Raw genomic sequence first — 67,271 nt, 5'->3', positions numbered from 1 at the left:
GCCAAAGAGCTCACCATGTCCCTCCCCGTGGAGACATTAGCTGGTTTCGTATCTTTTGGCTTTTATTTATTTTTATATATTGTTTGTGACTGCACAAGGTTTACTTTTTAAATATGGTTAGTTAGTTAGCCAGTTACTGTTGTCTGTGCTGGGTCTTCACTGCTCAACGGGCTTTCTCTAGTTGCAGCGAGCTGGGGCTACTCTCTACTTGTGGTGCACGGGCCTCTCATTGTGGCGGCTTCTCTTCTTGGGGATCAGGGCTCTAGGGTGAGCAGGCTTCAGTACTTGTGGCACAGGTGCTCAGGAGTTTCGGCTCCTGGTCTCTAGAGCACAGGCTCAGTAGTTGTGAAGCATGGGCTTAGTTGCTCCAAGTTATGTGGGATCTTCCTGGATTAGAAACCAAAGCCCTGTCTCCTGCATCAGCAGGCAGATTCTTTACCACTGAGCCACTAAGGAAGCCCCTGACTTTTCTAATGGGATAAAATACTTATTATAATGTATTAAAATGTGCAAAATGAAGTTTTAATGAAAAAATTCAACTCTCCTTTCCCAACTCACCTTGAAACATCTCTTCTCTGACATCATGGGGCAGAAATCCCTACTGATGGTCCTCCAGGGGAAAGAATTGAACTCTTTGTCCACAATCCGTGATCCATTCTTGGATTTGGAAGTCAGCAGAGCAATGAAGGCAACACTAAGAATGCAATCTATTATTGGGCTTCCCTGGTGGCTCAGATGGTAAAGAATCTGCCTACAATGCAGGAGACCTGGGTTTGATCTCTGTGTCAGGACGATCCTCTGGAGAGGGAAATGGCACAAACCACTCCAGTATTCTTGCCTGAAGAATTCTACGGTCAGAGGAGCCTGGGGGGCTATAGTCCATGGGGTCCCAAAGTGTTGGACATGACTGAGAGATTTTCACTCACTCATAAGATCTTACCATCAACTATTGATTAGTGATTGTTACATAATTTTAATCTCACCACACTTGAGAGGGTAGAATGGATTCTTTCATTTTCACAGCTTGAGAATCTGAGTCCCTGAGATAATAAATGTGTGGCCTGGATTCCCAGAAAATGTTGACCTTGAAACTTAGATGACTTTGGACTTCCTGGGAAGCCCACCTAGGCACCACCTGGGTGACAGATGAGTGAGTCATTCAGCCATGGAGTGTGGGTCCTAGCGTTCTTGGAGGTGTCTACAGTTTTCCACCTGAAGACTCCTGCACATACTAAAACTATATTCTCTCTGTCTTCCTTTCATGTCAAGCAGGCTTTTCTTTAAAAATGCAAAGATAACTTCCCTAATATTAAGGCCAACCCTAGTCCCCCTACCCCAACTCCACCCAATGACTCATCCCAATTGGTAATCTAAATTTCAGTGAAACTACCCTCAGGGTTGTAGTTGAGCATGTGGATCCAGGACAGAAGTTATTTGGGCATTTGGACTTGGCTGATCTGGAAGGCAGTCCTGAAAGTTGATATTTTATTCTAGATGGACTTTGGGAAGGGATGGAAATGTCTGATGAGAGAAGACAGGTGAGAAGATGCCAAAAGCAAAGCCCAGTGAGCTCTGGGTTCCAACAAAAGGACTTGGAAAACCTGCCAGCCATTCTTGGCTTATACTTTCGAGTTTCAATTCCTTCTCAATTATAGACCATTCATTTGGCAAACATGTACTAAGTATCTACTATGTGATGGCCGCTGCTTTTAGAAGGAACTGGGGCTGATGGAACCTCACTCTCCTGGCACTCAAGGTTGGCTCAGCCTTGCTCAGGCTAACATGGGTAAGGAAGTTTTAACACAAATGGTAAGGGCAACCTGCACAGGTGCCTTGTGGACATATATGTAGTGGCAGCTTTGAGCAAGGAGTTACAAAAACCTCATAAAAGAGACAGCATATGAGCTGCATTTTGAGTATAAGTGGGAACCCAATGGACACCCAGGACAAATGAACAAGACTCATAATCCAGGACATGCATTCCTTTACCTAGGCCAGGACAGGACTCAGACTAAGCTGACTGGGGAGCTTTGCCAGTTTCTTTCCTGGCGAGAAAGTATGCGCCCAACATCTGACTGCTCAGGAATCACAGTTACTAAATATTGAGATGAGGAGTGGGCAGGGCGGGGCTGGATTTGAACAGGAAATTTCTGCTGGAGGGATTGTTAAAATGCAAAGCCCTGGGCCCTCACCCCTGGAGTTCCCATCAGTAGGTCTGGGATAGGTCCTGAAAACTGCATCCCAGCTGATGCCAGTGTAGCCTGTTTTGGGTCTGCACTTTGAGAACTATACTAGAACCACTTTCTTGCAGGAAGAGCAAGGGGTTTATGAGTCTAGTTTGGTTTCTAATATCAGAAGGGAGTTATGAGGTATGGAATAAACCAGACCACACCTGACCCACCCTGGCACCACACGCCTACCCCAGTGACCCAGTGTTTGATTGCCTTGGGGTCACAGGAGCTGCAACAGCCAGGAAGGGACCAGATGTGAAGGTCAGAGAGGGTGCCCGGGAAGCAGAGCTCGACACTCAGCACCTGGGGCTGCTTCAGCTCCACAGGCTGGCTCCTGCGCCCTCCGGTCCTTCCTCACCCCTCAGGACACTGACCTCCAGGCCTTCCTCTTACTCTACCTCAAATGTTTGGGCCTCTGATGACAGAGGAGCTCTGTCTGGATCTTTCTGATCCAGACAGGGTAACATAAGGTGACAGACATGGACAAACTTACAGGTTAACAGAATGGGCTAATAATGAGGGCCCTGAAAGTGTTGGCAAATGGCATCAGTCAGGTGTCCTAGGAGAAACACCAGAGAGTCACGTTGGTCTAGGAGTGTGACTCTCGCTTCGGGTGTGAGAGGTCCTGGCTTCAAATCTTGATCGAGTTCACATCCTTTTGGGCTTCCCTGATGGCTCGGATGGTAAAGAATCTGCCTGCAATGCAGGAGACCTTGGTTTGATCCCTGGGTTGGGAAGATCCCCTGAAGAAGGACATGGAAACCCACTCCAGTATTCTTGCCTGGAGAATCCCCCATGAACAGAGGAGCCTGGCAGGCTACAGTCCATGGGCCACAAAGAGTTGGACATGACTGAGCGACTAAGCACACAAGAGAAACACCAAAGTGATTTATCTAATTTTTGAGACTTTGACATGGACGCTAGAGGGCGATCTGAGATTGCTGAAACTACAGGTGTTGGTCCAACCACCAAAAGAATGCTTTGCAGGCTCGACGAGCATGCTCAGTCATGTCCCACTCTTTATGAGGCTGCCAGGCTGCCAGGCTCCTCTGTCTGTGGGAACCCAGGCAAGAATACTGGATTGGGTTGTCATTTCCTCCTCCAGGGGATCTTCTTAACCCAGGGATTGAACCGGGGTCTCCTGCATCGGCAGGAGGATTCTTTATCACTGAGCCACCTGGGAAACTCCTAGATTGGGCTTTTCTGCTTAAATCAAAAATTTGACAAATACTATTAATAAAAATAATAATTTTTTAAAGTGGGAATTGCCTGGCAGTCCAGTGGTTAAGGGGCTTCCCTGGTGGCTCAGATGGTAAATAATCTGCCTACAATGCAGGAGACTCACCTTTGATACTTGGGTCAGGTATGGCTACCTACTCCGGTATTCTTACCTGGAGAATTCTAGAGACAGAGGAGCCTGGCAGGCTACAGTCCTTGGGGTCGCGAAGAGCCGGACACGAATGAGCGACCATCACTTTCACTTTCACCAGTGGTTAAGACTTGGTGCTTTCACTGCTGTGGGCTGGTTAGGGTCTCTGGTCTGGGAACTAAGATGCCACAAGTCACACAGTCAGGCCAAAAGAATAAAAATAAAATAGCCAATTTCCTTGACCAAACAACTTTCATATGATGATTAATCATGCCCTTATTTTACCTTTTAATGAATGAAAGACAGATATGTAAAGAAAGAAAATGCAACTAAAAGAAAAACAACATAATCAAAATGGTAGTAATAATTCAAGGAATAATATATCTATTTTCATACCTTAAACTATTTTTCTTCCAGTTTTATTGAGATATAATTGACATACAGTAGTACTGTACACATTTAAGATGTAGAGCATACTGATTTGACTTACATATGTTATGAAATGATTATCAGAGAATGATGTAATTTTGAGACATTAAAAAACCTTCAATTCAGTTCAGTTCAGTCACTCAGTCATGTCGGACTCTTTGCGACCCCATGAATTGCAGGACGCCAGGCCTCCCTGTCCATCACCAACTCCTGGAGTCTACCCAAACCCATGTCCATCAAGTTGGTGATGCCATCCAACCACCTCATCCTCTGTTGTCCCCTTCTCCTCCTGCCCTCAATCCCTTCCAGCAACAGAGTCTTTTCCAATGAGTCAACTCTTCGCAAGAGGTGGCCAAAGTATTGAAGTTTCAGCTTCAGCATCAGTCCTTCCAGTGAACACCCAGGACTGATCTCCTTTAAGATGCACTGGTTGGATCTCGTTGCAGTCCAAGGGACTCTCAAGAGTCTTCTCCAACACCACAGTTCAAAAGCATCAATTCTTCAGTGCTCAGCTTTCTTAACAATCCAACTCTCACATACATACATGACCATTGGAAAAACCATAGCCTTGACTAGACGGACCTTTGTTAGCAAAGTAATATCTTTGCTTTTGAATATGCTATCTAGGTTGGTCATAACTTTCCTTCCAAGGAGTAAGCGTCTTTTAATTTCGTGGCTGCAATCACCATCTGCAGTGATTTTGGAGCCCCCCAAAATAAAGTCTGACACTGTTTCCACTGTTTCCCCATCTATTTCCCATAAAAACCTTAATAAAGGTAAAAATTCTTCAATTTATTTTTCAGTTTTCTCAGTTCCATTTTTCTCCTTTGGAATTTTTACTTTATATTTTGATTTAGTTCAAAATTCAAAGGCTTCAAAAAGGCTAGGAGTCTCTTTCACTCTTGTCCCATTCCTAACAGGCAACCACTGATCAAATTTCTTGTTTATTCCTCCAAAGACATTTCATGCATATGCAAGCAAACAGAATTCTATACATATGTATTCTTTCCCCCTTCATATAAGATTTAATATATGCTTTCCTGCAACTTGCCTTTTTTTATGTTTAACAAGATACCATGAATATACAAGAGCTTCCTATGTCTTCATTTTTTGTTCTTTTTTGTTTGTTTTGGGCTGTACCAGGAGGCATGTGGGATCTTAGTTCCCCCACTAAGGATCCAACTAATAACCCCTGCAATGGAAGCAGAGAGTCTTAACTCCTGGATCTCCAAGGAAGTTCTTTTATTTTTTAAAAAATTTCTTATGGTACTTTATTTATAGATATGCAGTGTTTCTTATCCAGTTCCCTACTTGTAGGCATCTGAATTTTTTTCTTTTAAAGTGAATACAATAACATATAATTTTGAATACAGTCATTTTGCAGATATGCCAGTATGTTTTTGGATATATTCCTAGAAGTGGTACTGCTGGGTGTATGGGGTTCAAAAACTTGGACAGAGATTGTCATATGCCCTTTGAGAAAACATTACGAGTTTACAACCCCATCTGTAATATATTTGAGTACCTGTTTGGTATGGTTATTTTTTAAACTATGAGAATGCGTGTGTGTGTGTGTGTGTGTGTGCTTAGTTGAGTCCAATTTTTTGCGACCCCTTGAACTGTAGCCGGCTGGGCTCCTCTGTCCATGGAATTTTCCAGGCAAGAATACTGGACTGGGTTACCATTTCCTCTTCCAGGGATCTTCCGAACCCAGGGATCGAACACTGGTCTCCTGCATCTCCTGCATTGGCAGGCGGATTCTTTACCACTGAACCACCTGGGAAGCCCATGGAAATATGCAGGGATACATATTTGGAAGCCATCTGTGTATAGATGATATTTAAAATCCTGGGACTGGATAGAACTAGAGCAATTAGGAAGTTAGTAAGAACAGAATAAGAAGCCCAGGTAAAGCTCTTAAACATGCCAAAATTTACAGCAAAAGGAGCCAGCAAAGGAGATTGAGAAGGAATAGCCAGTGTGGTAAGAAGAAAGCTGGAACAGTATGTCATAGCTTTAAGGGTGCATGGGGTGGGGGTGGGGAGTTGGATCATAAATATAAATTCATACAATCACTCTGGAGAACAATTTGGCATCTCATGGTAAAGATGTACAATAATTCCACTCCTACAGACATATTCTAGCGTGACACATAGGGGCCAAGGAGATAAAAGCTCACTGCAGGCAGCAGATCTGCCATTAAAAAAAAAACAAAAAACAAAGGAAAAGTCAATGAAAAGTAAAAAGAAAGATAAATTGTAGCATGTTCATACCATTCCCCAGGTGGCTCAGTAGTAAAGAATCTGCCTGCCAGTGCAGGAGACACAGGAAACAAGAGTTCTATCCCTGGATTGGGAAGATCCCCTGGAGGAGCAAACGGCAACCTACTTCAGTACTTTTGCCTGGAGAATCTCATGGACAGAGGAGCCTGGCGGGCTACAGTCTATGGGGTCGAAAAGTCACGACTGAGGGACTGAGCATGCATTCATACCATGGCTATTATCCGGCAATGAAAACAAATGAACTATTCGTATAAGCATGGTTCATCTCATATACAATGTTAACTAAAAAAGTAGGCTACAGAATGATAGATTAACAAGAAACAATTTACAGAGTCTTTCTACACAGGGTCTGGGCTGCCACATGCAGGATCTTTTTAGTTGCAACAGGCAAACTCTCAGCTGGCAAGCATTGGGAGAGCAGAGTTTTAGTCACTGGACCACCAGGAAATTCCCCAGTCTTAAAACATGCCAAACAAAAGGATTTAGTAAATCCTTTTTACTAAAAGTCCTTAGTAAGATAAAAGCATACATCAAATTCAAGACACACACACACACATCCCAGGCCATACTGGCCAGGAAAATGTTAACTGAAACTTGAGTATCAAAACCACAAATGAAGACTGTCTGCATAAGTTTCTACTGTTTACTATGTATATCACATATAGCAAGTAATATTAAAAATGTTACAAACTGACAAACCTGGTGACTCTATAAAACTTTCTTACAATTCTTTCTCTATTCTATTCTTCCAACTAGAATTACTTAAAAAAATTGTGGAGTAAATCCAGAAGAACTGAACAAAATAAATAAAGGGAAGAGTTGCCAAATGTGGGGAAGGCTGATGAGAGGTAAAGAAAGATGAGGACATAGACATCTCCACTAGAATTAACAACACTTTGTTAGTGACCTTGACCGGAAGGACTTCCTTGAGGAATGTGAGCAGAAACCAAATGAAGTGACTGAAACCAAGAAAGAAGGATGAAGTAAGGACCACAGGCACAAATAATATGCCTTGGGTGTCAAACTCTGGGGGTGGGTGGGGCAGGCAGGACTGGGAGGCGGGGTTGGATTCTGAGCATTCTTTGGATCCAGAGCCTAGAGAAAGGGAATTAACATTTATTTAGCTCTTTCCACAATCTTCAGAGAGATCTTCTGAAATAGGTTTTACAAACTGAAGAATGAATTCCTCCAATAGCTCCTGGGTCCCTCAGAGAAATGAAGTACTTCGGCCTGGTTTCTGAATACAAAGACAATAATGTGAAGTTCCTGGGGGCTAGCTAGAAACTCACGCTCTGGGCCATTTTTCTCAATAATGTGTGAAAAATCAGTAGATTTTGCGTATCTGAAGCATTAAAAAAAAAGGGGGGGAGTCTTTGCTGGAATGTTTGCTGTACGAGTATCTGACAAAGGATTTGTATCCAGAGTATATAAACAACTTCTATGACTTGATAATAAAAAGACAAAAACAACACAAATGAGTAAAACACTTAAATAGGGACTTTACAAATGTAAGTATAGTGAACACTTTAGTGAATCTATTGATGATTTTTAACAAATACATGCAGCTGTGTCATCCACAGCCCTTTTCATAATATAGAATGTTCCCCCCCAAAAAAAAGAAAAGAAAAAAAAAGACTGTTGCCTTCACCTTAGAACATCCCTTTGCTCGCTTTCATTTTCACTCATCTGGTAACTATCACCATAGAGTCGTTTTGCCTGTTTTAAACTTCATACAAAGGCACTCACAGAGTATGGCCTTCTCTGTGTCTGGCTTATAATAAAGATACATGAATTGAAATTCGTATGTGAAAAAGTTCAGGAAAAAAAAAAAGTCAGGGGAAAATACAAAGTCAAAACTTAGAAATCACTGGCTTCCCTGTAGCTCAGTGAGTAAAGAATCTGCTTGCAATGTGGGTCAGAAAGATCCCCTGGAGAAGGAAATGGCAACCCATTCCAGTTATTCTTGCCTGGAGAATCCCATGGACAGAGGAGCCTGGCAGCCTGGAGTCCACGGGGTGACAAGAGTCAGACACAACTTGGTGACTAAACCAGCACCACACACCCATCAGAAAAGCTAAAAGTAAAATGTTGGCAAAAATGTGAAATAACCTGAACTCTTATCCATTGCCTATAGGAATATAAAACAATCACTTTAGAAATTAAGTTATGAATCTTCAAAGAAAATAAAACAACAAAGACTTTATGGCCAGTGTTTACATTCCTTGGTATTTACTCAAGAAAAATGAAGATATATGTCCCTGAGAACCATATATAAGAATGGTCTTAGTTGCTTTATTTGTAGTATCCAAAAACTGGGAATACCCTCAAATGTCCAAAAATCGTGGTCCAGTCTGCAAAGGAACGTGCTATACTGTGCTCAGTCGCTTCAATTGTGTCCATCTCTGAGTGACCCTATGGACTGTAGTGTGCCAGGCTCCTCTGTCGGTGTGATTCTCCATTCAAGAATACTGGAGTAGGTTGCCATGCCCTCCTCCAGAGGATCTTCCCAACCCAGGGATCAAACCCATGTCTCTTAGGTCTCCTGCATTGGCAGGCAGGCTCTTTACCACTAGTGCCACCTGGGAAGCCCAGCAAGGGACTACTACTTAGCAATTAAAGCGAAGACCTACCGATGCCTATAACAACATGGCTCCAATATGTATGGATCACAGAGATGTTATGCCAGATGCAAAAAGCCAGACACAGAGAAGCATACTCTGTGAGTGCATTTGTATGAAGTTTTAAAGCAGGCAAGACGACTCTGTGGTGACAGTCACTAGATCAGGGAAAATGAAAGGGAGCAAAGGGGATGTTCAGCTTTCTATAGAACGGTGAAGGCAACATTCTATATTTTGATAGGGCTCTGGATGACACAGCTGCATGTATTTGTTAAAAATTGTCAATAGATTCACTGAAGTGTTCTATTCATAAACACATAAATCCTACCTCATTTACATGTGTTTGTAATTAAAAAAAAATTGTTTCTGTTTTGTTTTGGTTGTGCTGCGAGGCATGCCTGCCATTTCCTAATTTCCCGTATCAAACCCAACCCTGGCAGTGAAACAAGGAGTCCCAACCACTGGATCTCCAGGGAATTCCCTACCAGGAATTTAAGATCACTGTCTCCTTTAATCTTCACAGTGTTCCTGTGAAGAGGAACTTTCCATTTCAGAGATCTATACCTGAGATTCCAGGGTTTAAATAATCAGTCTAGGACATTGCCCAGGAGCAAAGCTGGATGGGTACCCAGGACTCCTCCCTCCTGCTGCTGCTGCTGCTGCTGCTGCTGCTAAGTCGCATCAGTCGTGTCTGACTCTGTGCAACCCCATAGACGGCAGCCCACCAGGCTCCCCCATCCCTGGGATTCTCCAGGCAAGAACACTGGAGTAGGTTGCCATTTCCTCCTCCAATGCATGAAAGTGAAAAGTCAAAGTGAAGTCCCTCCAAGCCTGTCCTATTTCCATGATCCCATCTCAGGACCCCAAAGGAGGAAGACTTTGAATTGGGTGGTGAGACTGGGGATAATGAATCAGCTGCATATGCACAGAAAGAGTGGAGAAGCCTCCTCTCTCCCCTCCCCCATCCCCTCCAAGGAACTAAACTCATCTCCTCTGACTCACCCGGCACCCCACTCTCTACAATGGCTAGAACTGGGAAGGAAGGAAGAAGAAATTGCTCTTGCATTTTGTGGGCCCTTCTCCTCCTGGGGTCTCTGCCTTTCCACCTTTTATGCCCCACACTGGTCCATCCACTTCACAACTGAGTGCCTACTGAGTGCCAAGAGCTGTGCTTGTCTCTGGGGCTAAGCAAAGGAGTAAGACAGCTCCTGTTCTCAAAGAATTTACTGTCTAGGGGGAATGAAGACACTAGAGAAGGTTGCAATAATCTTCTGTGTTCAAATTGGGTGCCATCCCTATCCTTGAAGGGAGGGTGCTTAGTATCTTCAGTCGTGTCTGACTCTTTGCAACCCATGGACTGTTGCCTACCAGGAGCCTCTGTCCATGGGATTCTCCAGGCAAGAATACTGGAGTGAGTTGCCATGCCCTCCTCCAGGGGATCTTACTGACCCAGGGATCAAACTTGAGTCTCCTGCATTGGTAGGCAGGTTCTTTACCACTAGTGCCACCAGGGAGGACAGGGACAATTCAGGGAAGGTCACCTGGATAGAGCTGACACAGAGGGTGTGATAGGTTCCAGAACTCTACTGGAGTTCAAGTCTGGACACAGGTAAATAATGTCTTTCTGACTGAATTCTTTTCAGGCTTCCTGAGAGATGAGCAAGCTCATTCCAGAACAAGGAAGACAGGTGAGGTGAAGAGACCATTCCCCAAGGACATAGGCCCGGGTCACTTCTATTAGTTACTACTGCCTACCCACACTTCACACTTGTAGGTCCAACCTTCTTCCAAACCTCTCAAAGCCCTTGACTACATTCTGTGGTGTTCAGCATGGGTACCATGACCTTAGCCAGCTGCAGAACCAGACTACTGAGGAACAAAGTAGCAGTGATCCTGGCTGAATTACTAGGGGAGGTGAAGTCCCTTTGAGGCAGAGATAAACTTGGCAGTTCAGCCTCATTAAAAGCTTTAATTATAATTCCAAATGGTCTACAGACCCATGAAAGATCACTCAACTGATTAGCCATAACATCTACAGCTGATAAAAACACAGGGACAGGGGTGTTCTTTAAAATGGAAACTTTGGAGACTGGAGACAGTTTCCTTAATTGTAAACATAATCTGACAATGTAAATGAAAATACCTACCACCCTCTGACCCAGCAATCTACAGTGGGGAATATCTCCTATAGAGATATCATGTTAAGAACATCTAAGGATGTTTATTGTAGATTTATTTGTAGTGTTGAACTGGAAACAGATCAAATGTTCATCAGGTGAAAGACTTGATAAATCGTGATACACCCATATTATAGACTGATGTGCAGTTATTAAAAAGAGGAGTTTAATCTATATATACAGAGGGACATCTAGGAATTGCAGACTATTATGAACAGTAGGTTCATATTATTAATGAACTCAGGTTCGATTTTCGGGTCTAAAAGATCCCCTGGAGAAGGAAATGGCAACCTGCTCTAGTATTTTGCCTGGAAAAGTCCATGGACAGAGAAACCTGGTGGGCTACAGGCCACAGAGTCAGAGACAACTGAACAACTGAACACAGGAACAGTATTAGCCTATATCTGTAAGAAGAAGAACAACAAAAAAACCCTCAGATATGTGGACACATGCCTGTATGTCATTAAAGAAACATTTGGAGGGATATAGTGCAGACTTAATGCAGTTACCTCCTGGTGGTGGTAACAGAATATATTTGTTACCTTTGCTTTTCAACTTCTTCTCCTGGCTTCCCCTTCCTCTTCCTCTCACCCTCTATCTCCCGGCAGACTACAAGCAGAGAGCTGACTCCTAGATTTGAGGTAACACTATCTGGATTTGGGAAAAGAAGATTTCAGTTTGCAGACCTCACAGGAGAGGTCATAGGGTCAGTTGTTGAGAAGAAGGGGGTTGGTTTACTGTGAGCAGTGGAAAATGAGTAAATTGAGATACAGGGGGATATTTTCCCAAACTGGACAAAGCCTGAACCCTTCTCTCTTCAGCCCTCCATTCTTTCCCTTTCTTCTTTCTGCCTTGACAGAAGCCAGAAGTTAAAATAGGTGGTTTGCTACCGTGGTTTAGAGCAAGACTTCATTGGTCCCCATCAGCTGTTTCAGCTAGTTCTCCCAACCAGTGAGGTGATGGCTGGGCTGACAGCAGCAAGACCACCACCACACCTTTAGGGAACCTTGCCAGGCCAGCCACACTTGGCAGGGAGTAGTGGCCCTCACCTGCCCTCCCTGGGTCACGCTCTATAACCAGATGCCTGCATTTGTCTTTGTGCAGGTTCTAGACATTGCACTCATAATAAAGGATTATGTGGAGAGTTTGTTAGCCCAGCTCTAAATTCATTTGGAGGCCTTGCTTTTTAATGACTCCCTAAGACCCAAGAGGACTTCCCTGTAGCTCAAATGGTAAAGAATCTGCCTGCAATGCAGGAGACCAGGGTTCAATCCATGGGTGGAGAAGAACCCCTGGAGAAGGGAACAGCAATCCACTCCAGTATTCTTGCCTGGAGAAATCCACGGACAGAGAAGCCTAGCAGGCTATAGTTGGAGTTGCAAAGAGTCAGAAACGATTGAGCGATTCACACACACACACACAAAGACCCAAGAAGGGCTTCCCAGGTGGCACTAGTGGTAAAGAACCTGCCTACCAATGCAGGAGACTCAAGTTTGATTCCTGGGTTGGGAAGATCCCCTGGGGGAGGGCATAGCAACCCACTCCAGTATTCTTGCCTGGAGAATCCCATGGACCAGAGGAGCCTGGGACCGCATGGGATCGCAGAGTCAGACACAACTGAAGCAACTGAGCATGCACCATGCACGCACAAGACCCAAGAGAGTGGAGGAGCCAGGTCTGATGACTCAATTGACTTGCAGTCTCCTCTGGGCCTGCAGAGAGCTGGTCTGGGCAGAAGTGAAGCTGCCTACCCTTCAGGTTTAACAGGAGGGTGGGGATGGGAGGGGAGGGTGCCTCAGCCTTGCCAGCCTCAGCACCCCAAGACATAGCTGGAAGGAAGTGCAGACAAACTTAATTTTCCACTAAGGTTCTGGGTCGGACTCCAGGCAAGCACAGGACTGATCTGGCTCAGATGTCTGGCTGCCAGCCAACCAGGCACCCAGGCACCCTCCCCTCCGGTCTCTCCCTCTGGTATGGGACTCTTGCCAAGAAACATACCACTTAGAGCAATCAGATTACTTATTGTAATCTCAAAAGGGTATTGTTGATTGGGGGAAAGGCAGAAGGTGTTTTAGGGGCTGCTGGGAAGACAGCGGTGCAGGGGCCACATGAGGAGAAGGGATTCTGGGAGCATAGAGGGTGGCGAGCGAGGCAAGGAGCATTGCTATAGATTTCCTAGGTCTGCCCCTCCCCCTCCTCTGGGAGGCTGTCTTCTTGGCAGACAGCAGATAGATGCATGACAAAGGGACCCTGATGGCTCTGTCTTGGGGGTTGGGGAGATGGCTGGGGAGGGGCCCCTCCTGGTCCAAAGCATATCTCCCCACCCCCACCAGGTCCCTTAATCTATCAGGTTTTTTTTGGCAGTTAGTGGCTTAGAGGCAAATATAGCTCCAGTTTCGCTGCCCTGTAGCTCTTTCATCATACCTATGGGAAGTCTTGAAATGCATGCATATATTAGTTGCCCAAAAAGTACTCACAGATGAGCTGGAACTGGGGCTATGTGATACAAATTTAGGAGAGAGTAAAAAAAAAACAGGCTCAAAGGATTCCCAGATACGACCAAGGTGAAGACAGCAGGCCACAGTCAAGAGGACCCCCAGCACCTCAGAAGGCAGATGCTGAGCAAATAGCCTCAGACAGGGCGGGGATGAAGAGATGTCTAAGTCGACAGAGGTCCATGTTCCAGGCTCAGGATTCTGGCTTTCCAAGGTGTATGGAGCTCTGGTTCACAGCCTTTCCGGAGTCCCCCCAGTTCACCTCGGGGCCTTCATTTGGGGCAAGTTTGGGGAGCAGACAGACAAACATCATTCCTAGCAGACAGGCAATCTGAAAGCTATTCTCTTGCAAACAGAGAATAAGCACTAAGCCTTCAGTGTGAGCCCTCAGGACCAGCCCAGACCCTGTGGGAGAGCTTAGGGCAGGCTTCTTGCACCTCCACCCCAAGTCGCTCTCCTCTTCCTCCTCATTTTTTTGCCAGCCCCCCTAAACAAAGGCCTGGGGGGCTGGGGGAGGGGTAGAAGATAAGCCTGAATGCCTGCGTCCTCTAGAGGGGGACGGGATACCTAGGCCCCAGTGGGCGGCCCTGTCTGAGGCTCACAGTCTTTGAGGGGTTGGGGGGGGGTGATTGCTGCAGGAGCTCTTTTAGCTGCTCTGAGGGGGATTCTTGGGAGGGGATTGGGGCTGGGGGTTGGGGGGCAGGAAGCTGTCCCCAGGGGAGCCATCCAGGCCCATTCAAGGGTTGAGCACTTGTTTAGGGTTAGAGCTGCCCCCTCTGGGGACCAGGATTGTCCAGCCAAGGCCATTGTCCGGGCCCCTTCCCCCGGTCCCTCCCAAGCCCCTTTGAACCTGAAGTCAGATATTTTTTTTCTCCCCTTCTACCTCCTAGGCTTTCCCCACCCAGGGCCTAGGGCTGGAGGTCTGGGGTGGTAGGAGGGGGAGGGAGAATCTTCAACTGCGGTTCTAGATATTTGGGTCTCTGAAGAGGGGGGCAAGGAACTTGATGCATGGGACCCACAGTGAGGGACCCGTGGTGTGGTGTGTCCAATCCCTCTGGCTGGACAAAGGTAGGGAGACTCAGGCCTGGTCAGTCCAGACCCCAGCCCCGAAAGTAGGGTTTCCATCCCTGGGTCTGGTAGGTGAGGGGCCTCTGGAGTCAGGAAAGCTGGGGATGGAATGGAAGCTGGTCTGGCAGCCTGCCCCTGGTGATGGGGTGGATTTTAGCAGGCTGGGCAGAGGGGTGCCAGGCATCACAGTTTTGAAAGGTGAAAGTGTTAGTCATGTCCGAGTCTTTTTCACCCACAGATTGTAGCCCGCCGAGTTCCTCTGTCCATGGGATTTCCCAGGCAAGCATACTGGAGTGGGTCGCCATTTATTTCTTCAGGAGATCTTCCCAACCCAGGGATACAACCAGGGTCTCTGGCATTGCAGGCAGGTTCTTTATCATCTGAGCCACCAGGGAAACGAATCTGGCCAGTTGTCTAAATGGGAACTGCCTAGGTTCCTGGACTGGGATGCTGGAGGACAATGGGGAAGGAGCCTGTTAAGAATTGAGGGGTAGCCCCAGTGGGACTTGACACATACAGCATAAATGTTTGAGGAGTTGAGAGGGTGGCTGGTCTCGGGTGCCAGGGTGTCTGGAGAGGGGTCCTGAAGAACGTGCAGGGGGTATGGAAGGGACCCCTCACCCCTGGTGTATGTGAGCCTGGGGAGGGCTGGGCAGCCTGTTGGGAGCTGGAAGTGAAGGCCCGCATGGGGTACCTGCACCGAGAGCCTAGGAATCTGGGGCCTGGAGAGGCGCCTGGGTGGAGATCCCTGGCTTTCCCCTTCCAGACACCACCGCCACCAGCAGGCAAACACCCTCCGCCTCAGTTTCTCCCACCCCCACCGTCCCTTCCCCCCACCCATCCAGGGGGCGGGGCCAGAGGTCAAGGCTAGTGGGTGGGATTGGGGAGGGAGAGAGGTGTTGAGCAGTCTCTAGGAGATCCCTCGTTTTCCTAGGCCCCCGGCTCGGGGTGCCTTCCTTCCCCATGGCGGGACACCTCGCTTCTGACTTCGCCTTCTCGCCCCCGCCGGGCGGTGGAGGCGATGGGCCGGGAGGGCCAGAGCCGGGCTGGGTTGATCCTCGGACCTGGATGAGCTTCCAAGGGCCTCCCGGTGGGTCGGGGATCGGGCCGGGGGTTGTGCCCGGCGCCGAGGTGTGGGGGCTTCCCTCGTGCCCCCCGCCCTATGACTTGTGTGGAGGGATGGCCTACTGTGCGCCGCAGGTTGGAGTGGGGCCAGTGCCCCCAGGCGGCCTGGAGACCCCTCAGCCCGAGGGCGAGGCGGGAGCCGGGGTGGAGAGCAACTCCGAGGGGGCCTCCCCGGACCCCTGCGCCGCACCCGCAGGCGCCGCGAAGCTGGACAAGGAGAAGCTGGAGCCGAACCCTGAGGAGGCGAGTGAGGGGGCGGGGGGCCGGTGACCGCGTAGGCCGTGGGCGGCCACGCGAGGGGAGGTGGTCGGGGACCCAGGAAGGGAGCAGGCGGAGGCGGCTCCCCGGGGCAGGGACCGCTGTGTGGCGGCTGCAGGCCGCTCTGAGCTGGAGCCAGGTGGGAACCAGGGGCCGGAATTTAAGAGAGAACCGCAGGTGAGGGCAGGGCGGCCTGGGGCAGTCGGAAGCCGGCCTTGCTTCCCCCCTCGGCCCTTGTCAAGTAGGTCCTTCCACTTCCTAGGTCTGACCTGGGTCGGGTCGCTCATTACCAGCCAGCACCAGACCTAGCTTGGGGTCTGAGCCCCTTCTACCCGGATCGCTTCTGGGAAATTTGCTCCTTATCAGACCCGGGATCTCGGGCCTTAGGGTTAAGTGTGGCCTGAGGGTGAAAACCGTGCTTATCCCAGGGTTATTGTTCCTGAGAGTCTAGGGTGTGACTAGTTTCTGATAGAAGCTCCTGTTTGGGCTGTGTGGATGTGTGGAGTCTGGGTTTTCCTTCCATCAAGTTTAGGGCTTGTCTTCCCTTGACCTCTGCCTTGTGCCCAATGAGTCACGGTCAGGCAGAGCACACACCCTGACACCCCCTTATAAGAAAGCTGGAACACCAATTTCAGCCGTAATTAAGTAAGCAGTGAACAGGGGGAGAAAAGGGGAACAAGTCATCTGCAGGCCATTCATCAAATGGAGGGTTTGCTGAGGGACTGAAGTCTTCTGCATCTAACCCGCTGGGGACTATTAAGGATGTATCTTCTAGTCTGAGGAAGAGACAAGTGCAAGCAATTAGAGATCAAGTACTAAGCCTTTAGACCTCTCCGGAGGAGGTGTGATTGGTTTCAGCTGACCAAGTAGCTCTAGACGCTCTTTGCTGGAGGCGACTGCTGAGCCTTGAATAATAATGGCTGCCAATTGTGGTCCATTTCCTAAGTGCCTGGCTGTGGGCTCAGTTTCTACATCATTATCTCATTAACCGGCACAAAATCTCCTAGGGAGGTATTATGAGCCTGTTTCACGGGTCTTAACTGCTAAATGGTGAAGCTAGAATTTGAACTGAGGTTTATCTTATTTCAAATCGCCAAAATATGATTCAGAAAAGCCGAGATGGGAAGAGCTGACATTTACAAGTTTGCAACATTGGTTGAGCAGAAGTTGGCCTATTTTGAGTTTGAGGGGACTGACATCCCATCAAATAGTGGGTTGGCCACAAAGTTCATTCATGCTTTTCCATAACCTCTTACGGAAAAGTGCAAATGAACTTTTTGGCCAACCTAATACTTCTTTAGGTTTCTAGGACTGCACGGAGGCCTGGCTACTCTTCTCCATCTTCTGGCCACAGGCCTGCATTGGAGAGGCTCCATATATCCACCTTTGCTCTGTCTACCTTTCTTTTCATCCACTGTCAAGACTCAAATGTCTTCTAGACATAACCATCACATGTTCCGTCTCCTTCTGGGATGGCTCCCTGCACTGCCCCCTCTGTCCATTACCCAGAAACTCAAGGCTCAAATTAGTCATCCTCATTCTTTTTACATCCTTACATCCAGTCCTTTGGAAATACCGCGATCTTTACCTTGGATAGACATCCTGGTCCTTGGAGCCTTCCTGGTCCCAGTTGCCATTATCTATGCTGGGACTGCTGCAGTTGCCTCCTTACTCTGTGGCCAGTACATCAACTGGAGTGATCAAGAGTCAGGTCATTTCCCTGCACAAAACCCTTCAGCGACTTTCCATTTCTCTGAGTAAAACTTAGTCATGGTGGCAGCTGCAGGATCTGCCCTGCTCACTTCTCTGATCGCATCAGCTCCTCTTCCCTTTCCTCAGTCCTCTTACCCTCCTCCGGCCATGCTAGCTTTGTTACTGGCCTTGCTGCTGACTTTGCTACTGCTCACCTCAGGGCCTTTCCACTTGTCCCCTTCCTTTTGCTCAAACATGACCTCTGACTGTCTTATTCAAAATTGTCCCCTTCCCCATAATTCCCTACTCTGCTTTACTTTTGCCCATAGCACTTCTAACCTACTGAATAAGAATTATTTCATCACAATGAAAGCTCCATGGGGCCAGGGTTTTTGGTCTACTTTGTGTAGCCACTGGCTTACAGAAGGTGCTTAATTAATCTGTGAAATTTGTCAATGAGGATGCTTTTATATTGCAAGGAAATAAAAATATTATATTTAAAAATAAGGGATAATCAGGTTTTTAAAAAATTGAGCACTGACTATATAAAAAACACTTTATTCATACCTCGTATGACATCTGTTTTGTAGTGAGCGTGTGTTTGTGAATGTGTGTATCTTGTTGTGGTCTGTGGGACCTTCAAAGTAATCTGGAGAGAATCAGAGACATGGTGCTCTGTATTTCTCTAGATGCAAAACTTCCTCAAACTGGGGTTAATACTTGAGTCAAAAGCTTTTGTGAGTACTAAAGAACTAAAAGGCAGGAGCCCCCTTCCTAACCTGACATGTGTCCTCATTGAGGTTAGGGCTTCTCTTTGCATTATTGAGTGGTGCTCTGCATCTGGTGGATGTGTTGCTTTCTGGGCTAGATGACATTTGTGTTATTTCTGGTTGTTAGGTGGGCAGCCTAGAGGCAGAGATACTCTCACATACCTTGGGGCCCCAGTGGAAGGAGGGGGTGAGGTGGATAGCTGTCATATGTTCTTACATACCCTCTGCCTTTTAAAATGCAGTCCCAGGACATCAAAGCTCTTCAGAAAGACCTTGAACAATTTGCCAAGCTCCTAAAGCAGAAGAGGATCACCCTAGGATATACCCAGGCCGATGTGGGGCTTACCCTGGGGGTTCTCTTTGGTGAGTCTCCTACAGCATGTTTTGACCCACAAAACACAGACTACATCTGCCCTGGAACGAACATCCCTGAATTGGGGCCTTTCCTCCCCACCAAGGGAGTGGTGGAGGGTGGGGTGGGGGGGGAAGATACTTGACATGGACTTTTGAGTTCTCTGGGAAGAATAGCTGGTGTGGGGTCTTGGAAGGGTGGGAACAGGTGGCAAGGCCTGTGTCGGTCTTGTGGCAAAGTGGCCCTACCTGCTACCTCACTTTGCTTCTTCCAACCCACCTCCCCAGGAAAGGTGTTCAGCCAAACGACTATCTGCCGTTTTGAGGCTTTGCAGCTCAGTTTCAAGAACATGTGTAAGCTGCGGCCCCTGCTGCAGAAGTGGGTGGAGGAAGCTGACAACAACGAGAATCTGCAGGAGGTGAGGGTGGGAGTGATGCCCAGGGATGGCCCTGTCTCAAGTCTCATTTCCACTGCGTTCATCTCTGGCTGGCAGCGCGCCCTCTGGGAGCCAGTGGCCCTCAATGGCATGAAGTGTGATTCCTCTGTTCTGCTGAGAGAAGGTCCAGGATCACTTGTCTAAACCTATCTTTCCAGGATCTTTTTCATACCTCCTGGCCCTGGTGACAACTGGCTGGTGCTCCTGAATAATTGGCTCTTGAGTCATTGCCCCCCTGATACTGGTCCTGAGCAGGTTTGGGGCTTGCCCGCCCATTTCTTTCCTTGTCATCTCCTCCCCACCTGCTCAGATATGCAAGGCAGAGACCCTTGTGCAGGCCCGAAAGAGAAAGCGGACGAGTATCGAGAACCGAGTGAGAGGCAACCTGGAGAGCATGTTCCTGCAGTGCCCGAAGCCCACCCTGCAGCAAATTAGTCACATCGCCCAGCAGCTCGGGCTGGAGAAGGACGTGAGTGCGCCCGTCCCTGTCCCTGTGTGCGCCGTCTCCTCTTCCCCGGTCACACCTCCCAGATCTCAGGACCAAATGCCCCTCCCGTGTTCTCCACTCCTAGGTGGTCCGAGTGTGGTTCTGCAACCGTCGCCAGAAGGGCAAACGATCAAGCAGTGACTACTCCCAACGCGAGGATTTTGAGGCTACTGGGTCTCCTTTCGCAGGGGGACCCGTATCCTTTCCTCTGGCGCCAGGGCCCCATTTTGGTACCCCAGGCTACGGGGGCCCTCACTTCACTACGCTGTACTCTTCGGTCCCATTCCCTGAGGGTGAGACCTTTCCCTCGGTGTCTGTCACCGCTCTGGGCTCTCCTATGCATTCAAACTGAGGTGCCTGCTCACCCCAGGAATGGGGGGCAGAGGAAGGGGAGAGCTAGGGAGAGAACCCTGGGGTTTGTACCAGGGCTTTGGGATTAAGTTTTTCATTCACTAAGAAAGGAATTGGGAACACAATGGGTGTGGGGGCAGGGAGTTTGGGGAAACTGATTGGAGGGAAGGTGAAGTTCAATGATGCTCTTGACTTTAATCCCCACATCACTCATCACTTTGTTCTTAAATAAAGAAGCCTGGGACCTAGTAGGTGGATATTTTTGTCTTTGGTTTATCCTCTAGTTATTGAAGAGATAGGATATTTAATAGTGGGTATTAATAGCTCTCCAATCCAAATGACCCCGAAACAAAGGCTGCTGTTTACATTGCGCAATCACAATGTCAGAGGGAGGTGTGGGGTTGGATCCCAAGTTTATATGGATAGGGCTCTTTATAAGTGTGAGCTAGTTCTTAGGAGCCTCTGACTTGCGGTCCTGCGGAAATTGGAGATGAACATCTTTGCCCAAAGATGCAGTTATTACATAGTCCATTCCCTATTAGGATCTGGTTTTTTGCTTTCCCCCATTCTACTCTGTAGTCCTCAGTGGCTATGTGCTAAGAAATCAAGCCTTTACTCATTTCTTCTGTCTATCACCCCAACCAGAAACTCCACTTTGTGCTTTCTTGATACTGGGGTCCATTTGGTTTTCACTTAAGGTTTTTGCCTTGTCTGTGACTCACCTACCACTACACACACTTAGTCCTCACTCTGCCACTTCCTAACTGGGGCTCTTCCTCTGGAGCTTTTCTTTGATCCGTAAAAAACCTTGGGTTGGTAAGTCTAAGTAGAGAAGGAAGGGGATGGACATGCAGGTTGCAATAAGATAGGTCAAGACAGGACTTTCCTAGTAAGAACTATAGAAACACTGCTTTGACTGTGCTGACTTGGTGTGCAACTCAGAAGAGACTCAGTGTAGCATACGTGGGTTGTATCGATACTGCACCAGGTTGACATCGGCTCTAGCTGCTGTCTCAGGTTTTCTCTTCTTGGTAGTACCGATGAAACTTGTAGAAGTTCCACCACCCTCATGAATTTGATCAAATCCAAATGACGTTTTAACGGCAGTGAATGTTTTCTTTTAAATTAGCAACTGTAATTACCTAGATTCCCCTATTCCTGTTTTCCTCTGCCTCATTTGCTTGTCTCTTCCTATAAGTATCTGAATTAATTTTCCAGACTAATCAACTCCATTCTCTCAAGAACTAGAAAGCAAGGAGTATCAGACCCACACAAAGAGTAAATACTTTCGAGTGTATGAAGCTGCTCATTCTTTATTTGGAAATGGAAGCAAAGCTCTGAGAAGTCAGGTCACAGTCATTGTGGTCAGCAGCAGGACCACCCACAATGTAAGGAAGTTTGGGGTCTGTGCTCTAGGTTTTCCCAGAGATGCTTTAGGGATACCATCAAAAACATTAAGAACTTGCTTGTTCAAGGCTGGGGCTTATAACTTCCCAGGCATGACCTCTACAATTGATGGATGCTCTTGACCACAAACATTCTAGTGTCCATGACAACAAGGACCTACAGCTTGTGACAGTGGGAATTTCCAGCTCACTGGTAACTTCCTGGAGGCAGCAATATCTTTGGCAGGAAGCCATCTCTTCTGTCACCTTGGCCACAAGGCCCTGCTCCAGGCCTTGAATTGATAATCCACAGGAGTGGACCCTTCTCCTGAGTCATTCCCTCCTGGAGAGGCAAGGATAGAAGAGGGCAGCTCTTAGGACCCATTGGCACCCTCACTGTCCACCCCTGGCCTGGAGGTGCTGGCTCTGTCCTCTGGTGCTTTGGCGGTGGGCCTTAGGTCTGGATGCCTGCACGACAGCCTGGGCACCGGAAGTCGGCCTCCCTGGCAGCCTGAATGCTGCAACCAACACAGGCCACGTGGAACCAGATGTCACAGCCATCACACTGAACCCAGGCCACTGTCTCTTCTTGGGGTAGGCAGCAACAAGGGGCTGCACAGGGCTCCCCGCCCCCAACTGCAGGGGGAGCCCTGGGGCTGCTCAGTGGGTGCTTCCGAGGACGCCCGCGTCGATTTCTGAAGAAAGGGACACAAAAACCAAGGTCACTGGAAACCTGCAGAAGCCTGGAACTTCCCCCCTAGATAACTGCAGAGGGAAACCATAGAGATTCACTAGACTAATGGTGAATCTGGCTAGCACAGCTAACCCAGATTCTGTCATCACAACAGGTGTTCCACCTCCCACCCCCACCACCCAAGCAGATAGGTACATCTCAGCCTAGGGCTCTAAAAAAACCAACGGCAGTGAAATAAAGCCAAGTTCACTTACCCACTGGGTGTCACTGGGGTTTTTTCTACACGGAGTTTCTTCCTAGGCTCCGGCAGGACTGGTGGGCTCTTGGGAGCCTCTCTCTCATCATCCAGTTCTTCCAACACGCGGTGAGCTGACTTCCTCCGGTTTCTTGGGGGTGGGGCAGAAGGGGCAGTCCCCACTTCCTCGGTGGGAGTGGGAACAGGCAGACTCTGTGGCCCACCCCCACTCCGTGAGAAGGTGAGGGGCTGGGAGTGGAGCTTGCTGAGGCTGCCAATGGAGTTGAGGATCAGGGTTGCTTTGGGGGCTGGGGAGAGGGTGCTGAGGGGACGCTGTGGAGCCCCCTGGGAGGGCAGCATGGGCCGGAAACCAATCCCGGTTCCCTCTTCTCCCCTAGACCGTGGGGTAGTAATGGCAGCAAAATCTTGAGGTTTGACTCGGACTTGCTGAAACAAGTAGAACTCTGAAGGGCTGGTTCCTGGGGGCCCTTCAGGGCCAAAGGTCAGAAGATCACCATCACTCAACTCCAGCCTGTGACCCCTTGGGAGTCGGACATTATTGACCAAAGTCCCTGTTGATTGTGGGGCACCAGACAGATACAGAGAATGACAAAAACAAACGACTGGTCAGCAGTGGAGAAATCTGGTCCTGTCTGGTTTTCTGGGGAATACGACGAAGAACACATGCATGTCATGAAATCCTCACATTCTAAGTCCCTCAGTAGTAGGTGTCATCAGATAAGAAACTCCTTGTGAGCTAAGAATATTATTATTATTATTTTTCCTTATGCTCACCCTCAAGGCACATGGAATGAACTTCCCTCAATCCACTGAGGTCTGGGTCTCAGAGATGCTCAACTCAGCTCCAACTCAGCACTTACCAGCATAGCTCAGACTATCTGGGTTCAAATTCCACCATTTACCTGTCAAGTGACCCTGGACAAGTCAGCCTCTTTATGTTTCATTTTCTTTGTAAAATGGGGCATTTGTGCTCACCTATATTTAATGCACATAAAACAGTTCTTGGCTCATAATAATAAACAGGAAATGAATGTTGGCCAGGTGAAGTTATCCAATCCCCACAACACTCCTCACTCGCAAAGACATATTCTAGGAAACTAAGACCTAGAGAGGTGGAGTGGCAGGTCTGAGTGATGTTACCAGGGGCCAACAGCAGAACTCATGTAAACCCAGGCCTTCTGAGGCTGCCTAACTGCCTCAAGTCAGGGAGTAAGGCACATGTCCAGATAATTAAGATAATTCAACAGATTTCACAACTGCCCTAAGGCAAGAACAAATGTCTAAACAATCTAGAAACTGAAGTCTAAGCTTGCCCCCTCACCGTCCACCATGGTCTCAGAACAACCCCACTGTGATGCTCCAGTCCGTGGATCTACCTCCCACCCCCTCTATGAGCTAAACAGGATCAGCCCCACAAAGAGCTTCTGACACTGCACATTTCTGGTGGAAAGACAGAAGTCTGCATGACAACCGTCCATCCAACCTGATGGGGAGTTTGGGAGGCCGGCAGAGTCCCTGTTGGGTCTCTTAATTCATTATAGCCCAGAACTGCGACTGCCCCGGCATAAGGCTGCCCTGCTCACTCCTCACCTTGGCTGCTGTGGTTCTCCAGGCTGACCCTCCAGTCATCACCCTGGCGCTCCGCATGCAGCTCTGCGTGGACCCCAGAGATGAAGCCTGGCTCGTGCTGTGGCCGCAGGGTCACATCACAGAGATCGGCCCTGCAGCCCAAGCGGTAGGTGCAGCCAGCCCCACTGGGGGGGTGGAAGGTGTGGAGATCGACACCCTTGCCGACCCCTATGCGCAGCAGCTGGAAGCAGGGCAGCATGGGCGGGGCCCCCTCGGCACCACTACTTCACCTCAGGAATCCATCACCTTGTCCACTCCCTGGGCCGTGCACAGCTGGCCTAAATTCACTTTCCGTCTGATGCAAACTTGAGCTATGTTTTGTGCAAGTTCAACTTTGAGCACACTCCCTGAGTAGGGCAAATTCAGGGTGCAGGGAGCCTAGGATGCGATGTAAAATTGGCTGTCAACAGCTTTGCAACTGAAAAAATTTGGTGAAAGTTCCAGTGTAGTGCAAAATAGAAGGCGTCCTGTGGCACGAAGTTGAATCGGGTCCTCAGGCCGCAAAATATTCCAGGAGCCTTCAATCTGGGCAAGTCAACAATACATTAGGCAGTTTCTAGGGAAATTAGAACTGTAGGTGTGTGTGTGGGAGGGGGAGGGGTGCTGCTTCTGTGTGATATACTAACTTGCCACTTCAGTGTAATTTGGAGAAGAGAAGCTTCTTCCTGTCAAACCTGCTTTTCCTAATAGAGTAACCCTCCTGCTAGCTCACGCTTCACTCTTCTAAACCAATCCCTCATTCATAACTAGCTAGTTTGAACCCCAGTGGGAAGCGTACTCAGTCACCTCTCAAAAGCAGTGCAAACGGGGCTCTACGTTGTCCAACAAGGTGGAGCTAAACCCCTGCTTTCTGGTTTCTCCAGGTGGGATAAAAACAGAGGAAAGGGCTTCCCGGGATGATTCAAGACAAATCCAGCCTTTTCCCTCCCCGCCCCAGCCCGGATTCGTATCTACCGCGCTGTGCAGTCTCGGAATGGTTCCCGCTCCAGGCAATGCCAGCCTATGCCGCAGCCCAGGACCCCTCGGGATCCGGCCGGAGTTGGTGCTCCTGCGGCTGTTTGACAGCGAAGAAGCCAGGGCCAGGAGGGGCGCGGCCTCCGCGCGCGGGCATCGCTGACTCCGCCTTCGGAATTCCCGGGTCCGGACTTCGAGCGGAGTAAGCGCGTCCCCCGAGCCGTTTTTGATTGGCCATCTCGTTTGCCTTCCTTCTCTCCATTGGGCGACGCTCTGGGATCTCCCGCCTTTCGCTTTTTCTGATTAGTTCACAAGTTTTCCCGGGTTCCCGGAGTTGGGAGGAGCCGCCAGGGCGCGGATTTGCCCCTGACGCCTTAATTGGGCCTGGCTTTAGACACTACTGCGCCTGCGTGCGCCTTTTCCCCGCCTCCGTGGTAACCCTACAGGCTTTAGAGCGTCCCGCCAACCTGCCCGCTTTGCGCAGGCGCGGTCAGGGACCCAAGCGGCGACCGGGAGCTAGGTGTAGGGGGTGTGGCCAAAGGGCTGTGGGGGTCTCTCGCGCTGGGTAAGGGGCGTTCGGGAAGAGTCAGTTGGGGGCGGGAAGGGGCTGAGAGGGGGTGGGCGGAGGGGTGTAAGGGCAGGGTAAAGGAACAAATGAGGTGGTCAGAACAGCCTTAGAGCTCAGCGTCCAGCAGGGCGAAGACTCAGGAGGATCTGGGGGAGAGGAGGGAGGGAGTGTAGGCTACTGAGACATGAGAGGGTGAGGGGCCAGCATAATTCCTTCAGGATAAAAGCAAATAGTGATGTAGGGAGGAGTAGGGATCCCAGATTGGGAGGAAAAATAGATGAATTCGGGTGGGAGGGTGGGGAGATCTTAACAAGCCCTCTCTCTGCTCTAGGACTCTGGAGAGGCAGGTGGGAGGCAGGAATGGAAGCTGAAGGGACGATAGAGAGAAACTGAGTGGAAAGTTGCTGGCACGGTTTGGATGAGATGTCGAAAACTAGCTGGCTTTTCTGCTAAGGAGTCTAGGCTGCCTGGATTCCCCCAGGGGTTCTGGGGAGGTATCCTGTGCTACATGTGGCCACATTCATCAGGGGCCAGGCCTTGGGCCAGCGCTTTGATAGGGAAGGACCCTGGAGTCATGGCTTGGTGGTGTCTGGATGGGCTTCCCCAAGGTCTTGGTGAGCCATGGAGAGAACTCTGGAGACTGGGCTCACAGCCCCTGCATCGCATACCTCAATTGTCACCTTCATTCAGGAACTGCAGAGACCATAGAAACTTAAGGAGGAGGGTAAAGGCACTATCCAGAATTCTAAAAGTATGAGTAAAACTTCACAGCCCCTCAGCCTGTCTCAGTAAATTCTCTCCATCTCATGGCTGTTGCCATAGTCTGTCAGGAACCAGACTGAGACAAGCAAGGGATCTTGGGGTACTTCCTGCTTCTTTTGGGAAATAGGATAAGAAAAGCTACGAGTCGGATGGACCTGGCTGTTATTTAAGGATTATGACTTTGTTATTGTAGGGGCTCTCTCTTTGGAAGAAGGCCTGAAAATTGAATTGGAGTGTCCTTGTTTCTCCTATTGTTCAGGGGGTCATAGATGGCTGTACACCGACTCTAGAGACTTCAAATAATGTGGAGATGTTTCGACCTTCAGGTCAGTGGGATCTGGCATGGGGACTGGTGATTGTGTCTCCCTGGAGAACTGAGTACCTTTGTCCTTATGATTCTTTAGGTTCCACTGGGCTGATTCCCCCATCCCACTTCCAAGTTCGGCCCCTTCCAACACTGCCAAGAATGGCTCCCACATGGGCCTCAGACACTCCCCTGGTCCAGCGCCCAACCCATCAAGATGTCTTAGAGAGGCGGCCAGACAACCAGAGACCTCAAGTGACCATGTGGGAACAGGAAGTTTCTGGCAAGGGGCAGGAACCAGAGTGGAGAGGCAGGTACGATCTAATGTAACTGTTCTCTTGGACTTGCTTGCCAGTGAACCTTCTTCACTGTAATAGAGTCCTTACCCTATTTCAACCCTTAGTTCCACAATTTGTTCATTTTTTCTAGAAGCAATTGTTGGTGTCTACAATGCATAAATAATAGCAGTGTGCTAGATGCTAGGGACAAAGATAACAAAAATAAATAAGAGATCCTGATATCAAAGAATTTTAAATCCTAAGGGAAGAAATTGGTTGACCCGTAGCTGATTGTACTAAGCGTAGTATAAGGCAGGCTGAAGAAGTGTGGGCTGGTATACAGACTGGGTGCTGTAGTAGTATGAGTTCATCTGGTGGAGCTGGCCATGCTCTCTGTCAGTGTGTTGTCTATGAAAATTCTTATTCTTGATGTTTCGTGTGAGTCTTTTCCCAAATGTACTGGGCCATCTTTCTGCCATTTTGTTCTTGAGTAGGATTGCAGTTGGGTCTACCTTGGACCCTGTCAAAGGGAAAGAAGCAGGATATGAAGGGGGAGTGTGAAAGCGTCAGGGGATGGAGACTCTCTGTGGCTTGTTTGGCTACCCTCTAGGGGTCCTTTGTCCAGTCACTTAATTTCTGTAAGCTACAGATCCTGTGGGAGAAGGCAATGGCACCCCACTCCAGTACTGTTGCCCGGAAAATCCCATGGATGGAGGAGCCTGGTAGGCTGCAGTCCATGGGGTCGCACAGAGTCAGACACGACTGAAGCGACTTAGCAGCAGCACAGATCCTGTAAAAAAAAGTGTTGGGGAGTCCAGTGGTTAGGATTCCAAGCTTTCACTGAGAAGGACACGGGTTCAGTCCCTGCTTTGGGAACTAAGATCCCACAAGCTGCACGGCACAGCCAAAAAAAAAAATTTTTTAAGTGCTTTTGTTCTGGGCCTCAGTGAGGGAACTGTATCAAGAGTCATCTTATAAGCTGGTTTCAGCTCTCTAGAGGTTGGGACTTTGTGATTTATTGAGGTGCTGCCATCTCAGACTTCTCATACAGGATATCTAACAGTTAAATAATCTTAACTGGCGCCTGGCCTTGCCATACTGACACTGGAAACCATCACCTCTCTTTGTACCTCCATCAAACTTTTCCCTGCCCTTAAGTCAGAATTCAGCAGTCTCAGTGTCCTTCAGACTTCTCCAATTCAGAATGCGTAGCCTAATGATGTGCACGTGTCTGTCAGTATACACATCTGTCTGTATATTGCCTTCGAGAGAGGTTATGGTCCATGGACTCAGCTAGCTTTTCAGGCCCTGTGGACCCAGATATGCTTAGTAGGGCTGCCTTGAATGATGATGGTGACAGAATGCAGAGATGCCCATGGCCCAGCTTCGTTCCCTGCCATCTCTCCACATAAGAGCAGAGGAATCCTCTCCTCTTCTCCTGTCTCCATTTATGCCTTGGCCGCTCTCACCACCAGACTAACCTGTCTCACCTATGCTAACTTGTCTCTGAAGGTGCACGGAACTGGCAGGGTCACAGGCCCTGAGCCAGCAGGCTGAGCTGATCTCTCGGCAGCTGCGAGAGCTGCGGCGGCTGGAGGAAGAGGTCCGGGTGCTACAGGAGACCTCGCTGCAGCAGAAGCTGAAGCTGGAGGCTCAGGCCGTGGAGCTGGAGGCACTGGCACGGGCGGAGAAGGCTGGCCGCGCTGAGGCTGAGGGCCTGCGTGCCGCCCTGGCTGGGGCAGAGGTTGTCCGGAAGAACCTGGAAGAAGGGAGCCAGCGGGAGCTGGAGGAGGTTCAGAGGCTGCACCAAGAACAGGTGAATGTGGGTGTGGGGAAGGCTCAGCTGCCCAGTAGGGGGCTGGGCGGGAGCTCCCCAGCAAAGAGCAGGCTTTGCCAAAAAGAGTGATGAGGTGTTTGGTGAAGGTAAAAAAATACAGGTGACCTGGAAAGAGGGAGAACTTGGGTGTGTTGGTCTTATTCAGATTGCCCTTTTCCAGACTCAGGTGACGTCCCATCACCTGAAACCCTGCTTCCTCTTCCAGGGGGAAGTAGTTTGTCTTCCTACTTTACTCCAGGTACCCAGTTCATCTGGGAGCATTGGGAAGGGGAGTGAGGGGTGTGGGAGGGGTCCTGAGGTGGACTGGGAAGGGGAGATTATTCAGTCAGCAGGCATATATCCGTGCTCCCTCTTTGCCATTCCTGAGACAAGAGCTGGGACACTGGGGTGAGCAAATCAGTCAACTCCCTGTCCTCGTGGGTGGAGCTGACAACCCAGTGGAAGACACACACATTCAGTGCCTTATTTAACTACAATTAAATAACTGTGATCGGGAGAAGTACCATGAAGGAGAACAAAGAAGCCCCACTGGTCTAGGGGCTGGGGAAGGCCACCCAACCAGTCGAAGTGTTCGGAAATGGAACCATAAAGATACTGAAAGAAAATGAGGGTGAATTCCTTTGTGACTTGGGAATGGAAAAGACTTTCTATCTGTGAATCAATCCAGAGCCATTAAAGAAAAGATTGATATATATTGACTTTATAATACCAAACTTAGGAATGACAAAGTAGAATCAGAGGGTAAATCATGGGCTTCCCTGGTGGCTCAGCTGGTAAAGAATCCGCCTGGAATGCGAGAGACCTGGGGTTGATCCCTGGGTTGGGAAGATCCCCTGGAGAAGGAAATGGCAACCCACTCCAGTATTCTTGCCTGGGAAATCCCATGGGCAGAGGAACCTGAGGCTACAGTCCATGGGGTCACAAAGCATCAGACACGACTTAGCAACTAAACAACAACAAAAGGGTGAATGATAAGCTGGGGGAGAATATTTCCAGTTCATACGACAATAAAAAGTTAATATCCCTACTATGTAATGTGTGCCTAGAAACCAATAAAGGAAAGACAGCAATCCAGTCGAAAATGGACAGAAGAGGTCATTCAAAAGAAAACTCTTTTCAGTTCATGAAAGATAATTAATGATAAGCAGTCGACATTTGTGTTAAATCAGAGTTGGCTGGTGGGTAGGCCTGGGGGGAGGCGATGGGGCTGGTGCATGTAGATGTACATGGGAGGGGGCCAGAGAGGCTTGAGCACAAGCGACAAGACGGCCTCTGGGGCTGTGCTGGAGGGTGAGGCCTTGGGCCTGTTCAACTTTATAGTTTACCTTAAGAGCAGTGGGCAACCACTGAAAGGTTTCAAGGAGGAAATGACATAATCAGATTTGTATTTTATATGTAGAAGTTTTGTGATTCATGTCCAAAAAGCTCACAGTGACTGTAGTACGAAGATAGGGCTAGAGGCAGGCAGGCCGGAAGTGAGGGCAGCCACTTCCACTCCTTCACCCGCCACAGCATGACTCCTTCAGTGTATCTGATACCTTTACCACTGCTGGAGGTGCTGTGAGAAAGAGACAAGCTCCCTGCCTTCCTGGGGCTTCCTTCCGGATGGCAGGAAGTAGATAGTAAGCAGGTGCAGAAGCAGGATCATTTTGTAATGATAAGTGCAGGTAGGGCATGAACAGATGACAGGACTGGGTGGTGGTGGGTGAGGAGTAGCGGCCCTGGGAGGCAATATCATGGAGATCTGAGGAGCTGGGGGAAGCAGGCCTCTGGGTAGACTCTGAGGTGGGAAGGAGCAGACTTTTGGGGCAGGGGGCGGATGATGAGAGAGCACTGTGGCTGCAGCAGAGTGGGCAGTGGAGAGACAGGATGTGAGCTCAGAGGCCAAGAGCTGGCAGAGGCTGAGGCCTGACACAGGCATCACAGACCCAGGGAAGAAGCTGGTCTGAACACTGTGGGAAGCCACTGGAGGATTCTAAGACCGGTCAGGAGACTGTTGCCATTGTCCAGGCCAGAGATGAGGTAGTTTACCTCAGGCTGGTGGCCCTGGATATGGAGAGAAGTGACGGTGTTCTGAGGGGAGGCCTGACAGGAACTGCTGACGGACTGGAGGGTGATGGGAAGTGAAGCGCCAAGGATGGTCTCTATTTTGCTGTGTGCAGTTAGATGATTTCTCGGGTGATTGTCCAGGGTCACAGGAAGTGGGAGTAAAGGCCAATGATGAAGCAGGGGGTGGATTTGGAAAGCCCAGGTGTGGGCCAGCTGGCCCCTGCTGAGTCCTCTCTTCTTTCTGCAGCTCTCCTCCTTGACCCAGGCTCACCAGGAGGCCCTTTCCAGTTTGACCAGCAAAGCTGGGGGCCTGGAGAAGTCTCTGAATAATCTGGAAACCCGGAGGTCAGGGGAAACCAAGGAGCTGGCTGCGGCCCAGAGGGAGGCCGAGCTGCTGCGGAAGCAGCTGAGGTGAGTTCCGGAGGGTGGGCGACTGCAAGAGGACCTGGCAATTGGTGGGTTGGTGGGAAAAGTGGGTCTCCAGGGTGGCCCCCTGATGGCTCCTCTGCTCCCACCCCAACCCTAGCAAGACCCAAGAGGACTTGGAGGCTCAGGTGACCTTAGTTGAGAACCTGAGGAGGTATGTGGGGGAGCAGGTCCCTCCAGAGGTCCGCAGCCAGGCATGGGAATCAGAGCGACAGGAGCTTCTAGAAACTGTCCAGGTAAGAGAGTGCCCGGCCTGGGATGAAACACGGGGGCTCACATCCTGGGCAAGGGCCCCTGGAGAAGAACACAGTCCTCAGGAGAAAAGGCAGTGCCATTGAGGGGTGCACAGGTTGGGCGCCCACCTGAGGGCCACTGGCAGACCTGACGGAGGTGGCTGCCCTCTGTCCCCACCCCACCCGCAGCACCTGCAGGAGGACCGGGACAGCTTGCACACCACCACCGAGCTGCTGCAGGTGCGTGTGCAGAGCCTCACACACATCCTCTGCATGCAGGAGGAGGAGCTGGCCCGGAAGGTAGGCCCCTGGCCCAGGCCCCTCGGCCCCTGTGCACGGGAGGGGTTGGTGTGCCACTCCCAGAACCTGCTGACATCTTTCTTCCCCTGAACACCTCTCCTTGCTGTGGCTCCTGATGCCAGGGCAAGATAGGAGAAACCTTCCTCTGGTCCCCCAGGAGCCCCCATTCTCCCTGCTTCCTCCATCTGCAGGTTCAGCCTTCAGACTGCCTGGAGCCTGAGTTCACCAAGAAGTGCCAGTCCCTGTTGAAGCGCTGGCGGGAGAAGGTGTTTGCCCTCATGGTGCAGCTGAAGGCCCAGGAGCTGGAGCACAGAGAATGCGTGGAGCGACTGAAGGGACAGGTTGCCCGGAGCCCACTTCCTCCAGTGCTCTCCCCCAGCTCCCTGCTCCTTGCGGAAGGGATGGCGTTTATTCACCAGATATTTGGGTGGCTCCCCTGTGCTGGCTGCATAGCCCTGAGCAAAGGTCCACAAAGACCTGCTCTCGTGAGGCTTACACTTTGTGAGGTGGGCCGACCTTAGGTAGGGTGGTCGGGGACAGCCTCTTCCAGGAGGTGACAATGTTCAAGGACCGGTGGGTGGCATGGGCCGTGGCTTATGGGTCCTTATGGGCAGGTCACAGGGCAGTTCCTCAAGGTGTGGGCACATGGAGCATGCTTCTGGAAGGAAACCCGGACTCAGACTCCATTCTCAAGAACTGGGCTTCTTGTCTGTCAGCGTGGCCTTTCAGAGACCTCTGCACCTGCCCCTGCCTTCCCAATGCTTCCCCCACCCCCACCTTACAGCTTTCTGCTCTGGACCTGCCTCCTCTCCTTCCCCAGGTGGCAGAGCTCCAGGAAAGAGTGGAAACCCAGTGCCAGGAGCAGGCCATCCTGCAGCGCTCCCTGCAGGACAAAGCTGCCGAGGTGGAGGTGGAGCGGATGGGCGCCAAGGTCAGCGTCTGAGATGGGCAGAGGCTGAGGGATGGTAGGGAGACCCCAGGCATGGGACCCCTTTCTTTACCTCACCCTTCCTAGGCCCTGCAGATGGAGCTGAGCCGCACTCAGGAGGCCCGGCGCCGGAGGAAGCAGCAGGTGGCCCCAGCGGAGGAGCAGCTGAGGCTTGTGGCCAATGCTGTCAGCAGGTATCTGGGGTGGAGGGTGGGTGGAATAGCATTCCTGCTTCCCCAGCTTCCTGGGCATCTTGAGGTTTAAGAGCCTCAGGCAAGCGGGGCTGGAAGGCTGGTCGTCTGGAAGAAGCAGGGCTGGATGTATCTGGCCCTGTAAAGTCTGTGTTTGTTTTTATGGGGCACCCCCTCCCCCCACCCCACCACCTTGCCACATTCTCACCAGGGTCACTTGTTAGGACTCCTACCTACTGCATGTTTGGCTGAGATGAGGTTAACTTCCTCCTGCAGTTAATAACAGCTTGAGCTAAACAGAGCACCTAGTAGGAGATGTAAGAGATGCGGGTTTGATCCCTGGATCGTGAAGATCCCCTGGAGGAGGGCATGGCAACCCACTCCAGTATTCTTGCCTGGAGAATTCCTTGGACAGAGGAGCCCGATGGGCTACAGTGCATGGGGTTGCAAAGAGTCAGACACGACTGAAGTGACTTAGTATAGCACAGGAGGGTCTCCACCTTCAGAACTGCCCAAAGATGGGGAGTATAGACACTTGATCTTTCTTTCTTTCTTTAAAATTTTGCAGGCATGCCCTGTTGAGTTGGAAAAAAATTTAACCTATTTTTTTCTTTTAAAGTTGAAGACCCACAGGCATACCTTGTTTTATTGTATTTGCTTTATCATTGGCAGATATTGCATTTTTTACAAGCTGAAGGTTTGTGGCACCTCTGCATCAAGCAAGTCTATTGGCACTATTTTTCCCCATCAGTGTTCTTTTCAAATTAATGCTGTCTTTAAATGTTTAGTTGTTTTTTAAGACATAGTGCTGTTGCACACTTAGTGGACTACAGTGTGGCATAAACATAACTTTTATAAGCACTGGGAAACCAGAAAATCTATTCGACTTTTGCTTTGCGGTACTGCTTTGCCGTATTTGCTTTGTTGCAGTGGTCTCGAACTAAACCCACGGTATATCCAAGGTCTGCCTCTACTTGCTTACTAGATATTCCATCTGTTAATAAAGCGTATGCCAGTTTCCTTTTTAATCAGTTGCAAGCCTGTCTCTCATACCAACTTCCTAGGTGTTTCCTTCACAGCTTTTGTTGTAGAACCTTTAGAAACTAGACTGCTGAGAAGCGCAGGTTTCTTTGCATAGGTAACAACCCTTCCTCGGCTTTGGATGTCGGCTTCAGCTTCTCTTCCCCTTGGGCTGATCCCCCTTCCCTACTTTCTCCATGTATGTAGCAGCACAGGATAGAGGGGGTCCAGTCCTTTTGGAAATGAGGTGGGGTTGAGGATTTGGTGACTTCGTGTCCTCTCCAGCTTTCAGACCTGGCTCCAGGGCACCGTGGCCGAGGTGGAGCGCGCTGCAGCCCGGCTGCCCAGCCTCAGCAGCCGAGTCAGCTACGCCGTCCGCAAGGTCCACACCATTCGGGGTGGGTAGGGCGACTGCCAGCCGCGCCCTGCCCCTGCCCCTGCCCCACCAGCTCTCTCATCCTACACCTACCCTCCTGCCTCCTCCTCCCCGGTCCGAGCATCTCCTTACGCCCCTGTTTCCCCTCCCCTCTGCAAACGCACCTCTCACACTCTCTGCCTTTTCTCCCCAGGCCTGATGGCTCGAAAAGTGGCCCTTGCTCAGCTGCGCCAGGAGAGGTGAAGTCCGGGCCACTTTAGATTTACTGGGGGGCAGGAGTGGGGCTTTAGGGTGTTGGTTGCTGGGACCTGAAAAACACGAGGATAGAGGAAGGATAAGGGCTTGGGGGTCAGGCAGCTGGGTGATTTCCCCCATCTCTGTTTCCCTTCCTGTCTCAGCTGCCCGCCACCCCCACCAACCACAGACATGAGCCTCGAGTTGGAGCAGCTGCGGGAGGAGCGGAACCGTCTGGATGCAGAACTGCAGCTGAGTGCCCACATCATCCAGCAGGAGGTGGGCCGGGCCCGGGAGCAAGGTACGCCTGGTGCTTGCAAGTCAGCGAGCACGAGCCGGGGGCCAGAGTCAGGGGGCCTTGGGGAGAAAGAGGAGGAGGGAAGAGCTGGGGTCTAGGGCAGGGAGGAACCTGAGTGGGCACTTCCTCTTCCTAGGGGAGGCGGAGCGGCAGAAGCTGAGTGAGGTGGCCCAGCAGCTGGAACAGGAGCTGCAGCGCACGCAGGAGTCCCTGGCCAGTCTGGGGCTACAGTTGGAGGCAGCTCGCCAGGGCCAGCAGGAGAGCACGGCAGAGGCTGCCAGCCTCCGGAAGGAGCTGACCCAGCAGCAGGAGATCTACGGGCAAGGTGTGCAGGAGCGGACAGGGGCAGTCCCGGGGTCGGGAGCGGTGGGAACCATGAGCCCAGGCTCCCCTGACACGCTGTGTGCACCTCCACCCCAGCACTGCAGGAGAAGGTGGCCGAAGTGGAAGGTCGGCTGCGGGAACAGCTCTCAGAATCAGAGAGGAGACTGAACGAGGCTCGTAGGGAACACACCAAGGCTGGTGAGAGTGGCTGGGAGGCACGTGGGCTTCCAAGAAGGAGGAGGTGTTGAGGCATGAGATTATTGTCAAAACTATTTTGAAAGCTTTTTCTCTTTGAAGTGTGCAAGTCATGAAGTTATCAAGGAAGATGAATTCTCAAGTGGTAAACACACCTATATAGCCAGTGCCCAGATCAAACAATAGCACTTGACCAGCCCCAGATCCCCCCAGCTCCTCCCAGTCACCCCCCAGTCACAGAGGCAACATGACATACCGATTACCCCCAATTATTATTGGGAAGAATTTCAAACACTTAGCCAAGTTAAAAGAATCATGTGATGGATACTCATCTACCTTCTCCCGTTAGAGCAGCAGTTCATAACCTTTGATCACATTTCCTGTCTATCTGTATATTTACACATACTGATATATATATACATTTTGGGGGGCAGTTATTGAGAGTAAGCTGCAAACAACCTGACTATTCAGCTGCATCTCCCACAAGGAGAATATTTTCATACGTAACCTCAATACCATGGTCACACCTCAAGAAAATGAACTTGAATTGCACAAAATCTGATATCCAGTCCCTATTCAGATTTCCCCTCCTGTCGTCCAGGAAGCTTCAGGAATGGGGGAGGTACTTTGGGTTCATAGATTCACAAGATTCTAGAGCATCAGCCACCCCTTCGTCTGTACAGAAGAGACTGAATAACACAAAGCATCCATGGCTCCCTGAGTCACAGAGCTGGGGACCCCATGTGCCCCCCATCCTTCTAGGCTTGTGTTCTCAGTGCTTCGCAGCCTCTAGGCTGCCAACACCCATCCCCTCTGTTACCTGGCTTTCCTGCAGTGGTCTCCCTACGCCAGATCCAGCGCAAAGCCACCCGGGAAAAGGAGCGGAACCAGGAGCTCCGGCGCCTGCAGGATGAGGCCCGGAAGGAGGAGGGGCAGCGGCTGACCCAGCGCCTGAAGGAGCTGGAGAGGGACAAGAACCTCATGCTGGTAGGAGGCGGAGAGACTGGGCCCTTGTGGGCTGGTTGGGGAGCAGAGCTGTGGAGAGGGGAGGGGGCCCTGCCTGGGCTCGGTGGCATTTAACCCTCTCCTTCCCAGGCCACCTTGCAGCAGGAGGGTCTCCTCTCCCGTTACAAGCAGCAGCGACTGTTGGCAGTTCTTCCTTCCCCGTCGGATAAGGGTGTACCTGCGGAGCCCAGCCCAAAGCCCTCAGAGTCGTCAGCACCCACACCCCCAGCAGCGGCCCTCTGCACCAAGGAGTCCATCAAAGGTAAGGGACGGAGGGCAGGGGGACCCTGGGAACCTTTCCTCCAGGCACTCTGCAGGGCTTGAGCGTTGTTCTCTGTGACCCTGGAGGCCCACAGCCTGCCTTGGGCCAAGAGCTTTCTCCCTTATAAGTCTCCCACATCTGGTAGCAGCGCTGTTCCTCTGGCACTGTGACTGACACCCTTGACCACCTCCCATCCCTCCAGGATCCCTTTCTGTCTTGCTCGACGATCTGCAGGGCCTGAGTGAGGCCATTTCCAAAGAGGAAGCCATTTGTGAAGGGGACAGCCAGACCTCCTCTTCAGTCTGCCTCTGACCATCTGTGAGGACCAGGAGGATGAGGATGGAAGGGGAATGGGTCGGGAAGGGGACTTCCTCCAGCCGCCCTTGGGGATACCTGCCGCCAAGATGTCATGAATTCTCCCGTGGCTCAATAAAGATGACAACAGTAGGAGTCATGGTTTGGTCAATTCTCTGGAATATAAGGAAGTTTTCTCCCCGTAGCCTGTCTTGTCCGGGAAATGTGAGAACCAGCCCCTCATACAGCTCTTCCTCTAGATGGTTCCTTTTTCAAAACCCCTTTCCTAGGTGCCCAGGAGGTTTTTGGAGAAGCTCCAGGTTTTGTTTTATTCTTAACTTTCATTTTAAAACTACCTCTGGAAAATGGTCAGGGCAAGGGCATGAGGCAGATAGAACATTCACGTGCTCAGCAGGACTCACAGAGCCAGGCAGCATCCTGCCTTGGGGGGCCACTGGTGGGTTTGGTTAATGGGTGGGTCCCTGCTCCCGAGACACTTACCTTCTGGTGGGAGAGAAAGACGACGGGCGGGTACCTACATGAACAAACGAATGTTTCAAACAAGTGCTGTGAAGAGGAAAAAATGACAGTGACATGATAGAAACTAGCTGTGTGGGGAGGGGTGGCTTTAGATGAGGGACAGGCAGGGCTTCTCTCAGGAGGAATGTGCTGCTGAGGCCGGAGTGCGGTAAGGAGCGGGCTGTGCGGCCACCTGGGAGAAGCACCAGGACGGACAGGTCCTGAGGCTGTGGGGAGCCAAGGGAGGGTGCCGCAGGGAGAGGCCAGGCCTGGTGGAGCTTGGGTTTTACTTTAAGTCAATAAAAAGCCCTTGGAGGGACATTCCTGGTGGTCCAGTGGCTAAGACTCCACGCTCCCAAAGCAGGGGGCCCAGGTTCGATCCCTGGTCAGGGAGCTAGATTTCTACATGCCACAACTAAAGATCCTGTATGCCACAACTCAGACCTGGTCCAGCCAAATTAAAGTAAATAAATAAATAGATAGCCCTTGGAGTACTTTTTAAACTGAGAACAGCCGCACAATTTGATTTACATATTTAAGAGACCCATCAACTGGCTGTGGAGGACGGGTTTGGGGGCACGGGATGAGGAAAGAGAGGGATGAAGTCTTTGAAAACTTGAGCCGCAGGGGACAGTGGTAATCCTGGCCACTGGGGAGCAGACCAGGTTGTGGAGGAAGTGAGTTCGGTTTTGGACATGTGCTTCTGAGTGGCTCGTGAGATCCTCACAGGAGTCCTTGCTGCAGAAAAGTTCAAGGGACATCTCGGAGCGACTCAGACCAAACAGACTGACGTCTGAAGGATGAGGGGAGAGAAGGGGGGCGCAGAGAGTTCCCACCAAGGACCAGGGGAAGGGCGGTGAAGATGCTAGAGGGAGGCGGAAGAGGCTGAGGTGCCAGGGGGAGCTGAGGCAGCTGCTTCCAGAGCCTCTGGGTGTGACTGACTGGAACCAGCCCTGGCATGGGGAGAAGGAATCAGGATGTCTTGTACTTCCTCCTTCACCTGCAGTCAGCCCAGGTGGCTCCTGGATGAAATTCCTCATGTGTCACTACTTGGGAGGCCCTGTTCGTGCCTGGAGAAGGTGTATGCTGGGGAGTGCAGATTCTAGGAAGAACTGAGCCCCAAGAGAGGGTTCACCCTGGGGCGGGTGGAGGAGGCTCGATGTACCAGCTGAGATGGCCCTGGCTGTGTCCCAGGTGTTTGAGAGAGCACCCCCGCCCATCCTCTGCCTCCTTGTCCCCCCAGTTGCCCGCCCTCTGCCCTGCATCCTGCCTCTCAGCCCCTGTAATTACACTGCTTCCCCACGCATGCTTGCTCCCATTCCTTGGCTTCCCGGGACCTGGAGGGATGAGAGGTAGAAGTCCCTGTTATTAGGGTTCACTGCAGGGTGTGTACGAAGGGGGACATGAAAACAAGGGTGGGGTGACCAAGGTCTAGGTCATCGATAAAGCCTGGGTGGCTGGGTCCCGAGCTGGGGGACTAAAATGAGGGACGCCACCGTCAGTGGTTACACATCAGCCATGGCCTTCCAGACGGGTTTGACCAGTCCGGTTTGGATGCAGTTCCTTGTGTGACAGGGCCGGCCCCTCCCCAGAGATCAGCCTCTGCTCTCCCTCCTCCCCTATAAAGCCTCTTAGGGTTCCCAGGCTCCCAGACTCAGCTGACCCCTGACTTTGGGGGCCAGGAGATAGTCAAGATGCTCAACTGGAAACTCCTGGGGATCTTGGTCCTTTGCCTGTTTGCTGGAGGTGAGCTGGGAACAGAAACCCAGAGTGTGATTTGGGGTAATGGAGGACAGTCAGGATGAGGCGAGGCTGAGATGGATGTGTAAGGAAAGGGAGATTCTAGGAGATCCTGGGAGATGCATGTGAGGGGATGGAGGTGATGTGAGTAGGTTCATTTTAGTACAGAATAGACTTTGCTGGTTTGGCTTTAGCTCCATGTGGTGATTTGGATCAGCATTCAGGTGTGCAGGCAAGTGTTCATCAGAGCTGGGGTCTCTGTTAAGGGGGAGAAGGTCATTGTAGAGATGGGATCTGGGTGCCACATGGGGCCAGGGTGTAGACAGCTTTGGGACCTCAGACATGTATAGGGGTCCTCCCAGTGGGGTGTCCCAAACAGGGTTGGATGGAGCTTATGTGGGGGAAGGGAGCTCATGTGTTTAAAGTTGGTCCAGTCAGTAGTTCAGGACAGGGTTTCATGTCATTTTAAGATTGTGTTAGTATTCTGCGAATGCGTGGAGAGTTACTTTTGAGTTCTGTTTGTGAGATCAGCTCAGGCTGTGGTCCATCGCAGAGAGGCGATGCTCCTTGGGTCCTACCTGCTGGGAGAGGGGGTCCCTCACAACCTCTTACCTTCCTCCTTCCTTCTACAGGCATCTCAGGCAGTGGAGACCAGCCTTCCCCCTCATCCAGAGAGATCTCAGAGGAGGAGGGCCCTCCACCATTGCCTCAGGGCCCCCCAATCCCTGGTGACCCCTGGCCAGGGGCACCCCCGCTCTTTGAGGATCCTCCACCTCCAGGCCCCAATCGTCCCTGGAGAGACCTGCCTGATTCTGGAGTCTGGCCTCCTGAACCCCCCAGAACTGATCCCCCTCAACCTCCTCGGCCTGACGACCCCTGGCCCGCAGGACCCCAGCCTCCAGAAAACCCCTGGCCACCTGCCCCTGAGGTGGACCACGGATCTCACGAGGAGCCAGACCTTGACCCACCCAAGGAGGAGTACAGATAACGGGCCCCCAGAGGCATCCTGGACTTCTGCTCTCAAACCCATCTCTACCCTTCTGATTCCCCTTGAATTCTCCCCAATTTAGCTTAACTCCTTAATTCCTTTCCTCATTCCTTCAGTTTTATTCTGAAGATTTTGTGCATATTTTCTGTCCCCTCTTGAGATCGGGATTTAAGCCCCATTTTCCCTCTCCTTTTTTCTCTGACAGCAGAACATCCCTACCTCCACCTCCCAGCTCCTCTTCCCCACCCCTGGAACGCAGAGGCAGGGCCGGCGGCACTATGTTCTCTCTACTGCCACCTGGTGGCCAACCACTGGGAACTGTCAGGAGCCGATGGTGCTTCTATGAAATGGAAAAATAAAATACCACGATTTCTTAATTCTGACTCTAGGCTGCTTCTTTGCCAATGAGCAGGTCTTTGAATGTTCAGATGCACTTGCCACAGCCACAAACCTACAGAGATCTGGAAGTCATCTGAGTTCCTGTCTTGCCCATATGCATAAGGATGGGGATTCAGCAGGAGGAAGGTTAGAAATGCAACTATCAAGAGATACAAGGAAATTCAGACCCATTCTGATATCCCTATTTTGGAGAATGAGAAACCAAGTTAAGTCTCTAGTTGACGGTTTGCCTACTCTGAGTGAACATGATAACTCTCCATGGGCTTTCATGGGCGACCAGATTTTAAGGGGGATCAATTTCCACGAACACATGTGTTCCTTCCTAAAATGAATCTTCTTGAGAACTGTGTTTTCCACCTGCCTCTATTAACTGTTCTCCCACTAGAAAGAAGAAGGTTGAGCTCTCTCACCTACTGTGAAGTAGACCACAGTGCTCTTTCTGGAGCTGGTAAATGAAGTCAATGGAAAACAAGAATCAGCCCTTTCCATCTCATTAAGAGATGTGTTTTCAGTAAAATTTACTTTTTTGTTTAATCACTGTCAATATTTGTTCAGTTCAGTTCAGTTGCTGAGTCGTGTCTGACTCTCTGCAACCCCATGGACTGCAGCAAGCCAACTCCCAGAGCTTGCTCAAACTCATGTCCACTGAATCGATGATGCCATCCAGCCATCTCATCCTCTGCTGTCCCCTTTTCCTCCTGCCTTCAGTCTTTCCCAGCATCAGGGTCTTTTCCAATGAGTCAGTTCTTTGCATCATGTAGCCAAAGTACCAGAGTTTCAGCTTCAGCACCAGTCCTTCCAGTGAATATTCAGGACTGATTTCCTTTAGGATTGACTGGTTTGATCTCCTTGCTGTCCAAGGGACTCTCAAGAGTCTTCTCCAACACCACAGTTCAAAAGCATCAATTCTTTGGCACTCAGTTTTCTTTACAGTCCAACTCTCACATCCATACAGACTACTGGAAAAACCATGGCTTTGACTAGACGGACCTTTGTCAGCAGAGTAATGTCTCTGCTTTTTAATATGCTGTCTAGGTTGGTCATAGCTTTTCTTCCAAGGAGGAAGAGTCTTTTAATTTCATAAAAATTGTTGAGTTTTGATCCATTGCATCTTTTAATAATTGTAATTTTAAATCCAGGACAGAGTAATTGTTTTCAATACTTACAGTCTTATGGTCACACAAAGTAAATTTAAATTTATGTACATATTTTTGTTAGAGATATACAATAAAAGACTTTCCAAAAACACACTAAAATACAAAAAATGTGATGCAATGGAGAAAAAAATATTTCATTAGGATAAAACTATAGGGGAAATGAAATGGAAAGAGGAACTAAAATGAAAAACAAATGAGGTAAATTCTGCTAATGGATTTTTTCACTTATTAAAAGGATGTTAATGAACATGAAAGGGCTATGTGTTATATTCCATGAACTAGATTTAAAAGAGTAATATGGCTTTCTAAATATATAAATATTTACAATTCCCCAGAAAGTGTGCCCTTTCAAGTATTTAAACTTAAGATTAAAAATGTTAGTTGTTGACTTTAAAATGTGTAAAGGGTACATAGTTTCCCCAAATTCTTTCAGAGTGTATTTGAGCAGGAAAGCTGGAAGGGGTGGGGCCTAGAGATCCCAAAGGCCTAGGGTCAGTCAAGTGGCTGGCTGGGTGGGATTGAAGAGGGGCTAAAAGAAATGAGGGTTCCCTGACTTTAAAACCTACCCCTTAGGACTCAGTTTGCTTATGTGATAATTCCCATCAAAACCTACATGTGATTGGTTCGAAAAACAAAACAGAAACAACAAAAGACCATCTAAATTGAGAGTTTGGAAATAGTCTTAAAACTGGTAAGAACAGTAGAGGTTGAGTGTGTAATTTAATAAGCTTCAAAGTAGACTAGATTCAACCCATTCAATCATTACCTCATACTCTCAATATATCCTCCAATGTTAGGTGCCACAGGGTAATACAATGAATAAAAATATACAGTTCCCACTCTCAGGAAGCCAAAATTAGGTCAGGGGAGACAGAATCTACATGCAAAGTTAAATAACAATGTCACAGACTGTAAGGGTGCATTAACTTCATAATTACATGAGTAAGCATCATAGTAAAAAGCCTTGGCAGTAAACGCCATGAGTTCAGAAGAGAGTCGCCCTGGAGCAGCTGGAGTAGTCAGGGGAGGCTTCCAGGAGGAGGCCCCGAGCGGGGCGCGGCAGGAACGCCTGGTGCCAGAAGGGACGACCCGCCAGGAAGGGGCGGACGCGAGTTGCAGGCGCAGGAGCAGGCGCGGAAGCTCGGGCCTCGCAGCCCCACGCCCACTCGCTCCGGGACCCGCCCTGAGCCTCCGCCGGTGTGCGTGCTGTTTCCGCGGCCTGGAATAGTCCTCCTCTCCCCCACCCAGGTGCGTTTATCTTCCGCGACGCCTCTCCCGCGCTGCTCCCCACCCTCACCAGCTAAGTTATGCGGTGCAGGTGTGCCTGGAACGGATCTCGGAGCGGGGCGGGGGGGGGCAGTGTTTATTGCCAGCTCCCCTCCCCTCCCAGGCTCTGAGACCCTTGGGCAGAGACTGTTCCGCGCATTTCTTCTCGGCCCATTTTGGTGCCTACTGCAGTGCACTGGCAGTAGCCTACCTATGCCTGGAAACCTTTCTCCCCGGCATCGTTCGCTCTCCCACCCCGCAGCCCTTAATGGATGACAGACAAACAGGAGTATCAGTACTCTAGTCTGCTGAGCCCAGGTTGCCCTGCGTCAGACTTCACTCGGTTCCACGCAGTTGCTTGGCCTTCTTCCCTTCCTGGTCCCACTTTCCCCCTCCCTTTCCCTCCTCCCCACCCTTATAACTTTGCTTTTTTTTTTTTTTTGGCTAAGCAGCCAGTCCTGTGGGATCTTATTTCCCCCACCTAGGATGGAACCTAGCAAGGGGATCCAACCAGTCCACCCTAAAGGAATCAGTCCTGAATATTCATTGGAAGGACTGATGCTGAAGCTGAAACTCCAATACTCTGGCCGCCTGATGCGAAGAACCGACTCATTGGAAAAGACCCTGATGCTGGGAAAGATTGAGGGCAGGAGGCGAAGGGGATGACAGAGGATGAGATGGTTGGATGGCATCACCGACTTGATGGACATGAGTTTGAGCAAGCTGCGGGAGTTGGTGATGGACAGGGAGGCCTGGCATGCTGCAGTCCATGGGGTTGCAAAGAGTTGAACCTGTGCCCCTTACAGTGAAAGCAGGGAGTCTTAACTACTGGACCGCCAGGAAGTCCCCATAACTGTTCAATAAATCCCTTTTACATGAATTTTTGTTTTAGGATTTGCTTCTGGGACATCCCACCTGAGACACTAAGGTTTGCTACAAATCCTTGCAGCTACTTTTTACTGCGCATGTGCCGTAGGGGCACTGTTGCCCGAGGCTACAGATTAAGCTCTCACTTAATTTGCACAATAACCCTATTGTTATCACCGTTTCTCAGAAGAGGCCCAGAGAGGTACAGTGACTCATGTAAGGTCACACCTGGGGGGGGAGGGGGCGGGTTGGGGGAAATGGCAAAACTGGGATCTGAACTGAGGTCTGTCCTGATTTTAACTACATTATCCCATCTCTTTAGTCATCTAACTCCCTGGGACTGCATGAACACTTAATATATTGTATTAGTCAGAGTTCTCCACAGAAACAAAACCAATAGAATACACATGTTAAGTGAAAGTCGCTCAGCTGCATCCGACTCTTTGTGACCCCATGGACTGTAGCCTGCCAGGTTCCTCTGTCTATGGAATTCTGCAGGCCAGAATACTGGAGTGGATTGCCATTTCCTTCTCCAGAGGATCTTCCTGACACAGGGATCTTCCCTGGGGGATTGAACTCAGGTCTCCTGCAACATGGAGATTTACTATAGGAATTGTCTCTTCGGATTATGAAGGCTGAGAATGCCCATGATCTGCCGTCTGCAAGCTGGAGAACCAGGAGCGCCAGTGGACCAATTTAATCCCAGTCTGAAGGCCTGAGAACCAGGGGAGCCAATGGTTCCAGTATGAGTGCAGAGGCCCAAGAATCAAGGGGTTGATGGGGGTAAATCCCAGTCTGAGTCCAAAAACCAAGAACCAGATGCCTGAGGGCAGGAGAAGATGGGAGTCCTGCTCAGAGAGCAGAGTTGCCCTTCCTCCTCCTTTTTGTTCTATTCTGCCCTTAGATGGATGCCCACCCACACTGATGAGAGCAATCTTCTTTACTCAGTCTACTGACTCAAATGCTAATGTCTTCCAGAAACACCCTCACAGACACACCTGAAGTGTAAGGTTTCATCAGGTCTCTGGGCATTCTTTAGCCCAGTCAAAAAAATTTTTTTTCAAATATATTGATTTAGCTGCCGGGTCTTAGCTGCACTCCATGTGGGACCTAGTTCCCTGACCAGGGATCGAACCTGGAGCTCCTGCATTGGGAGTGCAGAGTCTTTAGCCACTGGACCACTGAGGAAGTCCCCTGGCCTAGGCAAACTGACACATAAAATTATATCATCAACATACATGTTTTATGAATGGCTGAATTCACTAGTGAGTGGAGAGTAGATGAAAATGGTGAGTGTGTGTGTGTGTGTATGTATATATATATAATTTTTTCTTCCTGGCTGGCTGCACCATGCGGCTTATGGGATCTCAGTTCCTCAACTGGGAATTGAGCCCAGCTGAAGCAGTGAAAGCTCAGAATCCTAACCACTAGGCAACCAGGGAACTGCCAGAGTGAAGGGTTTATAGCCTGGAGAGGAGGGCGAAGTTGTGGGACAGGTAGGTTGAGGGGCACTAGCGATGGTAGCAGTGCCCGGCTCAGGAGCTCATATCTGAAAGCCTTTCTCCTCGGATAGATCTGTGTTCTTTGTAGGGAGGTGCACATACCTGGCTGGTGTATGGTGGCAGGGAGGCATGGAATGGAAGGGAAGAAGGAAGTCTGGACCCCTCAAACTGACTCTCAGCAACTTCCCAAGCCAGTGTACTGAAGTTCGTTGGGAATGGAAAGAGAAAAACATTCTTAAAACAGAAAGTGAGTGGAAAAACCGAGTCCCTGGAAAGGATCTCAGGCTCTTTGCATCATTTGCACATGTTGGTTTCCATGTCTTTCTCACCTCGTTAAGTGCGAGCTTGAGGGCAAGGGTTGCGTCTGGTCTGTCTTTGTATGCCTTACTTTTCTTCTAGTACTTGGCCCACGAGGTGTTCAATTCAGCAAATTATTAGCCCATTTCACAGATGAGGAAACTGCTGCTGACAGAGGTAGCTCACCTTCCAAAACAACACACGTGCTAAAGTCAACCCTGGATGTAGGCTCCAAACCAACTCTTCCTAATTTGACCCAACAGGTGGATGAGTGGGAGAATGAAGGGAAAGCAAGAAGGAATTGGGGATTGTAATTCCTGTTACTAGGCAGCAGATATTGTCACCTAAGAATGCTGTGTTTATTAGCTGGGAGGAGGCCTGAGTGGGACTGGATGGTATGGAATATTAACACAGGGGAACCCATTGTGCCAGTTTATCCATTCAAATTAGACAATGCTGATTCTTCCCCACCTGCTTTGGCTGACCTCACCTAGGAGTGAATGCAGTGGGGACACTATTACATCTTATGTCAACATGGAGTCATAGAATGAAATAATAGAATAGGATCAGAAAATCAGAGAACAATGGCTCAGTACCTTGGACATGGCAAGTAGTCAGTAAATGCTTAGCCAATGAGAGAAAAGAAACTAGAACTAGTATCATGATATAATCTAATTATAGAAGTTGAGTTACCTTGAGAAAGCATTGGGTGCAGCCCTCAGCCTTTGGGCAGACAAATGATGTGTTTGGACTAGACAGGAGAAATGGCTGTGTGCGCTTCTTTGAAGATCTCTAGGCCTGGAAATGCCAAACCATTCATTTGTTTATCCATTTGTCCATATCAGATCAGTTCAGTCACTGAGCTGTGTCTGAGTCTTTGCAACCCCATGAACCACAGCATGCCAGGCCTCCCTGTCCATCACCAACTCCCGGAGTCCACCCAAACCCATGTCCATCAAGTCGGTGATGCCATCTAGCCATCTCATCCTCTGTCGTCCCCTTCTCCTCCTGCCCTCAATCTTTCCCAGCATCAGGGTCTTTTCCAATGAGTCATATAGTGGTTATTTATTGAGCATGTACTGTGTGAGGTGCTAGGTGATGGTGAGAATCCCGTTTCAGTCCTCCCTGCCTTCAAGGAGCTCTGCATCTCAAGAGGAAACTACGGGGTAAATCATGACAATAAAATGTGATGAAAGTTAAATGAATAAGGTACGAGCCCAGGAGGGAAGTCCTAACTCCTCTGCCAATTTCATGTTTCACTCATTTGATTGATGACTTGTTTTGGTGTAGTTCTCCAGGTAGCTCAGTGTAAAGAATCCACCTGCCAATGCAGGAGACACAGAAGACGTGGGTTCGATCCCTGAGTTGGGAAGATCCCCTGGAGGAGGAAATGGCAACCAGCTCCAGTATTCTTGCCTGGAGAATCCCCATGGACAGAGGAGCCTGGTGGGCCACAGTCCCCAGGGCCGCAAAGAGTTGGTCACAACTAAGCACATTCCTCCTCCTCCTAAGCTTTCTTGCTGTACATTTTATCCCTCTAGTCTTTAATTAAATGCCCACCAGGCATCTGGTTCAAATAACTTGATAGAAAGAAAGAAAGTGAGGGCGCTTAGTCATGTCCGACTCTTTGTGACCCCATGAACTGTAGCCTACCAGGCTCCTGTGTCCATGGGATTTTCCAGGCAAGAGTACTGGAGTGGGTTGTCATTTCCTTCTCCAACCCAGGGATCGGACCCAGGTCTCCCACATGGCAATAACTTGTTGAATTAAACCAAATCCACCTCCAAAGGTTTTTCCAGCTAATATCCTTCTCTTTTATGGCATAACCTCAACTCCTGTGGTGGAGGTAAAACAGGATAGTGTAGTGGTGAGAGCATTGTGTTGTGATCTGATTCGTTGTTCCTATTCTGCCATTTGATCTCTGCGTGGCACTTGGATGCAACTTTAGGGGATTTCTTTAGTAATCTGTAAATTTCTGCGCAAGGCTGAGAGCCTCAATTCCTCCTTTGTGGTGTTCCACAATCTGCCACTGGAGGGCAGCATAGAGACTCCTCCAAGGTGTTTCCCTCCAGAGTCTTCCTTGCTCTTCCTTGAACATCAACCACTGCCCCCGCCTCTGTCCGGCCCCACTAATGCCCTCTTAGTCGCCAAGGTGAGTCCTTTAAGGTGAGTCAGGCACATGAGGTTAAATGAGGTAGGCACGGGGGCCCTCAGGAAAATTCAGGCCAGGATGCTTGCCCTAGGGGTCCACACCTTCATTATCTATTTCTCTCATTATGAACTGAGTTTCCTCCATGAGCCAGGCGGTGCTCTGGAGCTGTGGAAACAGTGGTGAATCAGAAAGGAGGGTCCTGCCCTCACGAGGCTTACTTTCTAGTGGGGGAAGTGAACAATGAGCAGATCATACAGGATGTATGTGATAGGAAATCATGTCCTGAGAAGAGCTATGGAGAAAATGAAGGCAGAGGAAGCACATAGAGAATGATGGGCCTTGAGTGTGGGGATGGAGATGCGGGAGTACAATTTTAAATAAAAAAGAGAGGGCTTCTGAGGAGGTGGCAGGCCACAAAGGACCGAATGAAATGAGAAGACACTGCCAGGTCATGTAAATATCCGGGGAGAAGAGGAAAAACTAGCTTGGTGCTAAGTATAGGCTACAGCATCAGGATTCCAGGTAAAGTCCCCAGCTTCTGGTAGTAGCCATCATCTTAATACCCTGAGCTTGTGTCTGCAGCTGCAAAGGATAAACAATAAACTTTGTCTCCTAGGAGCATGCAGAGAATTAAGATAAATCCGGCACGTGCAGATGTTGGTGACGAGCTGATTGTTACACGCCATCAGGGAGGAGTCAGTGTCCTTTTCTGGTTCTAGTCCTGGTGCCCCAAGAACAGAGCTGGACACGAGATGCCAGCCTCTCCAATGGGATTCCGTGTTTCCTGCTGTGCTAACCTGCATGCGCGGGTGATACTTCAGGCTCCAGAGGCACACTGTGGGGGAAGAGATGCTCCCTGCCTGGGAGGAGCTCCAAGTGTGAGAGACTGAGACCAGTGGGAAGGAGGAGGGAAGAGCGGCCGCTGCAGATCCCACCCTGGAAACTCCGAGGGCCACATCCTGCCTAGACATCCCTCTGACACAATCCTTCAGCTTCACCCGAATACACACTCAGGTTGCTCCGAGGTCCCCTCTCTCACCCTCTCCTGCTGGATCCGGAGGGAGCTGGGTCTCTAATTCTGGGTGACCAATAACAATAAAATGCATGAATGGCAACAGTGGAAAGAATGACTATTTAATAGCTGAGCGTAATGAGTGGACGATGAGCCCTGGTTTCCCTAGCGCTTGCTCCACAGAACAGAGAAGAGGAAAAATATTGTTGTTACTCCGAGAGCTAATCACAGCCTCCACATTCACCTCCTCACAAGACAGGAGGGCCAGTGGCCAAATCAGATGTGGCTTAAACAGAGCTGTGAAGTCTTGGACTCAAGGAGCATGACCATCACTCAGCTGACTCCCTGATTCATGCAGGAGGGCAGGAGGAGGAAGGGGAAAGAATGGGGCTGGGGGGGACAGATATCCTGGTGGGCAGAGCACCCACCTGCCAAGTTCTTCTGTGGGATTCACTGGCTGAAGTCCTGGCTCTGACCCCAGCCCTCACTCCCATGTCCCTGCTCTGGTACCCGAGTCTCTTGAAGAGTGGAGCTGCCAGGAGGGTGAGAACAGGGCCGAGAGGAGCAAAAGGGGATGCCGACGTGCTAACCAGGCCAAGTTCCAGATCGGTCTTAATGGAGAGAGTGATGGACCAGGTTGCCAAGGGGAGAAGGGAGGGTGTGGCTGAGTAGGGACCACACCGTGGAATATATATATATATGTATACAATATTTATTTATTTGGCTGCATCTGATCTTAGTTGTGGCATGCGAACTCTTAGTTACTGCATGTGGGATCTAGTTTCCTGACCAGAGATCGAATCTGGTCCCCTTGCATTGGGAGCAAGCAGTCTTAGCCACTGGACCACTGAGGAATCCCCCATGGAATGTATTTTGAAGACCACTCTCCAGGGCAGTGATTCTCACGTAGGGGTGAGCTCTCCTGAGTCACCTAGGGGATTTTCTGACACAGCACTGCCTACCCCACCCCAGCATCAGATGAATCCTTGTTCAGGGGGAAATCCCAGGACTTCCTCCTCAGGGCCACGTGACCTCTGCTTTCTGTTAATGGAAGTGTGCTGCGTCCCGCAGAAGAAAAAGCTCATCCATGGGAGAGAAGAGAGGCTCAAGGGGACCAGTCACTCACAAGGAATGAGGGCGGGACAGACAGGCCCACGAGAAAGCAGGGCTGAGTGGCTCTGTGTCAGAGCCAAGTTCAAGTCCTCCACAGGTGCTGACCAGGCCAGAGGAGGAAACAGCAGGGGAGGAACATGGTTTTGGAGCAAAGGAGGGGAGAGCCCACAGGCACTGGAGCCCAGAGTGGCCCCGCTGGCCTCTCCACCTCTCCCCACCATGGAATAACCTCCTCTTTCAGGCTTTTTCTCTTCCTATCTAAAACAATATATATATTTATTTATTTGATCTTTGTTGTGGCATTCAAGCTTCTTAGTTGTGGCATGCAGGATTTAGTTCCCTGACCAGGTATCAAACCCAGGCCTCCTGCATCAGGAGCACAGAGTCTTAGCCAAAAGGCCACCAGGAAAGTCCCCTATTTTTTTTTTTTCTCACTCCTTTTCCCCACTCAAGCGTAAGCCTTATCTCTACTGGGGACCGCTGCATGGAACACTCATTCTAGGACTGCTGGCCTGACTTTCAGGCCCATGGGTGAAATGCAGAGAAGAAAAGGTTGAGTGGGAGGGACTTCCTCACTCAGGATTTAGCTTCTGAGACTTTGATGGCAGAGGAATTTGCACATATTCTTACAGGGATTAAGAATCGGCTGAAGCCTCTCCATGGACCACTGCCGTTAATTTATGGCACAGGGTCAGCTGCATGAAGAAATGAGACCTGTGTGGACTGCGTCTGAGTCCTTTCCAAACTCTTTTGCTTATTATCAGCTGGTTTGGGCAAATAATTTAAACTCAGTTTTGTCATCTGTGAAATGGGGGAGAAAAAACACTCATCCACAGGGCTGTTGTGAGGATTAAACAGAGCAGGTGTTGGCTCTGTGGGACCATGTCTAGCCCACAGTCTGCAATCGGGAAACCGTGGTTCTCTACTCCAAACCTCCTCTCCCCAGGCTGTTCCCACTCAGACCCCTCAGTTCCCACGCCCTCCTCTAACCTGGTTATGGTCACCACCCTGCAGGTCCACGCAGTCCATTCCTCCAGCTTGCTATTCTGTGTCTATGCTTCCCACACCAACTCAAGCCAGTGCACCTTCTAAATATTCTTTCAGCGCCGCCAGGGCCCCGAGTCTGAGCCGCCTGCTCCCTCTCTTCTCCTCATTCCTCAAGGGCCAGGGAAAGTCCTGCCACCTCCTCAAAGCCAAGTGCCTTCCCCCTTTCTCCAGGCCGGCCTTCCTCCTAGGCTGTGAGTTCGCAGCTGGATGGCAGCTCCTTAAGGGCAAGGACGGGTCATCATCCCCGACCTGCGTTGCAGTTTAGGACGGTGGACACTGAACCCGAGCCCCATGCAGAACATGACAGCACAGGGGAGCCTGGGGAGGCTTGGAGTGGACGCAGCCTGCCTTCTTCAGATACGGGGCAGGGACCCTACAGGCGGCACGTGCTTTAAGCTTGACCTTGTCCGGTGGGCAGTTGTCCCCTGCCTCGCACACTCTCTCACTCACTCCTTCCACTGGGCAGGGCACTTGCTGGCAGGTGAGGGGTAGACTCAGCGGTTGGAGAACACAGCGGGCCCACCTATGCCACATGGGCCTCGTCTCACCGGTCAGCGTCCTGAGGTGGCCCTGGCTTGGGCACTCTCTCAGTCAGTGCCCTTCCCTGCCCTCCTGGCTGCCATCAGCTTCAGATTTTTGCTGCCTGAGCTGAGAGAGGGGTTAATGGGGAGACCCGGGGATGCAGCAAAGTAAACCATGTCGGGGCTGATTTCAGTAAGAAAGGGCTCAGAGGGCCCACGTGTGGCAGGCGGTGGAGGGATGGGGCAGACGTGGGTGCACGATGGGGTGGGAGCGTGGATAGGAGGACAGCAGTCGGGAGGAGGAATGTGGCCACACCACTGTGTCGTGTGGGTGGCTGGAGATCTGGCGAGAGGCCCAGAGAGACAGTGCCTCCTCCAGCCCTAGCCCCGCCAAGGTCAGGAGGCACGGGAGGGAAAAACAGGACAAACACCACCACCTCTGTTTGCGCTAGGACAGAATAACCCACAGAGCCCGCTGTTCCTCCTCTTCTCGCCACCCACGAGGCTCCTCTTCTCTCGGCCGCTCCCCTCTCTGCTCCCAGGGCCCCCTCCCTCCTTGCCCGTTGGAACTGGAGCCAGTGGGGCCTGAGAGTCTAGGAAGGAGCAGCATTTTCAACAGCACCCCTGTGTGCAATGTCTGCTGCCCTGTAGGAGGGGAAGGGGGCAGAGAGGAGACTCCTAGGGGTCAGCTGGACTGGAGAGAGCCTGGGGCTGTCGGTGAGCCCAGCCTAGTCGCCTTCCCCCGGTGGAGGACACAGGCATCGTTTAAAATACTCCCATTTTGCAAATGGGCACACTGAAGTTCAGAGAGTTTGGGTGAGTTGCCCAAAGCTGGGAGGTTAGCTGGGACTTGAACCCAGGTCATCCTGATTCTGAAACCAGTGGGGTTTTTTTTTTTTCCCTCCCCACTGCATCAACCCTCTTCAGGGACTGCTGTCTCGCTAGCCCCACAGCCCACCTCCCTTCCACTCTCATTTTGGGTACTGGCAGACACTCAAGGGCTAGATTCAACCGACTGTAGCTACTAGGCACATGTAGCTATTTACATTTAAATTAAGATTAAAAATTCAGGGCCACTCTGGCAGCTTAGTGGTAAGGAACCACCCGCCAATGCAGAAGACGCAGGTTCCATCCCTGGGCAGAGAAGATCCCACGTGTGGCAGAGCAACTAAGCCCAGTGCCACAACTACTGAGCCAGAGCTCTAGAGCCCGGGAGCCGCAGCTACTGAGTCCATGTGCCGCAGCTACTGAAGCTTGCGTGCCTGGAGCCCATGCTCCGCGACAAGAGAAACCACTGCAATGAGAAGCCCACGCACTGCAACTAGAGAAAGCCCGCACACAGCAGCAAAGACCCAGCGTAGCCAACAGTAAATCAATCTTTAAAAGATTCGATCCCTCCAATCATAGTAGCCCCATTTCACATGCTCAGTGGCCGCAACTTGGCAAGTAGCTACCGTTTTGGACAGCACAGAGTCAGAACAATTCCATGGTTGCAGAAGATTCTGTAGACAGTGCTGGGCTGGGTCGGGACCAGGGCAGGAGACAGAGAAAAGGACAGAGGAGCCCGGGGCTCCAGGGGAACAGCTGCCTCTGTGAGGAGACCGGGTAGTGTGGGACTGAGGGTCCAGAGGAGGGGGCCGGGAGAGGGCTGGGTGGGCTTGGGACGGAGGCAGAGAACCTGACCAGACTCCCAGGTCCCTCCCTCCGATACTGATACTGTGGGCAATACCAGTGAGCAATTAATTGGCTGGGGTGGGGCCAGGGTTAAAAGCAGAGGGTGGGGAGTACAGGGGAGAGGGACCGCCCCCCTCTTAGCAGACCTTGGAGTTCTGCTCCTCCAGGCCTGCCCTTCATCTTCAGGGACTTGGGAGTCCGGTGACCCTTCTTTGTCCTACCCAGGATCCTACCCAGGCCGAGCCAGCTGCTTCCTGTTCGCTCATTCAGGCCGGCAGCCAGTTAATGGGCGGCAGGGCCACCACCTTCCCAATTAGTCTTATTAGCCTCTTGCTCACCCACTGGAGTCAGGGTCACCCCTGGAGGAGGGGCTGTGAGTGGCCTGTGAGTAACCGAGGCCCAGCTATGACAGGGGTCCCCAGCCCAGGCCGGTCCCCAGGCTGAGGCCCTGGTGTCCAGCGCCCACGTGCTGTCCCTGGAGCCCCCCAGAAGGGAGAGATCAGGGGGCTGGTTTTGGAGTGCAGACTTCAAAGGCCCACTCACTGCTGGAACACAGAATAGGAGTGTGGCAGGCATGGGACCTGGGCTGTGACAGCAGGAGGTGGGGAGGGAGGAGGAGACTGGAAGCTGAGTGATGGGTCCCCAGGAAAGGGCCGGATCCAGGCGCTGTGGGTGGGATCCCAGGCGGGGCAGGGGCTGCAGCTGGTACCTGAGGGCAAGTTGAAATGCCCACATCTGTGCATGGAGAGAGGATGGGGTGTCAGACACGCCAATACTGGGGAAGGCAGGAGAGTGAGGGAGCCAGGTGACTGGGCCCCGTGGTGAGAGTGGCCGCCCCAGAGTGGGCGGCCGCTGGGGCAGAGCGCCTGGTTCCGGGTTAGGCAACGAGGAACCGGAGCCGGCCGGCCAGCTGGCCCCTCGGCCACGGCACACTCCACACACTGCAGCCGGCCCTGCTGCTGAGTAGGCAGATGCTCAAACTGATTGCTTCAGCTCCTCCCGGCCACACCAACTTCCCCCAGGCACTTACCCCTCCGCCCCTCCTGCCCTCCCCACAGTGACTCCTGTCCCGAGAATGTCCTGCCCTGGCATAAAGGCCCCGGGTGTCCAGGAGTTGCTGTCAGTCAGGAGGCCACGCGGTCCAAGATGGGCTCTTCACGAGCATCCCAGATAGGGTGTGTGGGAGGGCGAGGGGTGCTGGCTTTGCTGCTGGCTGGTCTCCTCCTGCAAGGTAGGAGGTTGGGGCCCTGGGAGTGGGGAGAGTGGGGAGAGGAGGGAGATTCAGGCGCGCAGACAACCGGTCAGGGAAGGCTGGAGGGATGAGAGTCCAGGAGAGGACTCAGAGAGGGGAGACTGGGGGGAGGGCTGGGGCTCTGGAACCTGAGGCTTGAGTCTAGAGGCTGCTCCTCACTGCCTTGGCACCTCAGGCAAGCTACTTAAACTTTCTGAGCCTCCCTTTCTGAAAGTTTAAAAATGAGCTTAATGTTAACACCTTGCTCTAGTTTCTCTGAGTCTCTAATTAAGTAATGCATGTGACACTGCTGTGGAAATTCTAGACGGTTATATGTTGATGGATGTTGTTGTAATTATATTATTATTGGGGTGCTAGAAGATGAAGATTGGATATTTAGTAGTCATAATTGCTACCATTCATAGAGGCCCTTTTATATGCCAGACACTATTAGCACTATATTTATTTTTAATTTTTTAACCATGCTGCGAGGCCTGAGGGATCCTAATTCCCTGACCAGGGATCAAACCTGTGCCCCCTGCGTTGGGAGCACAGCAGTCTTAACCAGTGGACTGCGAGGGAAGTTGCATGTACTAGCACTTTAAGTACATTAGCTTTTTTAATCAGTAGAAGAACTGTGTGAGAGATTTGTTATTCCCACTCTGCAAAGGAGGACACAGAGGTTGGAGAGCTGAGGAAACTGGCTCAAGATTACAAATTAGAAGGCAGTTAAGCTGGGCTCCAAACCCCAGGCTGGGTGACTCTGGGCTCTCTACTGGGTGACCACAGCTGTGTGGCATGGGGGAGCAGGGGAGGATAGTGGGGTGCTGGCTGATTGGTGCAGTGGAGTGGAGGGGGCAGAGCCGGGGGTTGGTGTGAAGGTGGATGTGTTGAATTTCTTTTTTAGGAGAGAATGGGGACTGCACGAATTGTGGAGACCTGGTTTTTGGTGGGGGTTGAAGGGGGAGTAATAAATCATGGGGGTTGAGGGAGGAGTAATAAATCATGGATAATGCTGTCTGTTTTTGTAAAGCAGTTTCTAATAGATGATCACATCCAGTGGTCACAGTAACGCTGTGAGGAAGGCAGGGCTGATCTGGCCTCTCCAAATATATAAGCTGAAGCACGTGGCTCTCGGGACCGAGCAGGTCGAGGAGGGGAGCAGATGAAGGATGAGGGGAGGGTGAGCCGGGGTGAGGAACAAAGGGTCAGTTCTGGAAAGACAGTCGGATGTAGGCCTGGGGGCAGGCAGGCCCGCGGTACTGATGGAGGTCAGAGGCCTGGGGAGGGTTTCATTCCGTGTCCCTGGGCTGGGCTCGGGTGCAGTGTCCTGTTGCTGCGTGGGTACCAGCAGATTCTGAAGCAACAGTACGTGGCCCCATGTCTGGCCCCCGCCCAGGCTTGCTGGCATGGCATGCTGAGATGGGAAGCAGGGTTTCTATCCTGCACCCGAGCCTGGCCTTTTGAGGGAAGCGGGTGACTGAACCATGGTCCCCGCATGTCCTGCCCTTTACTGCAGTCCCTCTGCCTTTCTACTGTTCCTCTTTCCCCATTTTCCTGTTTCCTTTCCCTGTTTCCCTGCTTCCTTTCCCCTGTTTTCCCTGTTCCTCAGCGTCCCTTTGGCTATTTCCCCTCGCTTCTCAGTCCTCCGTCATCTGTCTTTCTTCTCCTTCTGTTTGGTCCCGAGATCTCTCCCACCTCTCAGAGCCTCACTCTCCCCCACTCTCTGTCTCTCTGGTGTTCTGTTTTTTAGACCTATTTGCTCCTGCCACTTCTTCATTCCCTGTCATCTTCCTCTGAGGCCTCTCGTTTTGGAGTCTCATATTCTTTTTCTCTGGTCGATCTCCGGCTTCCCTCCTGCCTCTTCTCCCAGAATAAGCTGCCACCTCATTTTTCTTCAGCTATGAAAGCCACTTCTCTCTACCTTTTCCACCCCAGACTCTCTCCCTGGGCTCCTCTTGGGAGAGATCAGAGTGTCAGATGCCTGAGGTGGGCCTGGGAGGGGAGGGAGAAAGCCCAGTCTCTCTGGCCCTTACTAACCACTGCTTTCCTCACCAGGGACCTTGGCCAAGAGCATCGGGACCTTCTTAGACCCCTGCAAGGACCCCACACGTATCACCTCCCCCAATGACCCCTGTCTCCTGGGGAAGGGGGGCTCCAGCAGCTCCAGTGGTGGTTCCAGTGGAAGCTCCAGTGGCTCCAGTGGAAGCTCCAGTGGCTCCAGTGGCAGTTCCAGTGGCGTGAGTGGTCACCCCAGTGGTGGCCCCAGTGGCAGTTCCAGCAGTTCCAGTGGTGTTTCCAGTGGCGTGAGTGGTCGCCCCAGTGGTGGTTCCAGTGGCAGCTCCAGCGGTGTCTCCAGCAGTGCCTCCGGCAGTGGCTCCACCGGATCCATTGTTGCCCATGGTGGTTCTTCTGGATCTTCATTATTTAAGCCAGGAACAGGGTATTCCCAGATAAGCTACTCCTCTGGATCAGGCTCTACTCTACAAGGTGCATCGAGCTCCCTCCCGTCAGGAAGCATCAGCTCCTCGTCAGGAGGAGGCTTGAGCTCTTCTGGTTCCCAAACCTCCTGGATGTCCAGCAGTGGGGGCCAGAAGGTCAGCTCCAAGCTGCGGCCCTGTGGTCCCGACATCCCTGACTCTCCCTGCAGCGGGGGGCCCATCGTCTCACACTCTGGCTCCTACAGCTCCAGCTCCCACTCTGTGTCCGGGGGTCAGAGGCCAGTAGTGGTGGTGGTGGAGCAGCATGGCTCTGGTGGCCCTGGTGGCCCCGGAGTGGGTCAAAGGGTCCCCTGCCTCAACGGAGGCCCTCCAGGAAAGCCCTGCCCCCCCATCACCTCTGTGGACCAGTATGGCAGCTACGAGGTGGTGGGTGGCTCCTCCAACAGCTATCTGGTCCCAGGCATGACCTACAGTGGGGGCAAAATCTACCCGGTGGGCTACTTCACTAAAGAAGGCCCCATCAAAGGCTCTCCAGGGGTGCCCTCCTTTGCTGCCGGGCCCCCCGTCTCTGAGGGCAAGTACTTCTCTGGCAACCCCATCATCCCCAGCCACAGCTCTTCTAGCTCCAATATCTACCAATCTGGAGCTTCCTCGACTGTGGTGTTCCAGCCAGTGGGCTCTGGTGGGGTCCAGCCCTGTGTGGTCGGCTCCTCGGGCTCTAAGGGGCCCTGCTCCCTCTCCAGCTCTGGAGTCTCCAGCAGTTCCAGCATTTCCAGCAGTTCTAGTTCATCTTTCCATCCCTGTGGTGGTGTTTCTCAGGGGCCCTGCTCCCCACCAGGCACTGGCTCCCTCAGGGGCAGCTCTAGCTCCCTATCTGGTGGCAAAATCATCCTTCAGCCCTGTGGCAGCAAGTCCAGCGCTCCTGGTCACCCTTGTATTTCTGTTTCCTCCTCGACACTGAGTGGGGGCCCAAATGGCTCTCCCCAACCTGACCCCTCAGCTGGTGCCAAGCCCTGTGGTCCTGGCAACTCTGGAAAGACCCCTTGTCGCTCCATCCGGGACATCCTAGCCCAGGTGAAGCCTCTGGGGCCCCAGCTAGCTGACCCTGAAGTTTTCCTACCCCAGGGAGATCTACCTAACAGTTCATAAAGCAGATTTTGCCTCCACGTGTGTGCAGGCATACACACACACACACACACACACACACACACATTCCATCTCCCAAGTGGGAGAAGTTCAGGGGTAGTCCAGGCATGGGGTAGCTCAATTTCCCCTCCTCCATCCCAAAAGAGCTGCCCCTACTTCCCCCATCGCCCCAGAGTGGCGGACTCTCCCTTATCACCTCTTCTTTTTTTACCTCCCCAAACTGTAGGCTCCAAATCCCTTTCCTCATTCTCTCTCCTTCTACTGCAGGGCCCCACCCCCTGCCAGATTCCCATTCCCCAGAATTTCCTCTGCCATTTCTTTGAGATGGTATAGTCTACTGGCTACCCCTACCCATTCAGATTCTTAACTGGGAACCCCCCGAAATCTCCTAGAGTAACTGTGATGCCCGGAAAAGTCATCCCCTCCCCACCCTCATCCCTGCTTTGCCAAATAAAGCACAAACCAAACGATTATTTGAAAACAATGACCATTTTTCACTGATCTCATTCCACCATCTGGTCAACCAGCGAGATATGCTATTGGGTTCTCACACTCCCAGTTCCACTCCCGCCCTCCATTATAGAGCTCACCATGCCCTTTGTGAGTTCCCAAACACTCCTCCTTGTCTCTCAGTCTCCATCTTGGTCTAGCACTCAGATGCTTCGCGCCCTGTGTTGGGGAGATACCAGGCTCTCTGCGGAGACTGGGACAGCCTCCTTGCTCTCATTGGGTCCAGCACAGATGTTTCAATAAACTGTGAGAACTAGATTAGACTCTTCGCCTTCTTGGTGTCCAGGGTCTCCTCTTAGGACCTGGGTGATGCTCTCCTCTGCCTCTAAAGGTCCTGTGTCCCCCACTTTCGTTTGTAAATTGGCCCCGGTATTTCTTACATCTTACATCTCCTCCCACAAAGGAGGAAAACAATAAATGTTTATTGAACTGAAAGCAGGAGGTCAAGCAACCTTGGTCTGCCAGATCTTTCCTCCCACGTCTCTTCTCTTGCACTCCACAGGAAATCCATTCTCTCCACTGCCCATTCACCCGGGGGTCTTCCCCTCTCCTTACGAAGAGCCCTAATGATTCCCTCCCCGCCCCACCCCCGGGTCTTCTCCTCTACCTTTAGTTGGCCTCATCTTTCAGACGCCATCCTCTCTGGGTGTCCTGAGCATCGATTTCCTGGGTTTCTGGGACACCTGGAGCCTTGGGAAGGCTGGAACACAACAGCCCAGACCAGATTCCTGGGGACTGAGTAGGAGCCCAGGCGGGTGCTGTTTTGGGAGCCGTGGGTGGAGAGAGTAAAAGACGGCGGAGAGTGCGGCAGCATGCAGGGTGTGCAGCCCAGCAGGGTGACTCACCGGCCTACGGCGACAGGCCCCAGCCGGGGTAGAACACGGCCAGCAGTGTCCTTTCCGCCTTCACTCTCTTGCTGCCTCTGCTGTGGGTCTACGGTGAGAGCTGGAGAGGTGAGAGGGGAGCGCTACAGTGGGAAGGAGAGGTGGCCTCCCCCAGAGAACACCAAGATTGTGGAGAATGTACCGAGGGCCATGTGACTATGTTCTGGAGACAGCAGGGGAGACGCCAAGGCCGAGGCAGCTCTCACACCCCAAGGAGGGGACAGTGGACTGTGCTTATCCCTACAGGAAGGGCCTCAACCCGAAGCACAGGGCACCTCCCAGAGCCTCGGCTTGGCTGCAAAGGAACTGACCCCTGCCCTAGGAGCCTCTTCATTCTCTCCTGTTGGGATGGTATTCAGTTCAGTTCAGTTGCTCAGTCATGTCCGACTCTCTGCGACCCCGTGGACTGCAGCACACCAGGCCTCCCTGCCCATCACCAGCTCCTGGAGTTTACTCAAACTCATGTCTACTGAGTTGAGGATGGTGTTAGCTGGCCCCAAATTTAGGACTGTTGTTGAGATTCCTGAACCAGCAGAAATATGTTATATTGCTTAGAAGTGACCTGGAGCAGTGAGCCAACCTGCAGGGTTGACTGAAGACAGAGGAGGGCTCCAGAATAGTCCTGTCTGTGTTATCACTGTGGAGTTGCCCTTGGTTACTATAACCTGGACTGCAGCCGACGACAGGAGTCAAGACCCTTGACCACCACTGTGGGAGGGCTGCGGCCTCTGACCTGGACCTCTGGTTTATGGTGTGATCCAGGTCAAAAAGTTTTGTAAAACTGATGGATGTCACCCCAAAAGGCTGCTGTCCTGTACCCACTGGCCAGATCAGCATCTTTTCTTTTTTTAAAAAGTTTTTATTGGAATATAGTTCCTAGCTAAAAAAAATTAAGCATTATTAATATTTACTAATATTTACATTAGGCTATTCAGGTTTTGGGCTTCCCTGGTGGCTCAGTGGTAAAGAATCTTTCTGAAAAGGCAGGAGCCTCAAGTTCAATGCCTGGAAAATCAGAAAGATACCCTGGAGAAGGAAGTGGCAACCCACTCCAGTATTCTTCCCTGGAGAATTCCATGGACAGAGGAGCCTGGTGGGCTACAGTCCATGGGGTCACAGAGTCAGACACTATTTAGTGGCTAAACAACAACAAATAGTTGACTTACAATGCTGTCCACCGACCAGATCTGGAAAGAAGCTCTTCCAGGAGTCAGCCAGCAGGGCCTGGGGATGAGGATGTAACGGTAAAGTCTAGCAGTTAATATTTTGGAGAAGGCAATGGCACCCCACTCCAGTACTCTTGCCTGGAAAATCCCATGGACGGAGGAGCCTGGTGGGCTGTAGTCCGTGGGGTCATGAAATGGTAAAGTCTAGCAGCTAATATTTAGACTTCCTGCAACAAGGGAAGCCTAGTCTGGGTGTGTCCTGGAAGCAAGCAATAGAGTAACAAAGGCATTTAAACACTTTTTATTGTAAAAATATCAAGCAGCTTTAAGAGTAGACAAAATAGTTAATGAACCCCTGTATTCTCATCACTCAGCCTTAACAATGATCAACTCCTGGTTACTTGACAAGAGCATATCAATGCCCTCCTCCTGCTTAGCTGGAAATATCTGTTCTCTTGCTGTCTCTTTCTCACTGTATCTCTTGTATTCTGTGGACATATTTGACCATCTGAGGTAGGCAGAATGGTGCCCTCCCCATCATCTAAGATGTCCATGTCCTGATGCCTGAAAACTAGAGTATGTGAGGTTACATAGCAAAGGGAAATTGTTTGCAGGTGGAATTAAGGTTGTTAGTCAGATGACCTTAAAATAGGAAGATTATCTGGGATTACTTGGGTGGGCCCGATGTAATCATAAGGATTTTTAAAGAGGGAAAAAGAGGAGGTCAGACTGACGCAGTATGAGAAGATCCTGCTACTCCTGGCTTTGAACATGGAGGAAGTGGACCACGAGCCAAGGAGCCCGGGTGGCCTCTAGGAGCTGGAAGATGCAGGGAAATGGATTCTCCCCTGGGGGCCTCCAGAAAGGCTCTACCTGGACTTCTGATCTTCACAACTGTAAGATAGTAAATTTGTGTTGTAAGACATTCAGTTTGTGGTTACTTGTTATAGTAGCCGTAGGAAGCCAATATACCACCATCTTTTAAGGATGGGAACCAGGTCTATTTCCCAAGACACAGGGTCTTATCTAGGAGCAGCCCCTCAGATGGGGGCCACTTCTGTACCACAGAAGCTCCTGCAGTTCGAGGTCACGAGGATGGAGCTTTGGGGATACACGAGAAAGTGCTGGAAGGCATAATCTGGATCCCAAACAGAAAGAGAATCGAGTGTTTCTATTGCTAAGAAGTGAAGAGATGGAGACCCCAAGGGTGAAGGTCCTCATGTGCTTGGCATAGGGAACCAGGAAGACTACGGCTGGCAACCAGCGATGAGCCGCAAGCCAGAACACCTGGATTTGGAAGGGGTGGGGAGCTTGAGGAAAAGAGCAGGGTGGGAACACCTAGCTTCCCTGGGTCATTCAAGTGGCACCTGTTGCCACAGAATGAATTAGAAATGAGGGTGGAATGTGGGGATTTATTGTCTCCATAACCACTGGCTCAGCCTGTTTCTGGTGTCCCCCACCCCACTGACAGGATAAAGGGCTGGATGTCTAGGGGCTGAGGGAGACGCAGAGCAAGATGCAGGGCCGCGTGGTGGGGAAGTGGACTCCCCTGGGGCTGCTCCTGGTCTGTCTTCATCTCCCAGGTAGAGAGGCTGTGCCGCTCCTTGGACAGGAGCAGACAGGGGGGCCTCAGGGGAACTGGGATTGAGGGAAGGGGTAAAGGTGGGAGGCTGTACACTTGGGTCCCTGAGGAGGTAAGAGCTGGCTCAGGGAAAGTGAAGGGACTTGAAACAAAGGGGCTCAGGGAATCAGGCAGTGGAGGGCATTGGGACCAAACATCTGGTCCACTGGCTGCCTCTTCTTCACCTTCCCCCAGGCCTCCTTGCCCGGAGCATCGGTGTGATGGAGGAGAAAGTTCCTCGAGACTTGGCGATCAGCTTGCCTCTGCTGGGACCATCTCCCTTGACCGGCCCCTCCAATGCCGAGCATCCTCAGCCCAAACCAGCCCCTGGGCCTAATGGTTTGGCCAGGGCTGCTCTGAAGCCCAATCCTTCTCCACCGCATGGCTCTCAACCTGTAGGAGGTCCTGGGGTGCAGGGGTGGCCCCCCTCTGGGGGGCTGCTCTCCATGGACTCCTGGCCCTCGGAAGACCCTTGGCCGATGCTGGCAGCTGCGGTTGAGGACCCCGTCGGGGAAGTGCTGCCCGGAGAACTGTCTTACCTTTCTAGGGTGGCTGCCCTCCACATGGGCAGCAGGCCTTGGCCTGCAGGGCCCTCTGCACACCCCGGAGACCCCTCACCTGAGTCCTCACTCTTCCACCGGGACTCTGAGTCTAGACGGCCACTCCGTCCTAATGTGCTGGGCTCCCCGGGAGACATCCTTGCCCGATCCCCACTCTGGGCTCTCATCAACAGAATACGACGACCACTTCTGCCTGGTCACCCCTGGGGGACCCTGAATCCCAGTGCATCCTGGGGAGGTGGAGGTCCTGGCAGTGGATGGGGAACAAGGCCCATGCCATACCCTGTGGGAATCTGGGGTAACACTCATCAATACCCAAGTACCAGCTGGGGGAATATTCCTCTATACCCAGGTATTAATCAGTTTCCTCCCAGAGTTCTTCGTCCTCCTGGCTCCTCTTGGAGCATCCCAGCTGGCTTCCCCAGTCCTCAAAACCCTGGGTCACAGTGGAGTTAGGAGGGTGACAGGGCGGGGAAAACCTCAGTTAGAAGTCAGAGGAGGAAGTCCGGCTCCCTCCCCTTGTGGCATGAGCTAAATCAAGACCCTATCAGTTGTTTTCTAGCATCATCCCCACTGTCACTGCCTCCCTGCTCTCCCTGCACTGATCTCCAATAAAACACAGCACTTACTGAATCCACTCCTTCTCAGTGTCTTTGTTTCTGGGTGCAAACTGGAGCTTTGTCCATCCCCATTTTCTAGTCATCTCCATGTCCCCCCAGGGTCCTCCTGATGCTCTCTTTCCATCCCCATCCTTTGCAAGAGATCAATGCCCAGGTGTCTGAGGGTAGGGCCTCATGGTCTCACCTGGGTCAGGTGGGAGAGCTGGCTCCACTGTTCTGGACTCTGAAAGGGGGAGGAGGGGCAGCAGGACTAACTGGGATGGCACCTGTGGCAGGAGGGAAGGATGAGGTCCAAGTGGGGAGTGAATGCCCTTTCATTCAGAGACACAGAGGGTCAGAGAAAGTCATTTAGTCTGCACTTGTCTTTCTTCCCAGAAAGTCATGGTTCTTGGAAGTGAAGGAGGCACTGATCTCCTCCCTTACATGCATCACTTGGTACATTGTGCCCCAAAGAATCATGGGCTTAGGGCATTTGCTGAACAAAGGGCAGATCTCTATAGAAGAAGAAAGAAAGGGAGAAGGGACAGGAACAGAGAAATGTGGAGCCAACAATCCCACCTGCGGCTGCGTTTGATGCTTTTATTCCCATGTGATGACATGGCTTCTTCTTTTGGTCACACTGCCCTCCCTCTGGTTTTCCCAGGAGCTCTGCATCCTTGTACAGGAGTTGGAGTGCGGTGATGAAGGCTCACTCTAAGAAAGTGCAGAAGGAAGTTAACAGAAGTTGGTGGGGGTGATGAGGTTTCTAGAAGGTGCAATCCCTGGTGTCCACCCATGTCTTCCCATCACTAACCTCACGACCCTCTATCACATCAACCTCTTCCCTCAATCCTTTCCCCACCCTGGACTCTCAGTTTCTACCAGTGCTGGGGCAGGCGATTCTGGTTCTGATTTAAGCACCTGTCTCTTCCACAAGCCCAAGTTCATTCTCTCGGGCTTGGTCTCATTTCTCTCTGTCCCTCCCTCTGGCCGCCTCCTTCTAAGTCACTTCTATTTGCACTTTTCTTTATTTTTTTGGTTACACCATGGCTTGACTGATCTTAGTTCCCCAATAAGAGATCGATTCCACACCCCTTGCATTGGAAGCACAGAGTCTTAACTACTGGGCTGTTAGAGATTTTTAAACTCTGTGTCAGCACTCCCCTCCTCTGTTCCCACAAGCTCGGCCAGAAAGGGGCTTTGTTTGGTTCACTGAGGAACTGCCAGCACCATGGACAGCGTCTGGACCAAGGTCAGCGCTCAGCAAACACTGAGTCAACACTCTCTCCGACTCCTGTTTTTTCTTTACTTCCACTTTATTCCTGAGCCACAAGCCTGCAGGCAGACTCCCAGATGCTACCCATCCAGTAGCATCTGGACTGCTTCAGTGCCCTTCCCAGAGCCTCACTGACATCTCCCCAACAAAGTCCTTCTCAGTCTGGAATGCCCTGTACATTCCATTCTTTAACCTTCATTAACAACTCTGAGGAAGGTGTTGTAAGTAAGATAAAGCAACTGAGGCTCAGAAAGATTAAGCAATTTGCACAAGGTGACACAGCTAGCATGTGACGGAGTCAGTGACTCAAACCAAATATTTCTTATTATCTGTCCAGGGAGTGTTCAGGTATAATATGCAATTAACAAAAACCCATCTAATTTTTATTGAGTACCTGCTATGTGCCAGACTCCGGATGAGATGCTTTCACAATACCCTCCAGCTAATCCCCAAAACAATTCTACTGGTTTGGCACTGCTGGCCCATTATACAGGTGGAGATACTGACGCCCAGATAGGGAAGTGAGCCAAGGCTGACAGGGTAACATAGAGCCGAGGAAGTGGACTTTGTCTACTATTCGGTGCTGATGGAGGGTCCTGGGTAGCTGTGGTCAGCTTTGTTGGACTGGTCTTTGCTTTAAGTTGTTGCTATTTAAAATAGTGGGATTGGCCAGCAATCTGTGATATAATAAATGTCCTGAGGTTTGCAGTGAGAGCTGCTGCTCATGTACTGATTTGTATGCTTCTTGTTGTTGCTCAGTTGTTGAATCGTGTCTGGCTCTTTGCGACCCTGTGGACTGCAGCACCCCAGGTTTCCCTGTCCTTCCACATTTCCCAGAGTTTGCTCAAACTCAAGTCCATTGAGTCGGTGAGGCCATTCAACCTTCTCATCCTCTGTCGTCCCCTTCTCCTCCTGCTTTCAGTCTTTTCCAGCATCAGGGTCTTTTCCAATGAATCAGTTCTTTGCGTCAGGTAGCCAAAGTATTGAAGTTTCAGCTTCCGCATCAGTCCTTCCAGTGAATATTCAGGGTTGATTTCCTTTAGGATTGACTGGTTTGATCTCCTTATAGTCCAAAGGATTCTCAAGAGTCTTCTCCAGCATCACAGTTCAAAAGCATCAATTCTTCAGCACTCAGTCTTCTTTATGGTCCAACTCTTACATACATACATGCCTACTAGAAAAACCATAGCTTTGACTATATGGATTTTTGTCAGGAAAGTGATGTCTCTGCTTTTTAATATGCTGTCTAGGTTTGTCAGAGCCTTACTTCCCTGAATTACAAGGCAGAGTCTTAACCACTAGACCACCAGGGAAGTTCCATTATGCTTCTATTGGTGGTTAACTGGTGGAAGTGGTGACTGGAGTAAAGTCATTTCTTCTGCCCCAGGAGGGAAGGTCCCATAGTAGAGTGTGCTTGTCTGGAAGCTGGAAGATGAGGTTCCCCTTCCATGTGCCTGGACGGCTCTCTCAGCTGTGTCAGTTTAGCTGATCACTTGTCTCTGCAGACCTTGGTTTGCTTATCTGTAAAATGGGGTGAAAGCAGATGCCCAATCTACTTCACAAGGTTGTTATGAAGTTTAAGATAATAATAAAGTATAATAGAGACTGGAAAATGGAGCATTTGTGAAGATTAGAAGGCAGGATGTCGTCTCAGTTCAGGAGGTCCTGCTGGCATCACAGAGAAGGCAGTGTCTGTAGTTGACATCACAATTGATTGTTGAGTGTGGTGTGATGCTTCCCCCTGGGAATTATACCCAAGAGAATTATCCCAAGATCAAGAAAGGAGAGTTGGCTTCTACTTGAACTAGTTCATTCCTTAAACTATTCTCTTAGATGTTTTTCACTTATGCACATTTTCAATAATGGCATTGATTTATCACATATATACCATGAACAAAACCTGTTACAGGGTCATCTTACTTCTCACAACAATTCTAGGATGCACTTACTCTGATTATTTATATTTTATAGGAGAAGAAACTGAGGCTCAGGAAGGTTAGGTAATTTACCAAAGGTCACAGCCAGTGAGGGGGAAACTTAGGTATGGTACCATTTGGAAATAGCAAGCAAAGGCGGGCAAACTGCACAGAGCAGGTGAAAGCGGGATTCTCCAGCTCCCATGGCTTAATCACCACCTGGAATCCTTCCTTCAACAAGTTCATCTTCACCCACTTTCATGTCATCTGAAGACCAGCAGCCAGGCTAATAGTTTTCTCTCTCCCTCAAGACCAAATGTCTCCTATGTTCCTCTCATTCCACTGGAAAGATGTCCCATATTGCTTGCTTATACCTCTTTATTTCTTTCTTCCTACCTCCCTTCCTTCCTTTCCATTTTTTGGGTACTTCCGGGATCTTAGTTCCCCGACCAGGGATTGAACCTGCGCCCTTGGCAGTGAAAGTGCTGAGTCCTAAGCACTGGACCCCCCGGGAATTCCCTCTACCCCTTTCTAGGTTGGCTTTCCCCTTTTGCTGTCAGGAAACTGGTGAACACATCCAGAAGACACTCTTATGAGCCCAGATTGTCACACCTGACAGTGAGCACACCAGCCCTCGGGAAGACTGGCCACATGCCAGGGTTTCTAGTTCTGTCCACTCACAGAATATCCTGGTCAAGGAGGTCTGTACAGGGACTTCCCTGGTG

At 50.8% G+C, this 67,271-nt stretch overlaps 6 protein-coding genes and 2 long non-coding RNA genes across 13 annotated transcripts; 6 read left to right on the top strand and 2 right to left on the bottom strand.

Moving 5' to 3' along the window:
- Positions 1-14,366: 14,366 nt before the first annotated feature.
- LOC129645712 (uncharacterized) lies at positions 14,367-15,992 on the bottom strand. The gene is made up of 2 exons (XR_008711476.1): positions 15,858-15,992; positions 14,367-15,119 (listed from the first exon to the last, which is right to left on the bottom strand). It is a non-coding gene; the product is annotated as an uncharacterized LOC129645712 (long non-coding RNA).
- POU5F1 (POU class 5 homeobox 1) lies at positions 15,505-20,397 on the top strand. Of its 2 annotated transcripts, none has more exons than XM_055571053.1 (5): positions 15,505-16,037; positions 18,757-18,877; positions 19,154-19,284; positions 19,613-19,771; positions 19,875-20,397. In XM_055571053.1, the coding sequence occupies exons 1-5, from the start codon at positions 15,633-15,635 to the stop codon at positions 20,139-20,141; spliced, it is 1,083 nt and encodes a 360-aa protein (XP_055427028.1). In that variant the 5' UTR covers positions 15,505-15,632; the 3' UTR covers positions 20,142-20,397. The 2 variants fall into 2 exon arrangements, with proteins under 2 accessions (XP_055427028.1, XP_055427027.1); XM_055571052.1 differs by lacking the exon at positions 15,505-16,037 and adding an exon at positions 17,680-17,763.
- A 1,040-nt stretch (positions 20,398-21,437) lies between these two features.
- On the bottom strand, positions 21,438-25,255 carry TCF19 (transcription factor 19). Its single transcript, XM_055571051.1, has 4 exons — positions 25,059-25,255; positions 24,066-24,629; positions 22,474-23,026; positions 21,438-22,220 (listed from the first exon to the last, which is right to left on the bottom strand). The coding sequence occupies exons 2-4, from the start codon at positions 24,301-24,303 to the stop codon at positions 21,980-21,982; spliced, it is 1,032 nt and encodes a 343-aa protein (XP_055427026.1). The 5' UTR covers positions 24,304-24,629; positions 25,059-25,255; the 3' UTR covers positions 21,438-21,979.
- A 235-nt stretch (positions 25,256-25,490) lies between these two features.
- On the top strand, positions 25,491-37,095 carry CCHCR1 (coiled-coil alpha-helical rod protein 1). Of its 5 annotated transcripts, none has more exons than XM_055574614.1 (18): positions 25,491-25,623; positions 26,582-26,714; positions 26,793-27,006; positions 28,483-28,786; positions 31,104-31,267; positions 31,383-31,518; positions 31,705-31,815; positions 32,007-32,156; positions 32,636-32,746; positions 32,831-32,937; positions 34,240-34,352; positions 34,524-34,569; positions 34,729-34,865; positions 34,999-35,187; positions 35,283-35,384; positions 36,217-36,368; positions 36,477-36,648; positions 36,851-37,095. In XM_055574614.1, the coding sequence occupies exons 2-18, from the start codon at positions 26,699-26,701 to the stop codon at positions 36,958-36,960; spliced, it is 2,334 nt and encodes a 777-aa protein (XP_055430589.1). In that variant the 5' UTR covers positions 25,491-25,623; positions 26,582-26,698; the 3' UTR covers positions 36,961-37,095. The 5 variants fall into 5 exon arrangements, with proteins under 5 accessions (XP_055430589.1, XP_055430587.1, XP_055430588.1 ...); XM_055574612.1 differs by having other exon boundaries at positions 26,582-26,718; XM_055574613.1 differs by having other exon boundaries at positions 25,504-25,623; positions 26,648-26,718.
- Positions 37,096-39,155: 2,060 nt separating this feature from the next.
- PSORS1C2 (psoriasis susceptibility 1 candidate 2) lies at positions 39,156-40,394 on the top strand. The gene is made up of 2 exons (XM_055574611.1): positions 39,156-39,207; positions 39,834-40,394. The coding sequence occupies exons 1-2, from the start codon at positions 39,156-39,158 to the stop codon at positions 40,187-40,189; spliced, it is 408 nt and encodes a 135-aa protein (XP_055430586.1). The 3' UTR covers positions 40,190-40,394.
- Positions 40,395-42,076: 1,682 nt separating this feature from the next.
- On the top strand, positions 42,077-43,910 carry LOC129647537 (uncharacterized). The gene is made up of 2 exons (XR_008712343.1): positions 42,077-42,993; positions 43,464-43,910. It is a non-coding gene; the product is annotated as an uncharacterized LOC129647537 (long non-coding RNA).
- Positions 43,911-54,342: 10,432 nt separating this feature from the next.
- Positions 54,343-58,114, top strand: CDSN (corneodesmosin). The gene is made up of 3 exons (XM_055574610.1): positions 54,343-54,427; positions 56,486-56,653; positions 56,750-58,114. Exons 1-3 carry the CDS (start codon positions 54,343-54,345, stop codon positions 58,015-58,017), a joined length of 1,521 nt encoding a protein of 506 aa, XP_055430585.1. The 3' UTR covers positions 58,018-58,114.
- A 3,198-nt stretch (positions 58,115-61,312) lies between these two features.
- On the top strand, positions 61,313-63,367 carry C3H6orf15 (chromosome 3 C6orf15 homolog). The gene is made up of 2 exons (XM_055574609.1): positions 61,313-61,470; positions 62,391-63,367. Exons 1-2 carry the CDS (start codon positions 61,401-61,403, stop codon positions 63,209-63,211), a joined length of 891 nt encoding a protein of 296 aa, XP_055430584.1. The 5' UTR covers positions 61,313-61,400; the 3' UTR covers positions 63,212-63,367.
- Positions 63,368-67,271: the final 3,904 nt, after the last annotated feature.

The sequence above is a fragment of the Bubalus kerabau genome, chromosome 3 (assembly GCF_029407905.1).
Source record: "Bubalus kerabau isolate K-KA32 ecotype Philippines breed swamp buffalo chromosome 3, PCC_UOA_SB_1v2, whole genome shotgun sequence".
Taxonomy (NCBI): Eukaryota; Metazoa; Chordata; class Mammalia; order Artiodactyla; family Bovidae; genus Bubalus; species Bubalus kerabau.
This window is presented reverse-complemented; position numbering and strand designations above follow the sequence as displayed.

Excerpts from the sequence above, each read along its gene's own strand:
- C3H6orf15 (XM_055574609.1), top strand. The coding sequence starts at position 61,401 with ATGCAGGGAAATGGATTCTCCCCTGGGGGCCTCCAGAAAGGCTCTACC. Across the intron at positions 61,471-62,390 it reads GACTTCTGATCTTCACAACT|GCCTCCTTGCCCGGAGCATC; the intron begins GTAAGATAGTAA and ends ACCTTCCCCCAG.
- POU5F1 (XM_055571053.1), top strand. The coding sequence starts at position 15,633 with ATGGCGGGACACCTCGCTTCTGACTTCGCCTTCTCGCCCCCGCCGGGC. Across the intron at positions 18,878-19,153 it reads TACCCTGGGGGTTCTCTTTG|GAAAGGTGTTCAGCCAAACG; the intron begins GTGAGTCTCCTA and ends CCACCTCCCCAG. Across the intron at positions 19,772-19,874 it reads AGCTCGGGCTGGAGAAGGAC|GTGGTCCGAGTGTGGTTCTG; the intron begins GTGAGTGCGCCC and ends CTCCACTCCTAG.
- PSORS1C2 (XM_055574611.1), top strand. The coding sequence starts at position 39,156 with ATGCTCAACTGGAAACTCCTGGGGATCTTGGTCCTTTGCCTGTTTGCT. Across the intron at positions 39,208-39,833 it reads CCTTTGCCTGTTTGCTGGAG|GCATCTCAGGCAGTGGAGAC; the intron begins GTGAGCTGGGAA and ends TTCCTTCTACAG.
- TCF19 (XM_055571051.1), bottom strand. The coding sequence starts at position 24,303 with ATGCTGCCCTGCTTCCAGCTGCTGCGCATAGGGGTCGGCAAGGGTGTC. Across the intron at positions 23,027-24,065 it reads GGAGAACCACAGCAGCCAAG|GGACTTTGGTCAATAATGTC; the intron begins GTGAGGAGTGAG and ends CACAATCAACAG. Across the intron at positions 22,221-22,473 it reads ACCCCAGTGACACCCAGTGG|AAATCGACGCGGGCGTCCTC; the intron begins GTAAGTGAACTT and ends CCCTTTCTTCAG.
- CDSN (XM_055574610.1), top strand. The coding sequence starts at position 54,343 with ATGGGCTCTTCACGAGCATCCCAGATAGGGTGTGTGGGAGGGCGAGGG. Across the intron at positions 54,428-56,485 it reads GGCTGGTCTCCTCCTGCAAG|GGACCTTGGCCAAGAGCATC; the intron begins GTAGGAGGTTGG and ends TTTCCTCACCAG. Across the intron at positions 56,654-56,749 it reads AAGCTCCAGTGGCTCCAGTG|GTGGTGGTTCCAGTGGCAGC; the intron begins GCAGTTCCAGTG and ends GTGGTCGCCCCA.
- CCHCR1 (XM_055574617.1), top strand. The coding sequence starts at position 26,135 with ATGTGGCCACATTCATCAGGGGCCAGGCCTTGGGCCAGCGCTTTGATA. Across the intron at positions 34,353-34,523 it reads CAAGGTCCACACCATTCGGG|GCCTGATGGCTCGAAAAGTG; the intron begins GTGGGTAGGGCG and ends TTTTCTCCCCAG. Across the intron at positions 36,649-36,850 it reads CACCAAGGAGTCCATCAAAG|GATCCCTTTCTGTCTTGCTC; the intron begins GTAAGGGACGGA and ends CCATCCCTCCAG.